The 71,020-nt window shown below is 49.8% G+C and overlaps 1 protein-coding gene and 2 long non-coding RNA genes across 3 annotated transcripts in view; 2 read left to right on the forward strand and 1 right to left on the reverse strand.

Moving 5' to 3' along the window:
• Positions 1 to 1,369, forward strand: part of LOC123652322 — a 13,137-nt gene extending 11,768 nt beyond the window's left edge. Inside the window, exon 3 of the long non-coding RNA XR_006741600.1 lies at positions 1,239 to 1,369. This is a non-coding gene — a long non-coding RNA (uncharacterized LOC123652322). The remainder of the gene's footprint in view (positions 1 to 1,238) is intronic.
• Positions 1,370 to 15,928: 14,559 nt separating this feature from the next.
• On the reverse strand, positions 15,929 to 49,075 carry RIPK2 (receptor interacting serine/threonine kinase 2). The gene is made up of 11 exons (XM_036437337.2): positions 48,748 to 49,075; positions 43,945 to 44,098; positions 40,637 to 40,792; positions 31,564 to 31,721; positions 30,565 to 30,614; positions 28,048 to 28,209; positions 22,515 to 22,600; positions 20,769 to 20,855; positions 19,807 to 19,894; positions 17,166 to 17,315; positions 15,929 to 16,315 (listed from the first exon to the last, which is right to left on the reverse strand). Exons 1-11 carry the CDS (start codon positions 48,918 to 48,920, stop codon positions 15,978 to 15,980), a joined length of 1,602 nt encoding a protein of 533 aa, XP_036293230.1. The 5' UTR covers positions 48,921 to 49,075; the 3' UTR covers positions 15,929 to 15,977.
• Positions 36,993 to 38,030, forward strand: LOC123652324. Its single transcript, XR_006741602.1, has 2 exons — positions 36,993 to 37,100; positions 37,942 to 38,030. It is a non-coding gene; the product is annotated as an uncharacterized LOC123652324 (long non-coding RNA).
• Positions 49,076 to 71,020: the final 21,945 nt, after the last annotated feature.

Consider the following 71,020-nt stretch of genomic DNA (forward strand, 5'->3'; position numbering starts at 1 on the left):
CTCTTCTTCATAGGTGTCTTATTTCTGAGGGCCCATAGTATATATAAAAAGTTTTACTACTTTCCTTAGTGGGAGACACTAACTATTGTGAAAATAGCCAGGAGGGGACAGACAGTTGAGGTGAAGGGAAATCTCCTACAGCTGGCCATTGGCCCGTGCTCCTGCCTCTACTTCCAGCCTGTGTTGTTTTAAGGCACTAAGACTGTGGTCATCTGTGATGTTCATGTTCAGATTCAATGACTTTCCTGAGAACAAGCAAAAATACTTTTACCTTCAGCCGAAGGGCAGAAGCATACAACAGTACGACGTTCTCAGCAGCAAGCGGACGGGAGAAGTCGGGAGGGTTTCTCTAGCGGAATCAGAGCCATCTGAGAGCTGAGCTCGCCTTCACAGAGCCGTGTCCTGCGTGACTCCGGTGGCACTGCCAGCTCTTGCCTGGAGACACAGAAAGGAAGGCTTGGGCCTCTATGCTTCATTACTCCACTAGAAATCAAGCTTGTGAAAAGAAGTGTGATGTTAATCTTTGTTTCACTCTTATTTGCAAGGCTCATTCAATCCAGTCCCTATGAGGTCTAGAATTGTTTTATTTTTGTTCAGAATCATTTAGCTGCAAGACTTGGTAAACGTTTACTGTCTTCTAATGGTCTCATTTAATCTTTTTTTAGAATAGTTTGAGTCTTGCCAGAACCGGTTTGGCTCAGTGGATAGAGGACTGAAAGGTTCGATTCCGGTCAAGGGCATGTACCTTGGTTGTGGGCACATCCCCAGTAGGAGGTGTGCAGAAGGCAGCTGATCAATGTTTCTACTTTCTATCCCTCTTCCTTCCTCTCTGTAAAAAATCAATAAAATATATTTAAAAAAAAGAAAAGAAAAGAAAAGAATAGCTTGAGTCCAAGTTCAGTGGCTTTTGGCCATAAATGGTGGTGACAAAGTAGAAGTCTCCCTTGTCTTAACAAACGCATCATCCATCCCAGGAGGGGCGCTCAGGAGCAGTTCCCACAATAACCCCCAGACTTGAAGGGAGCTTGTCGCTGTGGCCCGAACTGGCACAGTGCACGCCTGCTGCCCTCCCCCATCCGTTTTACTTTGGACCTTTGCAAAGAGCGGACCAACTCAGGGACATTCAAGGTGCATGTCTGTCCCTTTGACAGCGGTGCACCAGACACAGGGCGTTTATTTTGCCCCAGTACTGTGAAAAGCATGAGAGCTAGGGCTTCCACCCACTTTCCTTTTCTTAGGAAAATACCGGTGTTGGCTTGTTGGGACGCCCACACACACTGCACTGCGGGTGCCAGCTGGTGATGCGGTGACCTGCTGGAGGCCAGCTGGACTCAGAAGACAACACGTGGCAGCAGTGGAGGCCCTGTACACACTTGGCAATTCGATTCAGTGGATTTAATTTCATTAAACTCCATTATTTTCCATCCCACTTAATTTCATACAGCAGCATTTCTTGAGTCGGAACTTTTGTTAAAGAAGCATTCAGTAAAACTGATTTGAGTTGAGTGTGGGAGGCAGATGGGGAGGAGCGCGTGGGTGGACAGGGGGTGTAGCTACAGCCTGTGCCCAACTCTTGGTCAGTTATTTTAAAAAGTTTTCTTCTCATTAGGAAGGGTGAACTAGAAAAAATAAGGTAGGAAGCCCCACACCAATACTTTAAACACAATTAGAACACATCCTTCTCATGACAATGGAGTGTTTTCATCACTAACATCTACATGTCCTCATGCTGACCCAGGGCAGCCTCCTCTGGGTCAGACACTGCAGACAAGGAGACGGAAGCTAGTGCCGCACCGGCGGAAAGCAGCTGTGCCCACGCACGCCACCCCACGGCATCGCGCTGCGTGCTGACAGCGTGCTCCTTCCACAGCCGCGGCGCTCACAGCCTGCGGGCGCAGTGCTCGCCCACCACGCAGAGCGGCGTCCTCACGGGAGCGAGGGGCGCTCGGCCTGGCGGCCCTCGCACGCTCGGGATAAGCGGCCATGTGTTCGCATAGCATCTGTTTCTGTAAACGCTGCAGAAATGAGCTCCTGTAAGTTTGTTTTTATTAAAGAAGCCCTCCCAGAGTTAAGGAGCTTTAGGTCTCACACATCCCACGGGGCCTGATGGCGTGTCCTTTCCTTCCCATCCCGTCATCACACAAACACCGCGGAGGTTGTTACGGGCGCACGTGGGCACAGGGCCAGGGAGGCGGGCAGAGGAGGCAGGACGGGCCTCTGTGAGCCGCGCTGGGTGTGGGGGGGGGGGGCGGGAGGCGTGGGGGGCAGGACACGGAGCGGGAGGACTCGAAAGGGGAAGTCAGGGAGAATCAGAAAGGAGGGCCGTTAGTGTGTGTGGAGAAGAGGGCATTTGTGCTAAGACAGCCTGTTTTTTCCAAGATCATTTATCCATTCTTTTCATTAGACATAACTTTAAAAATATGTTTTTATTGACTTCAGAGAGGAACCAAGAGGGAGAGAGAAACATCAAAGATGAGAGAGAGTCATGAATGGGCTGCCTCCTGCAAGCCCCCACCGGGATGGAGCCCACAGCCTGGGCACGTGCCCTGACTGGGATTGAAGGTGACCTCCTGAGCCACGGGGGCCAGACATAGCTGTTTAACCGGGCCCGCCCCAAGCACAGCGTGCGTGAATAAAGGCATGCTTTCATGTGTCCGAGCTCCCGCGGTTCACCGCTCCTCCAGGTCTGTGTCCTGGCTCCCCCTCCTCCCGCCCCTCTGGGTGCCGCCTGCCCTCCTGCCGGCCGGAGCGGCGGTGGTGGTGGTGGTGGTGGTGGTGGTGGCGGTGGTGGTGGTGGTGGTGGTAGTTCGCTGACAGACGCTGGTTAAATGCCGGCTCCTGCTCTGTAATGGCAGGGATGGCAGGCCAAGCCCGAGAAGGTGTGTGAGTGTGTGTGTGAATGTGTGTGTGCGCGCGCAGGTATGTCCCTGTGTATGTGTGTGTGTATGTGTGTGTGTGTGTGTCCCTGTGGTGCGTGTGAGTGTGTGTGGGGGGGGTGAGTCCCCCTGCCTGTGTGTGCGCGTGTGCAGGTGTGTGTGTGTGTGTGTATGTGTGTTTGTCCTGTGGGGTGTGTGTGTGTGTGTGTGTGTGTGTATGTGTGTGTGTCCTGTGGTGTGTGTGAGTGGGGGGTGAGTCCCCATCTGTGTGTGTGTGTGTGTGTGTCCCTGTGGTGTCTGTGTGGGGGGGTGAGTCCCCGTGTGTGTGTGTGTGTGTGTATGTGTGAGTGGGGGGGTGAGTCCCTGTCTGTGTTTGTGTGTGTGTGTGTGTGTGTGTGTGAGAGTGGGGGTGTGAGTCCCCGACTGTGTGTGTGTGTATGTGTGTGTGGGGGGGTGAGTCCCCGACTGTGTGTGTGTGTGTGTGTGTGTGTGTATGTGTGAGTGGGGGGGTGAGTCCCTGTCTGTGTGTGTGTGTGTGTGTGTATGTGTGAGTGGGGGGGTGAGTCCCTGTCTGTGTTTGTGTGTGTGTGTGTCCTGTGGTGTGTGTGAGTGGGGGGTGAGTCCCCATCTGTGTGTGTGTGTGTGTGTGTGTGTGTGAGAGAGAGTGGGGGTGTGAGTCCCCGACTGTGTGTGTGTGTGTGTGTGTGTGTGTATGTGTGAGTGGGGGGGTGAGTCCCTGTGTGTGTGTGTGTGTGTGTGTGTGTATGTGTGAGTGGGGGGGTGAGTCCCTGTGTGTGTGTGTGTGTGTGTGTGTGTGTGTGAGTGGGGGGGTGAGTCCCTGTCTGTGTGTGTGTGTGTGTGTGTGTGTGTGTGTGAGAGAGAGTGGGGGTGTGAGTCCCCGACTGTGTGTGTGTGTGTGTGTGTGTGTGTATGTGTGAGTGGGGGGGTGAGTCCCTGTGTGTGTGTGTGTGTGTGTGTGTGTGTGTATGTGTGAGTGGGGGGGTGAGTCCCTGTCTGTGTGTGTGTGTGTGTGTGTGTGTGTGTGTGAGTGGGGGGGTGAGTCCCTGTCTGTGTGTGTGTGTGTGTGTGTGTGTGCGCCCTGGAAGGAGCCGCTGGTGGGTGGGGGAAGCAGCACTGGCACCCGCTCCTTCTGAGGTGGCTGAGCGGCAGGTGACGGGCCGGCTGGCCACACCAGGTCGCTGTTTCTCCGAGGAAATGGGGGGAGACGGGCACTTTCCCCAAAGCCCTGCTTGTTCCCCTTTCACTTCCTGCCACGGCACACGCAGCCCGCCCTCCTGTCTGCGCAGAGCAGCTCCATGCCCGCGGGAGGCGGCCGCTGGCACAGCCACGCGTAGCCCAGGGAGGGAACAGGACAACGTCATAGCCTCAGGGCTGAAACGTCCGCAGAGAAACTGGCGCTGGTCCTGGGAGCCCTGTGAGCCCTGGGAGCCCCCTGGAAGCCCCCCCCCCGGGAGTCTCCCCTGAGAACCTCCGGGAGCCCCCGGGAGCCCCGCCATGGAGGTGGCCTTCCCTCACGCTTGCCTTCCCGCTGGCCACACTCCCACTGACTCCGGAACGAGCCGTCGGAGCACAGTGCGCGTCTCCCCTAATTCACCCAAAGCAAGAAAGGCAGACACAGACCCAAACCTTCGCCCTCACTGAGGGCACAGCTAGAGTCAGTGACCCACTCTCGCAGAGAAAGGCTCCTCACAACAGAAAAAGAGAAACGGCAAGCAATCCAGGCCACAGCCGAGTTCCGGCCAGTTTAGAAAATGGCTAAATATCCACTGAGGTCTGCTTAGATTTTTCTTCTTCTTTTACTTGTTCATCAGTCAGATCCTTTAGGCAACAGCAGCCCAGCAACTGAATGTATTTTGTTGTAAAGTTGCAACATGATGCACAGAAAATCTAGCACAGAAACCACATTACTGAAACACGATCGTGACCTGTGACCTGTGACCTGTGACCTGTGTGGCCAGCGGCTTCGGGGCTGCTCCCTTCACACTTCAGGGTGTGGGAGGTCTTTTATTAAAAACTAGAGGCCTAGTGCATGAATTCCTGCTCTAGCGGGGTCCCTCAGCCTGGCCTGTGGGATCCGGCCAAAACTGGCTCTTCCACATCCCCTGAGGGGTCCCAGATTGCAAGAGAGTGCAGACCAGACCAAGGGGCCCACTGGTGGACGATTGGGGCCAGGCAGGGTTGCGGGAGGTGGCCAGCTGGGGAGGGACCATGGGAGGGGAAGCTAACCTACTGGTCAGAACATCTGCCCCCTAGTGGTCAGTGCACATCATAGCAAGCCGTTGAGCAGCCTTAGCATATCATTAGCATATTACACTTTGATTGGTTGAATGGACGACTGGACAACTGGACACTTAGCATGTTAGGCTTTTATTATACAGGATCCCTTCTTTCCCTTTGGGAAAAATTCATTGTTAACTTAATTGTATAAAGGTTCTTTCACCCCCATCTTACCTGGTGAAATGCCCTCCTTTCTCGTCCGAAGTAGAGCCTGGTCATTGCCTTCTGTAAGTATTTAAGACTAGAGGCCCAGTGCATGAAATTCGTGCACTCCATGGGAATAGGAGGTCCCTTAGCCTGGACTGCGCCCTCTCACTGTCCGGGACCCCTTGGGGGATGTGTGACCAACGGCTTAGGCCCATTCCCTGTGGGACGGCCAAGCCCTCAGTTGGACATCTTTAGCACTGCCGCGGAGGTGGCAGCGGCTCCTGCCACAGCCTCTGCACTCGCCAGCCGTGAGCCTGGCTTCTGGCTGAGCAGCGCTCCGCCTGGGGGAGTGCACTGACCACCAGGGGGCAGCTCCTGCGTTGAGCATCTGCCCCCTGGTGGTCAGTGCACATCAGGTCACTCAGTTGTTTGGTCAATTTGCATAGTAGCCTTTTTATTATGCAGGATTATCTTCAGGGAAAGGGAGAACAGTGACCAGCACCCCATTCCCGAGCCACGGTTTGAGACAAACCACTTTCTGGTTTAGGAAGAGCCTCTGATTTATCACTTGTGATGCCAAGGAGTACGCTGTCACGTGTCACGTGGAACACCCCAACGCTGACGCACTGAGCTCACAGGGACGTTCCTGAGCAAGACCAACAGGAGACATCAGACAACACGCAGTGAGTCCTGAGAGTGGCGTGGAGACATGGTTTATTGTTTTTCCTTGGTATGGCCATAGCTAGAGCTTGCTTATCTGTAAAAATCACAATGCATGCTGTGTTTCATGGGATCAAAGAATGTTCCAGCCCTTCCCCCAGCTGCCAGTGGGCGCTCGTTCTTGGGGAAGCTGAGGGCGGTGGGGTGAGGCCCTCACTTCACCAGGCGACTAGCACGACTTAACCTTTCATTTCCAAGAAGCACACCAATGAAGTGTGTCCTTAGCCACGTGGAAGTGTGCAGCAGTACTCCCCGGATGACCTCACGCCCTTCCCATGGCCCTGACCCCCTCCCGCCCCAGCCCTGTGGCCACCGCCACCTCTCAGGCATCTGCCCCCGGGAGCACAGTCCTCGCCCCTGGGAGCACAGTCCTCGCCTCCCCGTGGGAGCACAGTCCTCGCCCCCAGGGAGCACAGTCCTCGCCCCCAGGGAGCACAGTCCTCGCTCCTTTTGCGACCGGCCTGCGCACTCGGCATCACGTACTCAGCCACCTGTGCTGCAGCCGGGATGCCGTCCCTCCACTCGGGGCGCGTCGAGGCCCATTGCTGGCATCGGCCACACTCCTTACGTGTGTGTTCATGTGCCAGAGGCAGGCTGCCGCCTGCGTGGCTGCTTCAGTGAAGCTGAGGAGCATGGCCGCATTCTTTGAGATCCTGCTGGAAGTGTGGGTACAGATTTCTCAGATCAACGTGCCCTCGGTGGGAAGGCAGACCTTTCCGGCGCAGGCAGAGAACTGCCACCCGGTTTGTGGGAAAGGTGACAGGGGCTGTCCTGCTTCTCTGTTCCTCAAAGGCCTTCAGGTGAGATGCTCAGCGGCCCATTCAGTAGTGTTTTGGGTCCTGGACCTGTTGGCCTCTACTGCAGGTTCTGAGCACACAGCCAGCTTTGCTCCTAGTGCAGCTCCATGAGGAGGTGCCCTGGGGGAGCTGTGATTGGAGGGAGGTGCCCTGGGGGAGGTGACATGGAGGGAGGTGCCCTGGGGGAGCTGTGATTGGAGGGAGGTGCCCTGGGGGAGCTGTGATTGGAGGGAGGTGCCCTGGGGGAGCTGTGATTGGAGGGAGGTGCCCTGGGGGAGTTGTGACTGGAGGGAGGTGCTCTGGGGGAGCTGTGACTGGAGGGAGGTGCCCTGGGGGAGCTGACATGGAGGGAGGTGCCCTGGGGGAGCTGTGATTGGAGGGAGGTGCTCTGGGGGAGCTGTGACTGGAGGGAGGTGCCCTGGGGGAGCTGTGACTGGAGGGAGGTGCCCTGGGGGAGCTGACATGGAGGGAGGTGCCCTGGGGGAGCTGTGATTGGAGGGAGGTGCCCTGGGGGAGCTGACATGGAGGGAGGTGCCCTGGGGGAGCTGTGATTGGAGGGAGGTGCCCTGGGGGAGCTGACATGGAGGGAGGTGCCCTGGGGGAGCTGTGATTGGAGGGAGGTGCTCTGGGGGAGGTGGCATAGAGGGAGGTGCTCTGGGGGAGCTGTGATTGGAGGGAGGTGCCCTGGGGGAGCTGTGATTGGAGGGAGGTGCCCTGGGGGAGCTGACATGGAGGGAGGTGCCCTGGGGGAGCTGTGACTGGAGGGAGGTGCTCTGGGGGAGCTGACATGGAGGGAGGTGCTCTGGGGGAGCTGTGATTGGAAGGAGGTGCCCTGGGGGAGCTGTGATTGGAGGGAGGTGCCCTGGGGGAGCTGTGATTGGAGGGAGGTGCCCTGGGGGAGCTGTGATTGGAGGGAGGTGCCCTGGGGGAGCTGTGATTGGAGGGAGGTGCCCTGGGGGAGCTGTGATTGGAGGGAGGTGCCCTGGGGGAGCTGTGATTGGAGGGAGGTGCCCTGGGGGAGCTGTGATTGGAGGGAGGTGCTCTGGGGGAGCTGTGATTGGAGGGAGGTGCCCTGGGGGAGCTGTGATTGGAGGGAGGTGCCCTGGGGGAGCTGTGATTGGAGGGAGGTGCCCTGGGGGAGCTGTGATTGGAGGGAGGTGCTCTGTGGGAGCTGTGATTGGAGGGAAGTGCTCTGGGGCTGGCTGTCACCAAGGCCTTCAGCAGAGCTTGTGACCCCCGGTACTCTGCATCCTAGAACCCTCTGGTCCTGAGGACAGGAGTGTTGCTATGGCACCAGGGAGGAGACACAGCTCGGTACTCCAAGTTACATCCATTAGGTGGGAAGTCTGAACCAGTTTTCTCTGAGTCCTGAGGGCTGTGCCAGCTGGCAGGTGAGCGGGGAGAGCTCTCATCTGCCCCTTAGCCTGCCCCCAGCATTCCCCCTAGCCTGCCCCTTAGCCTGGCCCCTAGCCTGCCCCCCAGCCTGCCCCTTAGCCTGCCCCCCCTCCACCCAGCCTGCCCCTTAGCCTGCCCCCCAGCCTGCCCCTTAGCCTGCCCCCCCTCCACCCTGCCTGCCCCTTTGCCTGCCCCCCTCCCCCCCCAGCCTGCGGTCTGACTGGCTGCTGGCTGCCTCAGCTGTGCCGTGGGCTCTGTCCTTCCTGAAGGCATCCACACCTGCCCGCCCACAGGCACGTGGGAGGCGGCACCTGCAGGCTCAGCCCCAGGACCAGGAGAGCTGGTGAGCCTGGACTTGTAGGCTCCTGCCCACCAAACCAAACAGAAAACAGGGTGTTCTAGACTCCATTCCTAGAAAGCTTTCCGTACTAGCTGCATCGTTACAGCCACGTTTTCCTTCTGATTGAGGAAGAAATCAGCATCACATCTCCCCAGCCCGGCCCTGTCCCGGGAGCCTGGACAAGTGGGCCAGCCCTCCACCCCCACGGTTCCCCTCCCTCCCAGGGCTGGTCAGCTTCTTGCCCACAGGAACCCCAAATTCTGACTCTCTCAGCACTGCCGGGAGGGACAGAAACGAACTCTGAGCTCCCAGGAGTGACTGACAGAAACGGAGAGCCTTCTCGGGGGCCGAGGGAGCCCCTCTCTTGTGCTTGCACAGTTCTGTCCCCCAAACCAGACAGTTCCTTTTCCAACTTTGTGTTCTGTCCCTTTAACCTGTGCACCATCTACTGAGGGCAGAGGGGGAGAGGGCGTGGCATCTGCACCCAGCCTTTCTTAGTGAGCTCAGCCCTCAGCCAGGCCCAGCCTCAGGGCGCTGGGGGGCACTGCCATAGGGCCTCAGACTGAGAGGACAGGCCTGTGTGTGTGTGTGTGTGTGTGAGGGGGCTGTGGGGAGGCAGGAGGCTGAGGGGACGGGGGGGGGGGGGGGGCTGTGGGGAGGCAGGAGGCTGAGGGGACGGGGGGCGGGGCTGTGGGGAGGCAGGAGGCTGAGGGGACGGGGGGGGGGGGGGGGGGGGGGGGAGGCTGTGGGCCAAGGGGAAGGGGGGCTGTGGGGAGGCGGAAGGCTGAGGGGACTGGGGGTGGGGGTGGGCTGTGGGCTGAGGGGAGGCGGGGGGGGGGTGGCTGTGGGCTGTGGGGAGGCGGGGGGGCTGTGGGCCGAGGGGAGGGGGGGCGGTCGGGAGGCGGGGGGCTGAGAGGAGGCGGGGGGGGGGCTGTGGGCTGTGGGGAGGCGGGGGGGGGGGGGGGCTGTGGGCTATGGGCTGGTGGGGGGCTGAGGGGACGGGGGGGAGGGCTGTGGGCTGTGGGGAGGCGGGGGGGGGGGGGCTGTGGCTGCCACCTGTGGCAGATGCCAGGTCACTGGCCGGGCACCAAGGGGAGGAGGGACAGCTGTCAAAAAGGAAGTTTTGGGGTTACCCTGAGGGTGATAGTTCAGAACTTTTGCAGACTCACAGGTGTGCCTCATGCATAGTAACTTCTGCTTTTAAAGATACACACACTCAAATCTCTAAAACATTCCTTAAGGTTTTAGGGTTGTTTTCTGTTTACTCTTTAATTTTCTAAGATTTGTTTGTTTTCAGATGTTGAGTTTGGGGGGTCTTTCTACAAGGGTGTCACAGGACAGGTGGAGCAGTGCTTCTGTTTCTATGTAAGGAGAGAAGGTCCCTTTAATATTTAATACCCTCACTGCCAGAAATAATGTGCTTATATCAAAACACACATTTTTAATAAAAACAAAACCAAACTACATACACACTCTCACACACAAGGACACACACACACAAGGACACACACAAGGACACACACATACACAGTCACACACACAGACACACTCAGACACACACATACGGACACACACTCTCACACACACCCCCACACACAAGGACACACACACAAGGACACACACACACAAGGACACACACATACACAGTCACACACACAAGGACACACACACAGTCACACACACTCAGACACACACACACACACATAAGGACACACTCACACTCACATACACACACACACATACACACACACACGCCAATGCTTTAAGAACTGACCGGGAGGAGAGACTATTTCGGTCCCTCACAGCTCCCGCCTGGAATGCTGAGGTGTGCGCACTCAGGCAGCGGGCTGCTGTGCGGGCTGAGGCGGCAGCCGGTGGCTCCTGCAGGCGCTGTCCTGGCCCATCCAACATCCTCATTTTAAAAGGCCCCTCGTCACCCTGTGTGACCAGGGAGACCCCATTCTAGGAATCAAACCATACAGGTGACTGGTCTGGGGACCAAAGGTAGAAAAGTCAGTGCAGGGGGCTGGAGGCGAAGTGTTCTCTGTGGACCCAAGAGCCCACTCCGTCGCTACCCTCCAGGCCCGCGGCCGCGATCCAGTGTCAGGAACAGCCCCCGGGCCGCGGGAGGCGCCCGGAGGGCCGCGGCGCTGCAGCAGGGGTGTGTGTGTGTGTGTGTGTGTGTGTGTGTGTGTGTGTGTCGGCGGAGCATACGAGGGGTCGCAGGCAGCGGTCACAGCCCTGGGGACCCTATACGTGCAGATCTGACTGTGCGCTGGGCCTCTAGTTCTGAGTTTAAAAAAGAAGAAAGGCAAAAACATCATGATAAGAGGTGTTTGGCTGACAGCCGTGTCATTCAACAGTGACATGTGACTGCTGGCACGTGGCTCTCGGTTTGTTAGTGATATGGACGGACCCTGTGCTGGCGAGAGCTCCAGGGAGGGGCCCAGTCTTCAGAGGGACACAGCCCTCGGAGGGTTCGGGGAGGGGGACACAGCCATGGGAGGAGGAGGCAGAGCTGTATGGGAGGGGACACAGCCCTGGGGGGAGAGGGTACAGCCATCGGGGGAGGGGGCAGAGCTTTAGGGGAAGGGGGACACAGCCCTGGGGGGAGGGGGCACAGCCATCGGGGGAGGGGGCAGAGCTTTAGGGGAAGGGGGACACAGCCCTGGGGGGAGGGGGCACAGCCATCGGGGGAGGGGGCAGAGCTTTAGGGGAAGGGGGACACAGTCCTAGGGGGAAGGGACACAGTCCTAGGGGGAGGGGGCACACTATTGGGGGAGAGGCCACAGTCCTGGGGGGAGGGGCCACAGTCCTGGGGGTAGGGGGCACAGCCATCGGGGGAGGGGCCACAGTCCTGGGGGGATGGCTGTGAGTCAGTTCCCACCATCGGGGGTTTCCAGAGGAATGTCCGGTGCTCAGCCTCCGGGGGGGACTGCGGCACATCCAGGCGCGCTGGTCCGTCCACCAGCCGTCACTCGGTACTGCTGAGTGACGATGTGAGTGACAAGGAGGGAAATGAGTAAGGAGGACGAGGCCGTAGAACCGTTTTCCAGGAAGAGGACTAGAAGGGAGGGGCGGCAAAGGGAGGGTTTGGTTTCGGGAACCGAGAGTTCTGAGGGGAAACCCTCAGGGAAACAGGGGCTGGGGAACCAGGCTCCGGGCTTCAGAGGAGAAACCTCTGCTGGGACCAAGTTCTGGTGGGACGGCCAAATGCCAACCTAAACCAAACCAGGGCTGACTGCCAGCGGTGGCAGGGTCAGGATGGGGAAGGGTGGAGGGTCAGGACGGGGAGGGGCGGGGGGTCAGGACGGGAGGGGTGGGGGGTCAGGATGGGGAGGGGTGGGGGTCAGGACGGGGAGGGGCGGGGTCAGGGGAGGGTTGGGGGGTCAGGACGGGGGAGGGGTGGGGGGTCAGGACGGGAGGGGGTGGCAGGGGAGGGGTGGGGGGTCGGGGAGGGTGGGGGGTCAGGGGGGGAGGGGTGGGGTCAGGATGGGGAGGGGTGGGGGGTCAGGACGGGATGGGGGGGGTGGGGGTCAATGGGGAGGGGTGGGGGGTCATGGGTGGGAGGGGTGGGGGGTCAGGACGGGGAGGGGTGGGGGGGTCAGGACGGGGAGGGGGGGGGGTCAGGACGGGGAGAGGGGGGGTGTCAGGACGGGGGAGGGGTGAGGGGTCATGGGGGGAGGGGTGGGGGGTCAGGGCATGGAGGGTGGGGGGTCATGGGGGGGGGGGGGGGGGGGGTCCAGGATGGGGAGGGGTGGTGGGGGGTCAGGGCGCGGAGGGGTGGCGGGGTCAGGACGGGGAGGGGTGGGGGGTCAGGACGGGGAGGGGTGAGGGGTCAGGGGGGGGGGGGGGGGGGGTCAGGGCGGGGGGGGGGGGGTCAGGGGGAGGGGTGGGGGGTCAGGATGGGGAGGGGTGGGTGGGGTCAGGGCGTGGGGGGTGGGGGGTCAGGAGGGGAGGGGTGGGGGGTCAGGACGGGGAGGGGTGGGGGTCAGGACGGGGAGGGGTGGGGGGGTCAGGACGGGGAGGGGTGGGGGGGTCAGGAGGGGGGGGGGGGGGGTCAGGGCGGGGAGGGGGAGGGGTGGCGGGGGTCAGGACGGGGAGGGGTGGGGGGTCAGGACGGGGAGGGGTGGGGGTCAGGACGGGGAGGGTGGGGGGTCAGGACGGGGAGGGGTGGGGGGTCAGGACGGGGAGGGGTGGGGGTTCAGGGCGCAGAGGGGTGGCGGGGTCAGGACGGGGAGGGGTGGGGGGTCAGGACGGGGAGGGGTGGGGGGGTCAGGACGGGGAGAAGTGGGGGTCAGGACGGGGAGGGGTGGGGGGGTCAGGACGGGGAGGGGTGGGGGTCAGGGACGGGGAGGGGTGGGGGGTCATGGGGGAGGGGTGGGGGGTCAGGACGGGGAGGGGTGGGGGGTCAGGGCGCAGAGGGGTAGCGGGGTCAGGACGGGGAGGGGTGGGGGGTCACGGGGGGAGGGGTGGGGGGTCAGGGCATGGAGGGTGGGGGGTCACGGGGGGAGGGGTGGTGAGCGCTGGCTCAGCTCAGCCTGTCCCCGCCTCGCTCTGCCCCGCGCACGGCCGGCTCCCTGCCTTCCTCCATGGAAAGCCGGCTGTGGCTCCGGGTGACGGCTCTCCTGTCGGCGATCTTCCTAAAACACCAAGTGTGATGGTGCTGCCGGAGGTCAGCGCGGCTGCAAAACGTGAAATGTGCCCTCGGAGGTCCGTCCGAGACGAGGAGCCAGTGGCGCTGAGAGACGCCGGCTCCCGCACAAGCCCCACCTTTAATGTGAGGCCAGGCCGGCCGTGGGGTGCGTGTCCTCCCCGGGGCAGTGCCATGCAGCTCCTCCGCTCGGCACCAGGCCCGGACTGCGCGGTCCCCCCGGCACGCTGCACCCGCACCCGCGTCCTCCTGCGGGCCCAGGCCGGCGGGGCGCTCTGCACTCCGCTCCCTTCCCCTTCGGGAAAGCCCAGAGCCGCCATGTCCACACGGAAACCACCGCCAGCGGCACAGGCAGACGGTCCTTTTCAGACAAAGAGCAACTTGGAGAATGAGAAGAGGGTGTGTGCTGTGTTGGGGTGCAGGGCTGAGCCTGAGCCTCTTCTCTGTCCACAAGAGGTGAGTGACGGGGTGACATCTACTGAACCAGAAGGCGGAGGAGGAGCTCCGACCACAGGCCAGAGTCCCGGCCGCAGGGGCACCAGTTCTGGAGGCTGACTGCAGGTCCCCGGGACCGCTCCCTCTGCCTCACCGCGTGGCCATCAGTCCTGGCAGTGCTCCCTGATGGCCAGTCACGGGGGACCTGGCAGTGCTCCCTGATGGCCAGTCACGGGGGACCTGGCACGTGCTCCCTGATGGCCAGTCACTGGGACCTGGCACGTGCTCCCTGATGGCCAGTCATGGGGGACTTGGCACGTGCTCCCTGATGGCCAGTCACGGGGGACCTGGCACGTGCTCCCTGATGGCCAGTCACGGGGATGGCAGACCACACGCAGAGTGGCGGGAGGCCCAGTGTTCAGATCAGACGGAATGGAAGACCATGGCAGAGTTCACGTTGCCACCAGAGGAGCACATCGTCAAACCGATACGAAGGCCGACTGGAAACCAACAAGATTTAAAATAATTGAGACTTTAGGATATGTGTACAGAAAGGGGAAAACCTTCAAAAGAAAAGACACTTTTCCCTTGATTTATTGAACTTTATTGAACTGTAGCCTCGCACTTTAAAAAGGACAGGCGCAGTAACAGAAGCTCCCCCACGTGCTCCGTCTCTCACGGAAATTCCGTATTCCACAGGCACCACAGGCGAATGTGAGCTCCAACACGGAGAGGGAAATACATGCTGTAGTAGAGTCTTTAGGTGCCTCAACACCATCTGTCATCTCACTTTTCCTCATGTTCTCACTGAGGGTGCAGAGCCCGAGAGCTGTGCTTTCCCATCTGTCCTGTGTCAAGCTTTTTGCTGACATTGCAACAAACATTTTCAGAAAAGGGCATTCATTATTCCTTGTACATTTTCACTTAGTGACATAACCCAATTAACCAAAAAAGAACTCACTGTATCTTAAAAAAAAGAAAAGAAAAAGAAAAGGCCGTCCTGCCGGTGTGGCTCAGTGGTTGAACATCAACCCAGGAGCCAAGGAGCAGGGAGCATGCCAGGGTTTCAGGCTCGATCCCCAGCAGGAAATGCAGGAGGCAGCCTATTGATGGTTCTCTCTCATCAATGTTGCTATTTCTCTCTCCCCCTCCCTTCTGCTCTCTCTAAAAATCTGTAAAACATATTAGAAAAAAGGGAAAAGGAAAAAGTCGCCCTGAGGCATTACGCAGCTGCTAGACGATGGGCGAGGCTCTGCGAGACCGGCCCAGAGCAGCTGCTGCTGCAATGCTGCGAGGAGACGCCTCCCGGGGAGGACGGAGGAGCAAGGACCAGCACCTGTGCACACCCAGGCTGTCTGCCGAGGTCAGAAACGGAGGTAGAAACACATATTGAAAGATGAATATTTTTCTTTATATACTTGTATTGTCTTACTCATTAAACAAGTTTTAAAAGAAGAATTCAATAAATAACATTTAAAAATGCAATCTGGCCTGGCCAGCGTGGCTCAGTGTTTGAGTGTCGACCTCGGAACCAGGTCATGGTTTGATTCCTGGTCAGGGCACATGCCTGGTTTCGGGCTCGGTCCCCAGGAGGCAGCAGATCAGTGATTCTCTCTTATTATTGATGTCTCTCTCTCTCTCCCTCTCCCTTTCTCTGACACCAATAAAATATATTAAACACAAGAACATATTCTGGAGCGGTCTAATGCACACCGTGGGGGAGGCCGGAGCGGAGGGCCGGTCAGAGGGCGTAGCGCACACGCCAAGCCGCTCACACAGCCATGAGGACCCAGTGATGTGAGGCGCTTCCATGGGCGCGCCGATGCCGCAGTCACCGTGCCAGGAAGCGCAGGCACGTTGGAGATGGCTCCATGCCCAGCTGGTGGTGGCGCTGGTGGGCGCACTGCTCCAGGCACCACAAACAGGCTCAGGGGCGGCTCCCAGTCCCGCACACACCTAGCTGTCAGCTTCGCTCCCATCGCGGTGTGAATGGAGGCAACCAGTCGACGTTTCTTCCTCCCTCTCGCTCTCCTCTCCCCTCTCTCTAAAATCAGTAAAAATAAATAAGACAAAAAAAAAAATAGCTTCAATTAACTAGAGAGACAAAAATTGAGCTATGTAGCAAAATGCATACCTTCTACTATTTTAATTTTAAAGACTGTGATGTCGCGGAGGAGGCTACTGTTTTACCTGAAGGAGAAACTTCATTAAAGCTTCTAAGACTCACATGGACTTCATAAAAACAATCTGATCAGGGCAAGAGAAATATAAAATACCTTTTAATAAGCTGACTTTTCTTCTTGAAGACGAGTCCCCTATACGCTTTTATTCTGAACCAAGAGTAGGGATGGCGGCCGAGAAGCCGGCAGGATTTCCGGGTAGGGCTGGAGGCCCAGCTGCTTGTTGTCCTTGAGCTTCTGCACTATGACTCTGGCGAAGTCCTCTCCCTGGATGTCAGTGGTGTCCAGTAACTGCCTGACCTTGGCGGTCCTCGTAGGCTTGGTGCTGACGAGTTCGTAGTCTTCCTTCATGATCAGGTCCCGAGACAGCAGGGCGTCCAGCGCCTGGTTGAGGCAGGCCTCGGTCATCTGGCTCACGACCTCCTCCCTTTTGCTCTGGATCCACTGCTGGGCCACCCCGGGCTGCGGGCGCTCTGCACGGTGCCGGCGGGAAAGTGAGGAAAGACGTGTGAGGCAGAAAACAAGATGGAAATAAACACGGAGGCACACACTGTGTGTCACTGTGACTGTGCTAACGTGGAAAACCAGCATTTGGGGGATGCTGTTAATTTTCTCTTCTCATCCCTCCTGGAAAAGCACTCCCTTTTTATCTGCTATAAATGGTGGGGCAAAACCATTTTCCAGGTTTTAAAAAAATGTGTAAAAGATACCTGCATATTTGTTAGATTAGGGGTGTTGAACTCAATCAGAGAAGGGGCCAAAATCTAAAATCCAGCCTAAATCGCGGGCCGAATGGTTTACTGAACAGTCATAAACTGTCATTGTGATGGAAACGCAGCGGAGTGCAGTGATGACAGCGTGGTGCGGGCCACATTGCAAGGCCTGGTGGGACGGATTTGGCCCGCGGGCCTTGTGTTTGACACATGTGTGTTAGATAAACAAAAGCAACTTTGCCTTTAGTAACGCTCCCGGTCACCCCAGGGCCCAGCCACCTTCCCTCCCCAGACCTTGAGGAATCGCCACTGAGCTGTGACATATGGCCCCTGAGCTGTGACCGCGCGGCCCCTGAGCTGTGACCGCGCGGCACCTGAGCTGTGACATATGGCCCCTGAGCTGTGACCGCGCGGCACCTGAGCTGTGACATATGGCCCCTGAGCCGTGACTGCGCGGCCCCTGGTGCTGGGGCTGGAAGTGCTTCCCGACTGCAGAATGCACATGTTTGCCATCTTGGGGAGTGAAGACAGAACCACTGACCTGGCAGACCTACTGAGCAGAGTGTAGAGCTGAGCGGCACCACTGATGCGTGTCGCAGCCGAAATTTACCTGAATTTCCCTCGGCTGAGAGAGGGTGTATTGCCAGGGAGCACGGGGCGGTCTCCTGGTCACAGAACAGGGCCGTGGGAGCCGCGGACACGTCATCACTGTTGTGGTTGGCCGGGTGGGGAAGCAGGGCCGGGCCGTCCGGGGTTTTTCCTGAAAGACAGCATTGCCGCTGGGGGAGGGCGTCCCAGCTCTCCTGCAGCTCTGGGCAGCATGGTCACACGGGGAGGACAGCCCTGTCACACGGGAAGGACAGCAGTATCACACGGGGAGGACAGCCCTGTCACACGGGGAGGACAGTGGTGTCACACGGGGAGGACAGCAGTGTCACACGGGGAGGACAGCATGTCACACGGGGAGGACGGCCGTGTCACACGGGAAGGACAGCAGTGTCACACGGGGAGGAGAGCGGTGTCACACGGGGAGGACAGCGTGTCACACGGGGAGGAGAGCGGTGTCACACGGGGAGGACAGCACTGTCACATGGGGAGGAGAGCGGTGTCACACGGGGAGGACAGCAGTGTCACACAGGGAGGAGAGCGGTGTCACACGGGGAAGACAGCAGTGTCACACGGGGAGGACAGCGTGTCACACGGGGAGGACGGCTGTGTCACACGGGGAGGACGGCCGTGTCACACGGGGAGGCGGCAGTGTCACACGGGGAGGACAGCAGTGTCACACGGGGAGGAGAGCGGTGTCACACGGGGAGGACAGCACTGTCACACGGGGAGGAGAGCGGTGTCACACGGGGAGGCGGCAGTGTCACACGGGGAGGACAGCAGTGTCACACGGGGAGGACAGCCGTGTCACACGGGGAGGACAGCGGTGTCACACGGGGAGGACAGCCGTGTCACACGGGGAGGAGAGCCGTGTCACACGGGGAGGACGGCCGTGTCACACGGGGAGGACGGCCGTGTCACACGGGGAGGAGGGCCGTGTCACACGGGGAGGAGGGCCGTGTCACACGGGGAGGAGGGCCGTGTCACACGGGGAGGAGGGCCGTGTCACACGGGGAGGACGGCCGTGTCACACGGGGAGGACGGCCGTGTCACACGGGGAGGAGGGCCGTGTCACACGGGGAGGACGGCCGTGTCACACGGGGAGGAGGGCCGTGTCACACGGGGAGGAGGGCCGTGTCACACGGGGAGGACGGCCGTGTCACACGGGGAGGACGGCCGTGTCACACGGGGAGGACAGCAGTGTCACACTGGGAGAACAGCAGTGTCACACGGGGAGGACAGCAGTGTCACACGGGGAGGAGGGCCGTGTCACACGGGGAGTACGGCCGTGTCACACGGGGAGGAGAGCGGTGTCACACGGGGAGGACAGCAGTGTCACACGGGGAGGACGGCCGTGCCACACGGGGAGGACGGCTGTGTCACACAGGGAGGACGGCAGTGTCACACGGGGAGGACAGCAGTGTCACACGGGGAGGACAGCAGTGTCCACCCTCTGCTGCTCGAGTTGCGTGCACCCCTGGGCTGGGAGTGAACGCTCCTGAGAGCAGGAGGGCTTACCCGAACGCTTTCCCGGACCCTCCCTGCTGTGCCCATGTGAATGACACATCATGGATCTTGCTTCTCTCGTCGCCCCTCCCTCCTCTGTGTCTCCGCATTTGGAACTGTCCTCTACTCGGTGTGTGACGTGTTTCCCACGTTCTCCTTGTTACCCTGTCACTGCAGGCCTCAGCAGCCACCTCTTCCCAAGTCTGAGTAATTACCTCCTCTGACTTTACAGAACCTCCATCTCCCATTTTGAGCAGCCAATTGGGCATGGCCCTCATGCATGCTGCTGAACACCTCACTGAAAACATTACAACTTAACACCTCAACTTTAAACAGTCTCATCACTAGCACCAACGCCCTCCCAGTCCTGGCTTCTGTGTCCCTCCTGCCAGAGGGGGCCTCCCCCATCGGGGACCCCCGCCCCTCCTGTGCTCTGATCAGGCCTTGTCTCCCAGCGGCCCCCCCTCGTCTCCTTGCTCTCCCCAATGGAATGGAGTCCAGCTAGGTCCTGACTTAACTGCAGCAAGGACTTCGCCGTCACTCCCTTGCTCAGAAGCGTGCAGAGGTGGCTCCCATCCAGGGGAAAGCCAGACAGCGCAGCCAGGTCGGCCTCACCACACCTGGCCTCCCCATCTGTGCGCCCCTCGAACCCGAGCCCCGAGGCTGTCGCTCTGCCTGGAATGCCCACCCTGAGTAACGACAGGTCCAGTCTCCGCCAGCAAGTTCTTGGTGATGGCAGAGCCGAGCAGAGCGACATGAAAGAACGGACCAGAACGCCTGCTCTCAGCACGAAGTGCAGCTCCTGGCCATGGGGCCCAGGGTCCCTGAGGCTGCTGGGAAGACACCCCCCTCTTCCCCCGCCCCAGCTCCATCACCTCCCCTGCACCGCCTGCGGCCACATTGTGCACACGCAGACACTGCTCCTCTCTCAGAGACTGTTCCGTGTCTCCCTGTACTGCCCAGCAGCCTGCCCTCCACTCAGGAGGGGTCTCATGGACAGCCCAGGCCTGTACTGTGTCCCTCGTGAACATGTGCCATGGTGCCAATGGGAGACACGAGCCATAAAAACCGTTTGCCAAGAACACCAGCTTGAAAGAAAGTGGGAAACTGTGAGCCGTGCTGACTACGAACATACATACCAGCTGCACAGTCACCGAGCGGAGGCGCGGACAGGAGCCTGGCGAAGGAGCTGCTGCATGCGTGATGCCGAAGAGCCCCGCACGATTCCTGTGGCAAACAGGGCCCAGGGTCAGGTTAAAGAAAAACCATTTAAACGGTATGTAGCTTTGCTTCCTAAACAGTTCCTGCTTGTGGCTTATCATAATCAAAACGACAGTTATAGCTTACAGAAAAAAAAAACCACATAGTATATCAAATAAACAAAAACCTGATTTTAAAAATCCACTTAAATTGGGGGTGTACAATAATTAAATACAGTAGAAATCATAGCTTTCCCAGGATTTGCTATATGATTTTAGAGGCTCTGCACAGCTTATGAGACATTTGAAATCTGCAAGTCTGGTTACCTAGGCAGGTGCCTCCTCCGCCCACATCCACCCCCGGGGCCTGCAGAAGTGCGGGGTCTCGGACATGCCTTGGGTGCCGGGCTCCCCGGTGACGTCTGTGTCTCTACCTAAGGGCAGCGCGCTCTGAGAGCCGGAGGCGGATGGAAAGCAGATCTAAAGACCATGTGCCGAGTGGCAGCACTCATTTGAAGGTCTTTTCTGAATCCGTAAAGTGAACATTCTCTTAAGAGAAGGGACCGATGCAGCAAGCCCGGGTGAGCGCCTCTCAGACCTTCCTGGTGACAGCATCACCGTGGCGCCCTCCTCCCGGGAGGGGAGGACAGGCAGACGGACAGTGAGAGCTAGGTCAGGACGGCCCAGCACCGGAGCAACGTCCTCCCGCCTGCCCGCGGGGACACAGAGAGCCACAGGCCGCGGGCCGGCTGGGCGAGGCACAGGGGCCGGAGGAGGGATTGCCAGCCGGCACGGCCCTGGGCACGGCCTTGGGCACCGCAGATCCCAGGACCTCCCAGGATAAGACGGGATGACCGTCCCTGTTCTCCTCACACTCTGAGTTTATCGGCCGAAGTGTTTACCTCCTGTGGACTGTGGCTCAGAGAGAGGTTCAGAGACGCCTCCGATTTCCTGTCACCTGCGCGGACGGCACTCAGAGCGCTCTGCACCTGGAGCGGACACATACATGTGCTTTAACACGAGCAACAAATCACATGAGTAAAATTCTCAAACAAATCAGCTTATCCCAAATGGTGATCTTTGTTTTAACAATTTCTTTATGAAAAACCTTAAATTTATATTCTATTCCAGGCCCCGTGTGGGTGTGTCACTGACATCCACGCACTGGGGATCTTACCAGTGCGATGGCAACGAGATTCCTGTCCTACGAGTTTCACAGTACTGATATAAGGATTTAAAACATATATCTTTTTTATAGGTTTCAGAGAGGAAGGGAGAGGGAGAGAGAAACATCAATGATGGAAGAGAATCACTGATTGGATGCTTCCTACCTACTACTGAAGATTGAACCTGAACCAGGGCATGTGCCATGACTAGGAAATGAACCATGACCTCCTGGTTTACAGGTTGACGCTCAACCACTGAGACACGCCAACCGCACAATATAAACTTTTCTTTAAAAAATTAAAGAAGAACTATAACAACTCTAAGTGAAAACAACACAGTAAGTTAAAAACCGATGAAAGTGATGCTATTATTAAATGACTAGAGGCCTCGTACACAAAATTCGTGCATGGGGCGAGGGGTTCCCCTCAGCCCACCCTGTGCCCTCTCACAGTCTGGGAGCCCTCGGAGGATGTTGACTGACGGCGTAGGCCTGCTCAGTCAGACATCCTTAGTGTTTCTGCCACCACTGCTGTGCTTGCCAGCCGTGAGCCTGGCTTCTGGCCTGGCTTCTGCTACCCACTCACCCACCCCACCTTCCCTCTGAAATCCGTCAGCCTGTTCCATGCTTCCATGTCTCTGGATCCATTTTGTTCGTCAGTTTATTTTGTTCATAAGATTTCACATCTGAGTGAGATCGTGTGATACTTGTTTTTCTCTGACTGGCTCATTTCACTTAGCATAATGCTCTCCAGGCCCATCCCTAAAAGATAAGAGTTCTTTCTTTGTTACTAGCTGCATAACGTTCCCTGGTGTATATTACTACAGCTCTTTCATCCACTCATCTGCTGATGGGCACTTGGGCTGTTTCCAGATCTTAGCTATTGTAAATTGTGCTGCTACAAACATAGGGGTGCATATATCTTTCTGATTTGTGTTTCCAGCTTCTTGGAATATATTCCTAGAAATGAGACTACTGGGTCAAATGGGAGTTCCATTTTTAGTTTTTTGAGGAAACTCCATACTGTTCTCCACAGTGGCTGCACCAGTCTGCATTCCCACCAGCAGTGCACGAGGGCTCCCTTTTCTCCACATCCTTGCCAGCACTTGTCATTTGCTGATATTAGCCAATCTGACAGGTGTGAGGTGGTACCTCATTGTCATTTCTCTGATAATTAGTGACTCTGAGCATTTTTTCAGTAGGACTCTTGGCCATCTGTATGACCACTTTGGAGAAGTGTCATGACACATTTCATATTACAATGTAATAGACAAGAGTTCTGGAAATGCCCGGAATCTGGTGCCATCAGAATGGCATGGAAAAGCCCTCAGTGACAGAGGACAGCATTTATAATCTCTGACAAACTCCTCCCCAATACTTAGCCCATCCTTGTGAAAAGTACACAGGTAAGAATTAAGAACTAAACTGAAAGTCATGGTTGTTTAAAGTCTGATTTCTAGCATTTCATTTAGCAATTATTTACCTTGGTTTTCTTTAGTTGCAAAACAGCTTCAAGAAAAGTTATCTCTTCATATGTTCTCAGGACTGGCTCAAGCTCTATTAAACATTCTAAATAAGAAAAAAATTGCATCTAGTCATTAAATTGAATAATATAGATGCTAATATTTAGCTGATAAGGCCATAAATCAGGCGTCTTCAAACTACGGCCCACGGGCCACATGCGGCCCGCAGAGGAGTCTGATCCGGCCCGCCAGGTTTTTTGGGCAGTGAGCGCAGCCGAGGTGTTACAGTAGGAATTAGTAGTTCATATAGTCCGGCCCTCCAGCTCTCTGAGGGACCGTGATCTGGCTCCCACTTTAAAAAGTTTGAGGACTCCTGCGGGCCTAAATCAATTTTTCCCACTAATGACAATTAATTGTCTTAACAGCCTTTATTACAGGCGTAAAGACATCATATATACACCATAAACTAAAGTAAACGTAAAATGGATTAGACTTAAATATGAGACCTAGAACAATAAAACTCCTGGAAAAAACAGGCAATAAACTCTCTGACATCAGTCTTAGCAACATCTTTTTAATATTCAGATTTTCCTAAAGAAGCAGCATCCAGCCTCAGCATGTCCCATACCTCTCTCTAAAAGGCCCCAGGCCCAGCATGTCTCCTCAGACAAGGACAACAAAAACAAAAACAAGTGGGACTACATAAACAAAAGTTTTTGCACAGCAAAGGAAGCCGTCAACAGAATGAAAAGACGACATGCTCAATGGGAGAAGACATCCAAATAACCTATCCTACAAGGGGTTACTATCCAAAATATACAGTATAAGGAGCACATACAACTTACGCGACACAACTGAAAAGTGGGCAGAGACCCTGAACAGACATTTCTCCAAGGAGCAAACACAGATGAATAATGGATACATGGAAGTCCTTGGCATCACTAATCACCATGGAAATGCAAATTAAAACCACAATGAGGCATCACCTCACACCTGTCAATGTTGATCATCAATAATCAACAAGTAGCAAAAAAGAAAAAGAAAAAATCAACATATAGGAAGTGCTGGTGAGGATGTGGTGGGACTATAAACTGGTGCAGCCCTGTGGAAAGCAATATGGAGTTCCTCAAGAAATTAAAAATAGAACTTCCATATCACTCAGCAATCCACTTCTAATATATTTTTTTATTTTATTAATTTTTTACAGAGATGAAGAGAGAGGGATAGAGAGTTAGAAACATCGATGAGAGAGAATCATCGAATCAGCTGCCTCTTGCACACTCCACACTGGGGATGTGCCCGCAACCAAGGTACATGCTCTTGACCGGAATCGAACCCGGGACCTTTCAGTCTGCAGGCTGACGCTCTATCCACTGAGCCAAACCGGTTTCGGCCCCACTTCTAATATTTATCCAAAGCAAACAAGAACCCTCATCTGAAAAGATACGCACACTCCTGTGTTCACTGCTTGTTTACAACAGCCCGAGGGGAGCAGCCTGGTGTCCGCTGACAGGGAGGGGTCAGGCTGCGGTGCACTCCCCAGTGGAACGCAGACCAGCCACGCAGAACAAGGAATTGTGCCATCTGAGACAATAGGGTGGACCTCGGGGTGTTATGCTAAGTGAAATAGGTAAGACAGAGAAAGACAAATGCCATATGATTTCATATATATGCGGACTCTAGAAACAATAGATACAGAGAACAAACGGAAGGTTGTGAAAGGGGAGGGGAGTAGGGAGACGGAAGAAATAAGATAGACATCTAGATCAAAGGAACAGAAACAGAACTGAGAGTCTAAAGTTAAATCCTTCCAATTTTGACAAAAATTGAAAAGGACATTTAATGGGGACAGGATAGTCATTCCTGCCAATGGTGCTGGGACAGATGGAGAGCCACCTGGACTTACTCTTCCCCTCATAAACTTACTCTTCTCCTCACACCAAATGTGGACTTAACCGGAAACAGAACAAGCACAAGTGGAAATAGAGGAGAGAGTCTTCATGCCCTGGGTTAGGCAAAGAATTCTTAGACATGACATTAAAAACAGGGTCCATGCAAAATTGATAACTGAACTTTAAAATATTGAAAACTTTTATACTTCAAGAGACACTATTAAGAAAAATGAAATACTGGCCACAGACTGACAGACCACTTCTGCATGTCCCGTGTCTGCTGAAGGACTTGTGTCTAGAATATACAAAGAACGCTGGGCGACTTAAACAGACAAATGACCCAATTTAAAATGGACAAAAAATTCAGTTTCACCAAAGGGGAGAAACAAATGAGTAAAAGCGCATGAAAAAATAAGTTTCACATCATCAGTCACTAGGAAATGCAAATTAAAACGACATGAGATAGCACTCCACACCCATGGAAAGAACTGCAATTAAAGCTCAGACAACAGTACACAGCCATGCACACGCAACCTCACATCTGCTGATGAAAACGCAAATGATGCTGCCACCACGGAAATCAGTTTGACAGTTTTTTAAAAATGGCAGATAAATTTATCAAAACTGAGCACTTTCACTCACAGGTAGTGACTTGAGAGCCATGGAAACACGTTCACACAGATCGCAGGTGAGCAGCCACAGCGGCAATGTTTCCAGCGGCCCACTCGTGGGGACACTCAGAACTACCAACATCACTCGGAGGACAGGAACCTGCTGCTCCAGGGAGAGGCCAGCGCTCCCGATAGAAAACTGAGTGCCACATGGAGGTGGTGGACAGGGCCACACAGGAAGTGTCACTCACCCAGAGGTGGACAGGGCCACACAGGAAGTGTCACTCACCCAGAGGTGGTGGACAGGGCCACACAGGAAGTGTCACTCACACGGAGGACGTGGACAGGGCCACGGCGGGCGGGCCTGCAGCACCAGGCAGAGTATGGAGCAAGAAGTCGAGGACCTGGAAGAGGGCTGAGGCTCTCTGACAGTTGCAAGTTGTGAGGAGGAAGATAAATGGAGGAGGAGATGTATTCTCTTGTGTCTGGAAACCACCAGAGGAGAAGACACCAGGATGATCATCTAAGATAGCAGCCCCCAAGCCTTTAGGGCTCGGACTCTTCAATTACCCAGCACCCCAAGAGCTTCTGCACACGTGGCCATGTCCCCTGATATTTAGTGTATGAGAAATTAAAACAGAAAAGCTTAAAGCAAGCGTATATGAGAACACATTGCGTTATCTGTTAGAGCACATGTGTCAAACACAAGGCCCGCAGGCCAAATCCGTCCCGCCAGGCCTTGCAATGTGGCCCGCACCGCGCTGTCATCACTGCACTCCGCTGCGTTTCCATCACAATGACAGTTTATGACAGTTCAGTAAACCATTCGGCCCGCGATTTAGGCTGGATTTTAGATTTTGGCCCCTTCTCTGATTGAGTTCGACACCCCTATGTTAGAGCAATGATATCATCACTCCTTGTTGAGCTTCTACAAAATCCACTCTTGAAGGGTGATGAAAAGGGAAGTATGTCCTGTATTCATTATTTTGAAAACAGTGTTGGTTCTGAGAAGCCCTGAGTCTCCAGGAGCAGCCCCTGGAGCCCTGCCCCTCAAGGCAGTGGGTGTCTCAGAGGGAAAGTTCCGATCTTTCAGAAGCAGTTTTAGCGCAGTTTGGGCCATTGATTGGAAGAGAAACCAGGGCCCTGGCTGATTTGGCTCAGTGCATAGGCATCAGCCTGTACAATGAAAGGTCCCGGGTTCGATCCAGGTTAAAGGCACGATCTCGGTTGCAAGCTCCCCCCTGGTCTGGGCCCTGGTTGGGTGTGTGAAGGAGGCAATCAATTGATGTGCTTCTCTCACATTGTTATTTCTGTCTGTCTCTCTTTCACTCTCTCTAAAAATCAATGAAAAAATATCCTTGGTAAGGATTAAAAACAACAAAATAAAGAGAAACTAGGGACTTCCACTTGGCCTGAAAAAGCCAAAAAGACCAGAGAAAATATCTTACAGTGTGGATTTTTAAAAAATATATTTTTATTGATTTCAGAGAGGAAGGGAGAGAAAGATAGAAACAACCACGATGAGAGAGAATCACTGATCGGCTGCCTCCTGCACGCTCCCTACCAGGGATCGAGCCTACAACCTGGACATGTGCCCTGACTGGGAACCGGTTGATGCTCAACCACTGAGCCTCACCGGCCGTGCGAAAGAGTGGTTTTTAAGACAGCAGCTATCGGGCAACAAGGACAATGATGGGAGAAAGGGAGCCTCAGGACTGCAGGCTTACTGCCTTGGGGAGGGACCTGTGTGAGGTGGAGCCTGGGGACAGGCAGGCAGGACAGGCTGAGAAGAGCACACAGAGGCCAGAGAAGCTCTCGGGCTCCTCCGGGCCAGAGGCCTGATCCATGGGTGCGGGAGTCAGTTGGCCGTCGCCCAGGCAGGGGCAATGGGAAACCCAGGAGGTGCTGCTGGCACGTGATCAGCAGGAGAGCCAGGCTTTCAGGAAACGGAAGTAACTGCTTCGAAGGGCACTGGGGACAAGGAGGTGCGTGCCCTCCGACAGCTGTGGGAGGCAGAGACACTGTGAGCCCGTTATTTTGCAGCTTCTGGCTTTTACTATAATGCTGATGAGCACTGGACAGAGTTTGAATGGAAAATAAATTTCATTGCTTATTTGGAATGAATATGCCAAGTGTGTGGCTGTCCTTTTATTTTTTATAAATCTTTGAAATGTAAAAATTTTCAATATCTGGGAAGGCCAAGTCTCAGTTCTTCCATAGATCTTGCCTGAGTCTCACCCTAGAGCTCTGCCTCGAGGTCATGCAGGGGTCAGACAGGCCTTCTGTGCCTGCACTGCCCATGGTCCCTCTGCCTCCCAGGCAGAGCTCACTGGGCCTCACGTCTTGTCTGCAGGACCGGCTCTGGCTGGGACCACCTCAGGCCACACAGCAGCAGAAGTGACTTATAAACTCCAGTGGATCAGCTCTGTCCATGAGACACCCCTCCAGGGCTCCCCACTTCCTGGGAACAGCCAACCCTTCATGACAGCCCAGCCTCTCCTCCCTTCTCGTCACATCCCATGTGACGCCCTTCCTTCCCTTTCCTCCGGAATGCCGACTTCCCCTCCAGCTCGGCCTGGCTGTGTCTCTGCGATAAGATGCTGCCTGGCTGCCTCCTCTTCAAGCTTCGAATTCCACTTCTAAGTAAGAGGCTCTCGTCCCCCTCCCTCACCTCTTGCCACCTGCTCCTGGCCTTGCAGGGCTTGAACAATGCCTGGCGTGGTTATTTGTTTAGTTGTTTCTCTCTGCTTTCAGCAGGTGGGCTCCAGGGACAGAGCGACTTAGTCACAGTCACTGCCCTGTTCCCCGCGCCAGCTCAGCGCTCAGAACGCCCTGAGGCTGAGGAATGGTGACGGTCCCTCTCGGGCTCTTTCTGTTAGAGTCTCAGTGCCGCACTAGCAGCAGTGACCCTTGTACAAACGTCGTGACTAACCAGAGGGGAGAAAATAAAAAGTGACCGAGCTGGCCATCTAACTTGTGAAACTTTGCAAGGCACATTTACTCAGTCTCCGAACTGCTTGTGACTCAGGGTCCAAGCCAGGGTGACTCACTGAGGAAGGACGGCCGTTCGTCTGGGTTCTGTGCCCATCCGCCTTCAATGAGGGAGACCATCCGCGCGCGATGGGGGGTTCCGGGGGGCAGGCTCTCTTCGCTGGTGTCGGGCCGGTGTCCTTGCGACACACTGTACATAATCTGCAAAGGGTTGGTGACGTCTGTCAAGACAAATACACATCATTCATGGGAGAGTTTTATGATCCAATATGCTAGATGCATTCTAAAGCCTACCAAGAGAACAGTCTTAGGACTAATCACTGCCCTTTCTGCTAAGGGAACAGTGTGTCCCAGCATCGAGGCTGGCCTGGCTCCTTAGAGGAGCGTGGAGCTGGCTGCCCTCGGCTGGGCGTGGGATGATCTGGGCAATAGGCTGTGAGCAGTGCTGAGCTGAGCCGAACTTATTAGCCCAGGAAGGGCTATGGCGAGCGTGTCAAATTCACGGCCCATGCGCCACGTGCGGCCCAGCCAATAGAATGGTATGCAAGAAACGTTTTATAACTTAATTTTACAATACCCTGTTATACATAATCTATAATAATACAAGTATGATATGCAAATTGACCGAACGATTAAACAGCAGAATGACCATCTGGACTACCTTCCGGATGACCACGCTGACACACACTGGCGCCAGGCAAGGTGAGTGCGATGTGATTGGTTGGGGCCCCCACCATCGCCCTGCAGAGAAAGGCCCAGGCCACTGGGCAGTGGGGCGATCGATCGGGGGTGAGGGGGGGGGGAGGGCTCCGCCATCACCCCGCAGAGGGAGGCCCAGGCCAGCCAAGCGATCATATTCCACGCCTGTTGCTCGCAGAGGCCGGCCACTGGTGGTGGTGGTGGGGGGGCAGCACTGCACAGATGGCAAGCAGTGGCAGCGGCAGAGGCGGGCCAGCTGCCAGCAGCAAGGGAAGGAAAGCCCCAATAGCCCTGATTGCCTGCGAGGCCTAGGGAGCCTACCTGAGGAGTCCCGGATTGCGAGAGGGTGTAGGCCAGGCCGAGGGGACCCCCTGCCCCCTACCGTGCACTAACTTCATGCGCTGGGCCTCTAGTTATTAATAATGAACTAAATCGTTTGCTAATGATTGATTACTATAATGGTGTTGCATTCATTTCCCTTACACACCATTTCTCTCCACTAACACCAGCAGCGAGTATTTTAGCAGCCGATGGCCACATCTTTATTCTTGTACTGAGTTGTTTGGTGTGAGCAACAGAAATATTTTGCTTTTAGAGAACAAGAAAAATAGGTTTATTTGGGTTACGCTTATTAATTTGGGCAGTTATTCAGTGTCTGATAAGTGAATGTTCAAGACAAAATATTAATTTTTATTAAAATGTTCTATTATTTTATGTTAATGATGACTCATTTATTTTAGCCCTTTGTATTCAGCATGTCTCCATTGAAATAAACCTACATTTTCATGAAAATGGAAGCTTCTGTTATTTTGTGGCCCACACACAAGTAAACCTTGTTCATGTGGCTCATGTTAGTATTTGAGTTTGATGTGCTTGGGTTACACAACTAGCATCCAATGTAACTGAGAATACTGTTTTGTTTGTAAGCTGCTGAGACCCTGAGGTTGTCTGCTGCACAGCAAGTGACTTATATAAACTTCAAAGTAAGAAATGGCCCCAGCCGGCAGCTCAGTGGTTAGTTAGAGCATCAGCTATTTCACCATGGGGTCGCGGGTTTTAAAAAATATATATTTTTTCATTTATTTCAGAGAGGAAAGGAGAGTGAGAGAGAGATGGAAACTTTGATGATGAGAGAAAACCACTGATTAGCTGCCTCCTGGGCACTCCATACTGAGCATCAAGCCCACAACCCCAGGATGTACTCTGACGAGGAACTGAACCATGACCTCCTGGGTCATAGCTCAACCACTGAACCACGCCAGCTAGACAGGGTCACAGGTTTGATTCCAGGTCAAGGACACGTGTGTGGGTAGTGGGTTTGCTTCCTGTCGCCAATCAGGGCTCATGTGGGAGGCAACCATTCAATGTGTCTCTCTCACATCGATGTTTCTGTTTCTCTACCTCCCTCCCCTCTCCTTCCTTTCCTCTCTCTGAAAAAGCAATGAAAAGGATATCCTCCCATAAAGGTTAACAAAAAAATATTAAGAAATAATCTCAGAAAATTTAAGAATTATTCTTTAGTGTTTTCTGGTCTTTATATGGGAGCACTAATTAATTTTCATATGAACAGTTTTATAGCTGGATAAATCTTAGAAATAGGAATTACAAATTCTCATTTTACAGAGGACAAACTGAAGGTTCAAGAAATGTAATAGCTTGATGATAGAACTAATTACTGTCAGAGCAAGAACGAGCATCTGATTTTCCTGACCCTGAATCTAGTCTGCTGCTCAGTGTACACTGGGTTCATGGGAGTTATGTCTTTTTTAGTGTGTTTTCCACAAAACTGCCGGGGGCAGACTTACTGCCGATGAGCCACAGAGATTCTGCATGTGGCCCACAGCAGGACATCACTGAGGAGGTCAGCGCACACTCACCCTCAAAAGGCTGTTTTCTGGATAAGACTTCCCACATGATGACTGCATAGCTGTTGAATATAAAATGTACACAGCAGATTACAAACCAGCCCTGCGTGGTAAACTGCACACCAAATCTAAAGGCTGACTGTGAGATACTGCTTTGAAAGTGACAAGGTAGTGAGCTGCTGTATTCAGAATCAGCATATACAGCCAAGATGATGAATATTCAGTTTGTTTTGAAAGGGAATTAATCTTGCACCGGCCAGTTTGGCTCAGTGGATAGAGCATCTTCCTGCAGACCAAAGGGTCCTGGGTTAGATTCTGGTCAAGGGCACATACTTCGGTTGCAGGCTCCTTTGGACTGGGCCCTGGTTGGCGCATGTGCAGGAGGCAACCAATTGATGTGTTTCTCTCACAACGATATTTCTCCCTGTCTCTTCCACTCTCCCTAAATATCAATGGAAAAATATCCTCGGGTACAGATTTTAAAAAAAGAAAAAAAGAAAGGGAATTAGGCTTAATTTGAAAAATTAGGAAGTTACTGTCATAAAAACTTGAAGTGATATGCATAAATAGCTTATGAATCATTTAATAATCATTCTTAAACACGTGGATAAGCTATATCCTCTAATTACAGAGTTTTATTATTCACACAAAATAGAGAGCAATAAACAAAGGCTGTCCTTTCCGTATGTCCCCTCCCCCACCTACATCAAAGTCACATTTTAGTGATAGATCCCTGGAGCATTACATCGTAAATGGATAGGAGAATAGATGCGCTTCAAAATGTTTTCAAGGATCTCAATGTGGCTTAAAGCAAGGCGTCCTTAAATTCAGAAACACTTGTCACCGTGGCTCTCTTTATTTCCCCACGTGGCCTTGCCTCCGTTTCCCCCACACGTGGGCTCCCGTCCCCCACACGTGGGCTCCCCTGTTCCCCCCACCCTCCCACTGCAGCTTCCCAGTGCTGACTGCTCCCTCCACGCTCAGCGGTGAGCTGAGCAAGCGGCGCCGCACCTGTATATGTCGTGCTTGACGCTGGCCCTCGCTTTCTGCCCCGGCTCGTAGTTCTCGGGCGGCATGTAAATGATGGTCCCGCCTTCGGGGGCAGCCTTACTGTTCCGTGACTGTGACAGGGACATCAGGCGCCACTTCGATAAGCCAAAATCTGCGATCTGTGAGGGAAGAGCCAGGGATCGAATTTAGAGATGTTCTCTTTAAACCATGTTATATACAATATGTTAACATTTCATTTTTACACACGCCACTAGGCTCTTTGATTCTGTAGTGCCGAGCCCAGTAGTGGATGGAAGTTTAGCACCACAGGGTTCAGAGGCAGCTTCTGCAGAGGACAGGGGGCGTTTTCCCGTGTTCTGAGTGATGCACACGCTGTTTCTGACAAGCAGCTTCACAGCATGTGCTTCTCAAACCACCTGCCGCTCCGAGCTGACCTCCTCATCGCGTGGGAGCCTCACTCCAGTTATCATGGCTCAGGCTTACGTGTTCTTGTTCATAGCGCTCTAGAATAGCAGCCTTGCATTCTGAGAGAAGCAAATACCTACAGTGTGCAGTTTGTAAGCCTATGGTTCATGCTCCTCCCGGGTGAACCAGGTCTGTGGGCAGCAGTGCCATCAGGATAAAGCACTACGCCCACGCCAACGACACCTACAGCATTGGCACGGACCGGCCTGTGCTTCTGCCCGTCCTTCAGTTTTATCTGTAAGCCCCTGCACATGTGACACTCTGCCTGCCAGCTCAGTATTTAAAAGGTGCCTTATTTTTTAAAAACGGAAGACAAACGGTAAGGAGACACACGTCCAGCGGGCGGAGGCTCTTCCTCGCAGATGGCTGTGGGTCTGCAGGCCGCCACTGTGGAGCTCCCAGGAGCAGGGCAGCTGAGCCAGGACACTGTGCTTGTTGTTTAACACCCATATTTTCACTAGTTTCAACAAGAAATCTTCTGTTCAGTGTGTAGATGAATTTGAGATACAATATGGTCCCACTCCAAAGGGGAGGGGTGGAACAAGAGCAGTGTTAACATTTCTCTGTGCCTCGATGACCCATCTGTGGCCTGCGAGTGATAATTCTGGGGACCATGGGTTGTGCTGAAGGATCCAAACGGGCTGAGCGGGCATTGCTGAGGTGCTCCTCACAGGACTCCTTCCTGAAGGCTGCTCTGTCCACACAATGCACCCATCCCAGAGCCAGGCTCAGGCCAAGGCTCCGGGTGTGCGGGCTCCAGGGAGCTCCGGACCCGGCACTGAAACTGCTCCTCCCTCCACCTCGGAAGGCAACACTGCTCCTGACGCCATCTGCAGGGTAAGAAGCATTCTAGGACAGCCCAGTTTATCCCTGTCAGAGAGAAAGGTGCTAAAAAAGTAGGGTGTAGCCTCATGTATACCGGAGCCCTCATTTGCAAACAACTGTTCTCTGTGTTGGCCTGGATGGAGTGAGAGCAAGCACAGCCTGAGCGTGCTTCCCATTGCTCCCCTACGCACACACGGTCTCCTCTCTGTCTTCTCCCTGGCCTGGAGACTGCCAGGGTCCTCGCTCCTGCTGAGTCTGGCTTTCACACGGCCCAGGCGTCTCCCTCCTGTCACACAGCGTCCCCACGAAAGGCAGGGCTCTTAGGCTGCGTCTCTTGCAAAAGGAGAAGGGGGAGCGCAGCTCGAGGCCAGATGACCCCTCAGCAATGCAGGCAGACCCTGTCCCCACACAGGCTCTCCGCATGCATTTCCAGGCTAAAGGTTTTCTTCTCAAACTCAACATGAAAACACACGCCTCATGCCAATCAGCCACAATCCCGCCAGCCCCCTGGATCAGCTCCCTCTGTTCACACACACTATCCCTGTGCAAGGCAAACAAGCTGCGAGGAAGCCCCTGAGCGCTCTGGCTCCGGGGAGGACAGACAGAACACACACTTCATCTTCAAAGATGCCTGTCACTGCTTCATTTGTATCTAAGACCCCCTAATGGACACCTGACCAACAGATAACCAAATGGAATGTATACTTTTTAAAGTGGAAAAGTCTAAATTGAGCTTAATTAGTATAAACAATTTCGTTTTCTTTTAAAAAATATTTATTATTGAGAGTATTACAGATGTCGTCTCCCCTACCCCCCCCCCTTCCATTCCCCCCCCCCCCCCCCACAGTTCCCACCTTGCCCCTTCACCACCTTATAGTCTGTGTTAATAGGTAAGATCTTTGGTAATCTCCCCCCACATCCTTCTGAGATCCGTCAGTCTGTTCCATGCTTCTGCTTCTATTTTATTCACCAGTTTATTTTGTGCATTAGATTTCTTATTCGTTTATTTTGATTTTTAGGTTTAATTGTTGATAGGTATCTGTTGCCATTTTATTGTTCATAGTTTTTGTCTCTTCTTTTTCTTAAAGAGTGTCCTTCAGCATTTCATATAATACTGGTTTGGTGGTGATGAACTCCTTTAGCTTTTTCTTATCTGTGAAGCTCTTTATCTGACCTTCAATTCTACATGATAGCTTTGCTAGGTAGCGTAATCTTGGTTGTAGGTTCTTGCTGTTCATCACTTTGTATATTTCTTGCCACTCCCGTCTGGACTGCATAGCTTCTGTTGAAAAATCAGCTGACAGTTATATGGGTGCTCCCTTGTAGGTTACTGTTTTTCTCTTGCTGCTTTTAAGATTTCCTCTTTATCTTTTGCTCTTGGCATTTTAATTATGGCGTGTCTTGGTGTGGTCGTCTTTGGGTTTCTCTTGGTTTAGGTTCTCTGTGCTTCCTGGACTTGTAAGTCTATTTCTTTCACCAGGTGGAGGAAGTTTTCAGTCATTATTTCTTCAAATAGGTTTTCAATATCTTGCTTTCTCTCTTCTTCTTCTGGCACTGCCATTATGCAAATGTTGGTAGGCCTGAAGTTGTCCCAGAGGCTACTTACACTATCTTCATATTTTTGGAAACTTTTTTTATTTTATTTTTATTTTTTTGCTCTTCTGATTGGGTGTTTCATGCTTCCTCATATTCCACAAATTTGACTCTCAGCATCCTCTACTCTACTGTTGGATCCCTTAAATTATTCTTTATTTTGGTTAATGTATGCTTAATTTCTGACTTCTCTTTTTCAGGTCTTTGGTATTTTAAGGTCCTTGAAAAGTCTCATGAAGATTCTTGGATAATCTTGTAACTATGATTTTGAACTCTGTATCCAGTAATTTTCTTTCTTCCATTTCTCTAATTTGTGACATGATTTTTTGTCTCCACATTTTGGCTGCTTCCCTGTGTTTGTTTCTATGTATTAGGTAGAGAGAGCTGCTATGTCTCCTGGGGTTGGTAGAGTGGCTTTATGTAATAGATATCCAGTAGGGCCCAGCAGCTCAGCCTCCCCAGTCATCTGACCTGGGCACTCTAGGTGCTATCCTGTGTGGGCTGTGTGCACAGTCTTGTTGTAGTTGAGCCTTGATTGCTGTTGGCATCACTGGAGGGGATTGACCTCCAGGCCAATTGGCTGTGAGGACCAGCTGTAGCTAAAATGGGAGAGCTGCTGTGCAGGAAACACCTCTATAGAGCAGGACTTGCTTCAGTGGGGCTTTGGTGCTCACTGAGTCTGCCTCTTGAGTGTCTCACTTGTGGCTGTGTAGAGTTGTAATTTGCTATGGTCTGAAGCAATCTATGGGTGCATTGGCTCTAGGGCCTCCAGGGAGGTGCAAAGTCAGCCATTGCCTGGGGCCAACTGGCAGGAGATACAGAGGGATCTGCAGATGGCTGCTATTTGCAGTTTGTATTGGGTTTGTAGGTGCCCAGGTAAGGCCCATGTGTATGGGCAGGCTGCTGTGAGTGGCAGGACTTGGGCCTTTTATTGGTTTTGGGGGTACACTGTCACTAGCAGCAGCTTAAGAAATTTTAGCAAAGTCTGAAGCCTGAGCCAGGACAGGCCATTCATATAGAAAAGCTGATCCAAACAGCTAGGGTGGGCCTGTGAATTGGATAGGACAGGGTCTCAGGGACTCCCAAGGACAGAGCAAACAGTGTGCTCTAGGCTAATGGAGACTCCCATATGGTTGCTAGGCAGCCCTGTGATAGGGGAGATCCCAGCACAAGAACAATGACCCCTGCAAGAATACGTGTCTGGGAGGAGGCCTCCGTGTCCCTCAGCCACAACCCCTGCTGATTTTATAGCCTGAAGTTACAGGGACCTCTCTTTCCAGCTCTGGAGCCCTGGCCTGGGCTGGTGTGGGGCTCAGACCCCTTGCTCCTCAAGGGAGGACTCCATTGAGATGATCTCCCTCCCGATTAAAGAAATAGCACACACATAGGTGTCAGACCAGCCCATTCCACGCCTCTGCCTCCTACCAGTCTCAGTGTGCTTTCTTTACTTCTCTAGTTGTAGGACTTCTATTCAGCCAGATTTCAGGTGGTTCTGAATGATGGTTAGTTCTGTATTTCAGTTGTAATTTTGATGGGTTGTGAGAGTCAGCAAGTACAGGCATTTATCTATGCCGCCATCTTGGTTCTTCTCATATTTGAACATTTTTCTTTTAGATACTATGTTTCTGATTAGCATTCCAGTAAGAAATTGTACTTTAAAAATCTGTAAAAAGGTGTAAATTTACATTTAATTTTATTAAGTACTTTTACAGATGTTTTGCACTTCATTTAAAGGTTCTTCCAAGAAGATAAGTAGATAGATAATTCTTACATTTGTTGAGTCATGATGAATTTTTACTTTTATTTTATTGTGTGTGTGTATATATATATATATATATATATATATATATATATATATATTTTATTATTTTTTTTAATCCTTATCTGAGGATATTTTTTCCACTGATTTTTCAAGAGTGGAAGGGAGGGAGGGAAAGACAGAGAGAAATGTTGACAGAGAGGGACCCATTGATTGGTTGCTTTCTGCAGGTGCTCCGACCCAAGCTGAGGATCAAATCTGCCACCAGGTATGTGTCCTTGACTGGGAATCAAACCTGGTCCTTGGGTTGATTCTCTAACCACTGAGCATGGACAGGGCAGGAATTTTTGCTTTTTTTTTAAAATATGGTTTTGTTGATTTCAGAGAGGAAGGGAGAAGGAGAGGGAGATAGAAACAGCGATGATGAGAATCATTACTGGCTGCCTCTTGCACACCCTATACTGGGGAGTGAGCCTGCATGTAGGCAAGTGCTCTGACTAGGAATGGAACTATGACTTCGTGGTTCATGGGTTGACACTCAGCCACAGAGCCACGCTGGTCAGGCTGACTCTTTACTTTTAAGGAACATGTATGAAATAAACAGTGAAGACACAGTAAATACAAGAGAATGTTGCTAATTTATAAGAATAGTATTAGAAAAGTCACAGTTCTATCTGTATGTGCTACAGTTAATTAAAATTTACAAAAATACATCAAGCCAAACTATTTAAACATTCTATTCACATCAAAGACCAAGGTGCTCTCTGATCAAAGAAGAGAATGATTGCCTGTTACTTTGCTTCTGTATTCTCTGAACTGAGTCGCAGAAAGCCAACTCCAAGGAAGTTGAAAGGGTTATAAAATGCAAGTCTTAGGTATTTTATATACACTTCAGGTTCTTTTATTTAAATAAATTTTTATTGTTCATATTATTACAAATGTTCCTTTATTCCCCCCCCCGCCTCCATTGCTCTCCTCCACCAGGTTCCCACCCCACCCTCTGCCCTTTCCCCACTCCCCATTGTCCTCATCCATAGGTGCACAGTTTATGTTCAGTCTCTTCCCACATCCCCCTCTCCCCCTTTCCCCAAGAATCGTCAGTTCACTACCCTTCCATACCTCTGATTCTATTATATTCACCAGTTAATATTGTTCATCAGATTTAAAAAAAAAAATTTCCTTGGTTTTTAGATTCACTTGTTGATAGTTACGTATTCGTTGTTCATAATTTTTATCTTTATTTACTTTCTCTTCCGAAAGAACCCCCTTCAGCAATTCATATAATTCTGGTTTGGTGGTGATGAACTCATTTAGCTTTTTTTTTATTAGTGAAGGTCTTTATCTGACCTTCGATTCTGAGTGATAGCTTTGCTGGATAGATTATCTTTGGCTGTAGGTTCTTACTATTCATCACCTTGAATATTTCTTGCCATTCCCGTCTGGCCTGCATGGTTTCTGTTGAGAAATCAGCTGATAATTGTATAGGTGCTCCTTTATAGGTACCCGCTTTTCTCTTGCTGCTTTTAATATTCTCTCTTTGTCTTTTGCTCTTGGAATTTTAATTATGATTTGTCTTGGTGTGGTCCTCTTTGGATTCCTTTTGTTTGGAGTTCTGTGCGCTTCCTGGACTTGTAAGACTAATTCTTTCACCAGGTGGGGGAAGTTTTCTGTCACTATTTCTTTCAGCATGTTTTCAATATCTTGCTCTCTCTCATCTTCTGAGACCCCCACTTCAGTTTCTTGAGAATTTGCAAATACTTCCCAGTACTATCAGTGTTCTTTGTGGGATAGCATATGAGAAAAGTGAAAGTCATTCTGATTTTTACAAAGGAAAAATATTATTGATTTCACAAGTTTCCATACTGGCGGGAGACTATCCTTACCCCCGGTTTTAAAATTTTAGAAAATTTATAAAACTCAATGAGCAATTAATGAAAGAGCCAGCAAGAATTCATGAAAAACAAAAGTTAAGCGGAAACCAGTGTCAATTTCAGACCGCAGGCTGCTGCTGTGCGCGTGGACAGTCCCGGAAGTTCCGTGCTCACGGGACTGCTCGCGGAAGGAGCGGCACTACCGGCAGCGTCAATGTGAGAGCAAGCTGTGTATCACAAAACATGTCAATGTGCTGCTAACTGCATCCCTGGCCGCAGAGATCTGGAAGTCACTCAGCAGATAGACCAAGCTCTGCTGCCGGGATGCACTCTGTAGAGCACATGAAGAGGCGGCGTGGCTCGAGTGGTGATGCATGAAAAGAACGGACCTCAGGGCTTGCTGTTGACCCAACCTGCCTGTGGGGATATGGCTGCTCCCCCAGAGCTAATAAATTATAAGGAACTGTTAAGTAACGTCTTTAGGACTAGGGTAAAGGACCCTCCCTTCAATTCTACAGTGGAGAGTGTTTTGTTCAGTTCTGAGGACCAACATTTGAGTGACTGAAACACAGATTCATCTAAATAGTGCTAGGGGTGGTAGCAGGCAGTCTGAGGCAGAGCGATAGCTTCCAAATAGGGGCAGGGCTGTCCTGCAGAGGCAGAACTGGAGCCCGTGGGCAGGAGCGGCAGGAGCGGCAGGGGAGGAGTGTTGGCTGATCACATAAGAAATGGCAGTCATTCCAGGATGGATGTTGAAACACCCGTCACGGGATAACTGCCTGGGGGCTAGGGATGGCTGCAGTGAGGCCGCAAGAGCTGAAGCAGGGTCCCTAACTGATGTCATCGGCTAGTCTCTCTTGCTAGCAAGGCTGAGGAAGTGCTATCAGCAAAGGTTTATTTTTCACTTAAATTTTCTTACATTTTTTTTGCACTAATTTTTCTATTGTTCCAATTTCCCCATTAGTTATTTGAACATTTTTAATATTTAAAATAATCTTCAATCATATATATTATTGATTGAAATGTAGCAAAATATTATGTAAAAAAGAGCTACTTTAGTATTAAGAAGGGTAATTGAAATCCCTATATCTGCTGCCGTTAGATGCCTACATCTTTTCCTTTATACAACATTAATTCAAAGTGAAAAAATTAACTCGAAAGCATAAAATGATACAACTTTTAGAAGATAAGCTAGAAGAAAATCTTCAATACCTATGCTTACTGAAGAGTGCTTAGTCATGACAGTGAAAGCATGACCCTAAAAGAAAAACATGGTTAGCTGAACTTCATAAAATGAAAGATTTTGTGAAATAAATCTTTGTGAAAGAACTTGCTTAAAGAATGAAAAGAATGAGCTATGCACCAGGAGAACGAGCTATGCACCAGCAAACTACATATCTGATGAAGGACTCATATCAAGAAAACACATACAACTCTCAAAACCGACAGTAAAGAAAACCTCAAAAATCCCATCAGAAAATGGCTTCAGACATAGCATTTCACTGAAAAGGTATACAGATGACACATGGCACATGAGAGGGTGCTCATCATTAGCCATTAAGAAGGTACAAATTAAGACCACAACGAGCTATTATAACAAATTTGTCAGAACAGACAAAATAAAAACTGGTGGTAACTCCAAATGCTGGCGAGGATGTGGAAAAGCTGGGTCTTAGAATGCATGGCTGGTGGAATATAAAATGGTGCAGCCACTCGGGTGGAAAGTAGTTGGATAAAATAGATCTTAAAAAGCTAAATGTACTCTTACCATGTGACCAAGTAGTTGGGCATCTATCCTAGAGGAATGAAAATTAATGTTCATTCAAAAGTTGTACAGGAGTTTTTGTGGGAACTTTCTAATAATTGCCAAAGACTGGAATGACCAATGTCTCTCAACAGGCGAATAAACAAGGGGTATTCCCATATGTGGGATCTCTTCAGCAATAAACAAAGAACAATTACTAATGCAAGTAACAACTTGGTTGGATCTCAAAGGCATTATGCTAAGTAAACAAAGCCAATCTCAACGTCTCCCACACTATGATTCTGTTTAGGAAGCTCCCCGAATTGACGAGATGCAAGAGGAGGAAAGCAGGTGGGTGGTTTCCTGGGCCAGGGATGGCGCAGGGCAGGAGGGTGTGGCTGGAAGGAGCACATGAGTGCTCTGTGGTGTGGGCGCTGAGCTCAGTGATCAAGTGACACAGAACTACATGTGTCCATCGCACCAAAGCCAAATTCTTGATCTTGAAATTGTACTGTCATTATGTGTGATGCAACCACTGGCAGAAAATGAGTAAAGGGCACATGGGACCTCTCTGTATTACTTTGGAAACTTGGTATGAATCTATAACAAATTCAAAAATGAAAGTTAAAAAAGGTGTGCTCCACAATTTCAATCCAGAATGTAATCATTTTGTATTTTGTGCTGTAATGGGTCTATCTCTGTAGTGTAACAGGGACATGGAAAAGGGAGAGATTCATTTGACCAGGTGAAAAAATTACTAATGATTTTTCAAAGGATGTACATAACTTAAAAAAAAAAAAAAAAAAAAGTAATGACCTTAACATGAAATTCATTATCCAATAAGATATTCTGAGTCTTCAGGTCATGATGCAGAAGAGGAGGGTTCATATTGTGCAGGTAGTTCACGCCCAGGGCGATTTCATGCAGGATGCGGAATCTCAGTGGCCAGGCCACTTCCGGATATTCCGTTTTCTTCATATATGCAAGAAGACACAAAGCCAAAGTCAGTGGCCAAATTTCCATACATTCATACTTAGGAAGTTAAATGTTCAATGAGAAATACAGCATAAATTAAGGTCAAAATATAAGCTCATTTATTTTACATAGTAACAAATTTGACATCAACATCACTGTATCCTATTTCCCTAACCCTTAAGAGAAAATAACTTTATAGTACTGATACTTATTCCCTTTTAGTCTATATTGGTAATGTAACTACATGATATTGGTTATCTTTTTTCAGTTGGCACAGTTTCAATTACTTTTTAATCTATGTAACACTCATGCACATACACACATACCCACCTCCCCATTTTATGGCTTATATCAAGTGGCCTGTGCACACATGAGAGCACACAGACACATAATTTGTTTCTAGTATGTACCAAACCATTTATTCAAATTAATGTTTTAACTTTCTGATTAATATAAAATTAATCATTGTATCTATTAAAAAGTATGACCATATTATATTTATTGACTAAGCATTAATATTTCACACTTTTACTAATGTAATTAATTTATTTACATTTCAACTTGAAAAATTAACCTTGAATTTTATTTTTATGAAGAAGGCAAAGTTCATATTTACTTATAAAGCATTTATATTGCAGACATTTAAAGCAATGTTTTATATTTCTTGGTACTTACAAGTGATATCCATTTGAACTTTCATTAAATAAATTCTGAACATAAAATTTTAATATATTTTTTATTGATTTTTCACAGAGAGGAAGAGAGAGGGATAGAGAGTTAGAAACATCGATGAGAGAGAATCATCGATCAGCTGCCTCTTGCACACCCCCTACTGGGGATGTGCCCGCAACCACAGTACATGCCCTTGACCGGAATCGAACCCGGGACCTTCCAGTCGGCAGGTAGACGCTCTATCCACTGAGCCAAACCGGTCCCAGCTGAACATAAAATTTTAATCAGAACCTTAGGAAAATGAGTATACTCAGAAAAATCAGGTATCTAGGGAAGGTTCTCAGTGAATCATCAGGCACCAGGCCCTGAGCATATTTTCTATCTGGGCATATTTTCTTTTCTTTTTTTCTTTTTTTTTAAATACATTTTATTGATTTTACACAGAGAGGAATTGAGAGGAACAGAGAGTTAGAAACGTCAATGAGAGAGAAACATCGACCAGCTGCCTCTTGCACACCCCCTACTGGGGATGTGCCCGCAACCAAGGTACATGCCCTTGACCGGAATCAAACCCGGGACCTTTCAGTCCCCAGGCCGACGCTCTATCCACTGAGCCAAACCGGTCCCGGCTATCTGGGCATATTTTCTATGCTTCTACTGAAAGCTCCAAACTGTGCTTAAGAGGTTTTTTTTTTTTTTTTTCCCTGCTGAAACCGGTTTGGCTCAATGGATAGAGCGTCGGCTTGGGGACTGAAGGGACCCGGGTTCGATTCCGGTCAAGGGCATGTACCTTGGTTGCGGGCATATCCCCAGTGGGGGATGTGCAAGAGGCAGCTGATCGATGACTCTCCCTCATCGATGTTTCTAGCTCTCTATCTCTCTCCCTTCCTCTCTGTACAAAATCAATAAAATATATCTTTTTTTAAAAAGAGTTTTTTTCTGCAAATGGATCAGCTTATAGTTCAGTGATCACCTGGCATGAAAGTGGGTTGGAATACTTTGTGCTGATACTGGATTTTGACTTATTTCAGCAATCTTTCATGAGGGCAGGAGGGGTGCTTCAAGGCAAACCCCCTAATAATACAATACAGGAAACCAAAGAAACACAAATTCTCATGCTGAACATTAGTTCCTCTGATATATACAGAGCCCCGTCCACTCAGTGACTGAATCTTTTACTCCATCAAAAGGTAACTTTCTGACAATTATGTCGGTGACAGAGGGAGAAGTCCTCTCTGCACATGTGTGACATGGGAACTTCTGGCCAGGGCTCCTTCCAGGAGTTGGCAGTCCCTGTGGAGGCTCTAGAATTCTGGAGGCTCAGACCTGGCTGCCCGAACATCTGCGCACTGGGTGTGGGAAGCACACATTAGAATTCCTACTTCTTTCTCAAAAAGAAGTTGTGCTGGATTAATACGTGCATCTGGGCTGCGGTGGTGGTTACACACACCTCACACATTGACCCCATCCTGCTTTACCCAGAACGTGATGTGTCCCAGGCAAAGAGGAAGTCCCTCCCCCAGAGGCTGTGCTGCCAGCAGCCCCTTCCTCCCATCAGAACACAGATGGACAGGGATTTAGGATTTTACACTTTATATTACCTAGTTTAAACTAAACCAACCTCGCTAAGTAGACTGAGTATTGTTGTTTGTAACATGTTTTATTGATTTCAGAGCCGAAGGAAGAGGGAAGAGATAGAAGCATCAATGATGAGAGAATCATTGATCAGCTGCCTCCTGCTCACCCCGCACTGGGGACCAAGCACACACCTCGGGCATGTGCCCTGACTGGAACTGAACCCGAACCCTGCAGTCCGCGGGCTGACGCTCTATCCACTGAGCCAACCAGCTAGGGCTAGATTGAGCGTTTTAAAAAGATTGATTAAGAGAAACTGCAGGCTGGAGATCATATCCACTCCAGCAAACAGATGCACACACACAGTCTGAGAATGAGGTCCCCAAATCTGTTTCCTGATGGGATGCCAATCAAAGCCAGAGTTCCTGGTTCCTGGAGAAAAAAGTAAGCGGCGCACACCATTCTCAGTCATAAAAAGCCAATGCATTTGGTCCTCAGCGACAGACATATCTGGCCCAGTAATTAAGAATTTTATGAACTGGTACTATTGACATCAGTTTGAATCCTAAGTTGTCCTTAACATAAAATAAAATCCGGCCTGACAGTGGACCATGCAGTGTGCCCTTTACCTTTCCTCTCTCTCATGCAGACCTGATTACACACATGGACTGGAATTCAGTGTGGAACTCAGTAACCTAAGCAAAAGAACCTCGACCACTTAGCATAGAAGGCCTGGCTTCACATTATTTTTAACACAAAAGAAGCCATAGAGGGTGAAACTTTAGCACTGCGTTGTTTTTCATTATTCTTTTTTTGATTCATCTATATTGATCCCCAAATAACCGAAGCACTTTATAGCTTCATTAACGGAATTACAGCCACTGAAAATGTATAATACTTACCCTATGCAGGAGTTCATTTAATGATCCATTTGGCATGTATTCAGTAACTATTCCCAAAAATTCAGGCTCATTGCAAATTCCCAAAATTGGAAGAATGTAACTAAATCTAGCTTTGTGTAAAATTTCAGCTTCTCTTAAGACATCATTTCTTTCACTAAAGAAAAAGAAAGCAAAATTATCTTTAAAGTAATGGAAAATACACAGTTATCATGCCCATGATAAGTTAGCCTGGACTTTTTCAGTAATTAGCTTTTGACTTCTTGTAAATTGTGCAACTCTCTGTCCTTTAGTTTCATCATATTTAAAGTAGGGAAAACACCTACCCCGATAGTCTACAAGTTTGTTTACAGACCAAAATAACTTCTATAAGCCACTGACAGGAAAAAGTGCTATGCCTAGGCTATCATTATGATATTTCACTAGGAAAGGAAAGAACACTCTGGGTAAGTTTACAAAGTCTATAGTATTAGAACGATTGGTGTGTGAACTGATTAAACTATTAAGTTTATGTTATATTAAGATTATCAGATTGATTCGATTATATTAAATTTATAGTTGCATACCATGTAAAAATTCCCCAAATATCCTGACTATTAAGACATCTCAAGTTGTAGATTTAAATAACTAGGTTCTTAAATAACTAAGTTGCATGAGGATCAATGCTACTCAGGAATTATCCTCTGGGGCCCAGGAAGCGAGCACTGAGAACAGGCGAGTGCTTCTAACAGGTGCCTGGGGGGACTCAGGGTCCTGGTCCATTTGCTTATTCCTACATAAAACAAATAAATATGGAACCTTAATTAAGAATAAAAAGTGCCAGCATTATGGAGAACATAAAGATGAACGTAGTCTGTGCGCTCAAGCTGCCCAGAAATCTTTTTAAAGAAAAATAAAAACTCACTGTGATTTTGATTTGCATTTTCCTGGTGGTAAGTGATGCTGAACACCTTTTCAAACACCTGTTGGCTAACTGTATGCCTTTGGATGTGTTAGTTACCGTGACTTGGTAACCTTTCCACAATATATGCGTGTCAAATCATCATGTAGTATACTTAAATACAGTCATACACGCAGTCCGTGGCCACACAGGATGGTGGTCCTGCAGATCACAATGGAGCTGAAGCAGCCCTGTGGCTCCGGGGCGCTGCAGCCCTCCTGAGGTCTAACCTGTGCTGTTTCACACAGGGACACGCTGCACGGCTTACGGCCGGGGGAGCAGCGGGCTCTGCACCGGCCCAAGGCTGTGTCAGTGTCCTTACGATGTGCGTGAGCACGACAACAGAATCGTCTAAGGACGCACCTCTTATACTGGTCCCTGTCATTAAGTGGCACATGATTGTATATAATTATATCAATTATATTTGCCAATTATTCATTAGTAAAGTTAAAAATAAGGAAAGATTTAAAAAGAAAAATAAACATAAAATATAAGGCAATTATTCATTAATAAAATTAAAAATTTAAAAAAACTTAAGATATAAGGCAGAATGTGATTAGTGCCACAAACACACACGTGACTAACTGAATAAATGGAGGACTGTGGGAACCCAGAGGAAGGCGGGAACACTGGGCTCGGGAGTCTGTCGTCAGGGAGGTGGGCAGAATCTACCTTTGGAGAAAGGGCATCTAAGGCCCACGTGGGCTCCAAAATGAGAGGGGCTGCCCCCAGGGCGGGGCCGTGCCTGGCACTCAGCAGCGGTTTAATGGACAAGCACCAAATGTGTTCAAGGAAGTGAGAGTGAGGGCCCAGCTTCCTGTGAATCAGGCCGCACAGCAGCCCGAAGGGGCGGAGGTGACCAGGGCGGCAGGGCCATGTCTGAGTCCTGAAGCCGGGGGAGGGCGTTGACACTGTTTGCTGGCCCGAGTTGGGACTGCAGGTTTTTAAGCAGAGAAATGACATAAGCAGGACAAACTTTTAGGATTCACTTGGCAGCAGGATGTAGGAGCAGCAGAAAGAGGTAGAGCTTGAGTCGGGCGTTAGCTACGATACTAGTTAAGATGTGAAGCAATGCAAGTCTGAAACTAAAGGCCACAGTGGGAATGGAAAGAAAAACACCAGCTCACTAGGATGTCCAGGCTGTTGTGGTGAACGGGGAGGTGAGGGGGTGGGGGAGAAAGAGAGGGGAGGGAAGGGGGAGAGGGTGGGGGAGGGGAAGGGAGGGGAGGGGGAGGGGGAGGGGGAGGGGAGGGAGGGGGGGAAGGGGAGGGAGGGGGAGGGGAAGGGAAGGGGAGGGAGGGGGAGGGGAAGGGAAGGAAGAAGGGGACCCATCAGTTTTCACGGGGATGAATGGGTTGGTCGCAGCACTGACAGAAGAGAACCATCGCAAGAAGAAGCCTGCTGGGTAAGTGATGGTGATGAGTCGCACCAAGCTCTGCAAGAATGGCTGTTGCAATAAGAAAAGCAGCAGACATTTCAGACCAGATAATGAGGCCTGCTTTAAAAATAAACAGAGACCAATAAGCCGAAAAATCCTAGTCATGTATGTTTTGAATACACACACACACACACACACACACACACACGTTTAAAATCCAAGACTTGGAAAATGGCACACCCCTTTTCTTCAGCCACTTTATATCCCAACCATGAAGCAACCAATTAAATCAGTTTGTGAGACCAGTTTTAATTAAAGCTACATTCCCTAAGTTAAAACAGTTCTATATTCCCAACAAAACAGTTACTAGGCAGCACGCAGGCAGGGAGACAAGACCACCCGAGCCTCCAGGACACTCAGAAAGAACCTCAGACAGACGATACCCGCGGAAGTCTCGCTGGTACTGCCCTCCTCCCAGGATGGGTATGAGGTCTTCTACCTTCTACTCTGAGCTATTGAGTGTCAGCCACTTCCTAGGCACTGTCACAGGGGCTCATTATCCCGCTGTACTCAGGGCTCTGGGGCGTCAGTCATTCGTCATTCGTACTTCTCTAGAGGCTACACCAAGAGCAAGGGGCAGGTGGAGTCAGGTTTGAAGTGCCCTCGGGGGACTCAAAAGCCTGTGTTCTTTCCATTCCAGTGTGATCAGAGAAGAAGGGGGTTCTTAAAATCAGGTTTTGGGAACTTTGAGTGAGTGGGAAAACAAAAAAAGCCAAAACAATTTAAAATAGGGTTTTATTATTTAAAAATGTAAAACTGTGAAATACAGCTTCTATGGATGTATCACCAAGATGACCAGCCAAAAATCAATTATGGCATCTACAGTAAGGTGACCAGATGTCCCGCGTCCCTCAGCGTTTTAAAAAAGTCCTGATTTTTGGAAAGAATGCACGACAAGCTAGGGAACGGCAGGAGAACGGGAAGGGAATATACTGTTTTTGGCAGCCATGTGGCTATTTAGCCAGGATATGAGTTTTATATTATTTTTGTTAATTTTATAATGTTAAGTTTTAATAATAACAAAAAATTGTTGAGTACTGATTATCGAGAACTGCTTATCAAAGTTCGCATTGTTGATCAGTTGTTAGAATTCGACCACTATTGTTTGGACTTAATGAACAATGGCATTTTTTGGGATGGGCAACGACGAAAACGTTTTGTAACTGTCTCTCAGATGACACACATTGTACTGCGTGCTAGTAAGCTAGTTAAACAAGTGATGTTATTACAAATCAGCTATTCAGATAATTTATGTATTTATTTCATAAATACATAAAATTTCTTGAATTTGGCAGACAGTAGTCATATAATTTATATTTTATAGTGGTGGCAAAAAGTCTAGCGCCAGCCTTGAAAGTGACACTTAGACTATACATAATTTTTATTTGTTTATTGTATTTGTAAATTGCACTTATGTTGAAATTTTAAAAAATATATCACAATACTATTTTTGCGTTCTATGAAAACTTTTGTTGCTCCATATAGACCAAATTTTTAATCAAGAAACATCCCCCCACCCCCACCCCCGGTCAATGATGTTAAAATCTGGTCACCTTAGTCTACCGGGTGTTTGACCACCACACCAGTCCCATCTGCACATAAGGAGCTGGGAGAGCCGGGAAGGCCCTCTCGGGGGCAGAAATCAGGTGTGGAGGGCTGACCAATCCCTAAACATCAACTAGTTTTCTTTCAAGTGGCCCCTAGACACACGCACACCTCATCCAGGCCGGATGCCATTGCACGTCTAGCCTCTCCCGCTGGATCCGAGCGGAGCGGCTCAGACGGCGCCTGCGCTGCGGCTGCTCCCGTGGGCGCGCGGGAGAGGGCCGTGATGGCTGGTCCACCGCCTCACGGCTGCTTGTCGACAGTTAGTTTCCTAGCGTACGGAGAATTCTAGATTATGAGAAGTGTCCATGAGTAAGGAAAGGGAACTTCCACTTCGTCCCTTGGCCCACGCGGCACAAACTTGAATGAAGGTCCCGGCGGAGGCGCCGCCTGCTCTGGGAGGACCAGGGCCTCGGCGCGAACCCGCCTGCGCAGAGCCCACTCCGCACGGCCCCCGCCCGCGCGGCCGCCGCCCTCCGCTCTCACACTCCCGGCGGCGGCGGCGGCGGCCGGGCCCGCGAGCCGGCGGGGAGCCCTCGGGCCTCCGGTGAGATGGGCGCAGGGAGTGGGCGCGGCCGCGAGCGGGGCAGGCAGGGGCTGCCCCGAGCGAGGCGGGTCCGGCGCTCTGGAAACGAAACCGCCCGCTCCTCCGAGAGCCGGCGGCCCGCGCTTCCGGCCGCGCAGACAGTCCTTCCCGGGCGGCCCTCCCGCGCGAGCAGCCGCGGCCGCCACCCGGCACCGCGCCGCTCGCCGCCACAGCGCGCCCGGCCCAGCCCGGGCGGCGCGGCCGGAGCGCGAGGGGCGGGGCGGGGCGGGCGCCTACCTGTCGAGCAGCGGCGTGTGGATGTGCAGGTGCTTCACCGCCACCTGCACGCGCCAGTCGGCGTGGCGCGCGGACGACACGGTGCCGGACGCGCCGCGGCTGAGGAAGCGCAGGTCGGCGAGCTTGTGGGAGGGCACGGCGGGCAGCGCGCTGCAGATGGGCTCGGCGCTCATGGCTCCGGCCGCGCGGCCGCTCCCGCGGCCCACGCTCGGCTCCGGCCCCGCCCTGCGGGCGGCCAGACCTGCTGCTGCCGGTGGGCACTAGGTCGCCAGGTCGCCCATGCCCACGCGGCTGCCCGCCGCCGCTTCCCCGGAGCCGTGCCGACTGCAGTCCGTCTGAGACTGGCGGCCCAGCGGCCTGGGCGGTGAGGCGCCTCCCCCCGCCCCGCGCCGTCTTGCCCCTCCGCCCGCGGCACCGCGCGGGCCCCGCCCCTCCACTGGCTCCTCCTTAGCCCCGCCCTCCGCCCCGTGCAGGCCCCGCCCTTCACACTGGCTTCTCCCCAGTCCCGCCCCCCGCCCCGCGCAGGCCCCGCCCCTCAACTGGCTCCTCCTTAGCCCCGCCCTCCGCCCCGTGCAGGCCCCGCCCTTCACACTGGCTTCTCCCCCGCCCCGCCCCCCGCCCCGCGCAGGCCCCGCCCCTCAACTGGCTCCTCCTTAGCCCCGCCCTCCGCCCCGTGCAGGCCCCGCCCTTCACACTGGCTTCTCCCCCGCCCCGCCCCCCGCCCCGCGCAGGCCCCGCCCCTCAACTGGCTCCTCCTTAGCCCCGCCCTCTTCCCAAGCGCAGGCCCCGCCCTTCATACTGGCTCCTTCCCCGCCCCTCACACTGGCTCCTCAGCCCCGCCCCCACGCGCCTCTCCTGGGCGCCTCCCGCGCTTCTCACCCGCTGGCTGGCGGGGAGGAGCCGGGCTCCATTCCTCCCCTGCCCTGTGGGGCCGCGCTGCCCGGGTCTGTGGTGGTGGGGGGTGGGGGGTGGGGGGTGGGGGGGGGGGGTGGGGGGGGTGGGGGGGTGCGGGGGCGGGGGAAACACTGAGGGCGGCGGCCTCACGCGCTCCTGAGCCCGTGGCCGCGGACCTGTCGCCCCGGGCGGCCGCCTCAGCTACTACTGCGGCACAACCGGGCGGCTTCCAGCCCGTTTCAGGGGCGCCCCTGCCCATTCCGGGTGCCTGGCGGGGTGCCTCAGTCAGCCGGCTGCACGCCTTCATTCACTCCTTCATCCATTCCTTCATTCCTTCATCCACTCCTTCACTCCTTCATCCACTCCTTCATTCCTTCATTCACTCCTTCATTCCTTCATCCACTCCTTCATTCCTTCATCCACTCCTTCATTCCTTCATCTACTTCTTCATCCAGTCCTTCATTCCTTCATCCACTCCTTCATCCACTCCTTCACTCCTTCATCCACTCCTCACTCCTCATTAACTTCATTCCTCATCACTCCCTTCCTTCCTTCATCCACTCCTTCATCCACTCCTTCATTCCTTCATCTACTTCTTCATCCCTCCTTCACTCCTTCATCCACTCCTTCACTCCTTCATCCACTCCTTCACTTCTTCATCCACTCCTTCATTCCTTCATCTACTTCTTCATCCACTCCTTCATTCCTTCATCCACTCCTTCATCCACTCCTTCATTCCTTCATCCACTCCTTCATCCACTCCTTCACTCCTTCATCCACTCCTTCATTCCTTCATCCACTCCTTCATCCACTCCTTCATTCCTTCATCTACTTCTTCATCCACTCCTTCACTCCTTCATCCACTCCTTCATCCACTCCTTCATCCACTCCTTCACTCCTTCATCCACTCCTTCACTTTTCATCCACTCCTTCACTCCTTCATCCACTTTTCATCCATGACTCCTTTGCTCCTTCATTCACTCATTCACTCCTTCACTCCTCCATTTACTCTTCATTTGCTCCTTCATGCACTCATTTGTTCACTTATGCACTTATTTCATTCCTTTTCTCACACACTCTTCTGCAGTCAGCCAGCCACACCCATTCATTCATTCCCTGCTCCCTCCCTCACTTGTGCACTCATTCATTCTTCATTACTTTACTCGTTCTCTCACTTCCCTCAGCCAGTCACTCTCACATCCTCTCCTCACTTACGCACTCTCTCATTCACTCATTCAGGTAACAAAGACTTCCAGGAAAGAAGACCAGAAAACCAGTGGGAAAGAAATGACCCCAAAATAGTTGAGAAGCTTTGCCGGCCCAGAAGCACTGGGGCCTGTGAGGACTCTGCGAAACCTTCATTAGGCAGCTCAGGACCACGACCAGGAGGACTCCAAGCGGTCCAGACGGACAAAGCGGCCAGATCTCGGATCTCTTATGCGATGTGAGTGAAGTCCCCAAGGGCAGTACCTGGAACCTCGATTCTGTAGTCCGTCAAACTGCCCATCAAGTACAAGGGCAGAATGAAAACACACATACAAGAAAGCAAGTACTTTCCATCCACCTTAAAACAACAACAAAAACTATGAGACAAACATGGGAGAAAGTCAACAAAGAGAAAGACAAAGGATTAGGCAGTGGTTGGCAAACTCAGTCAACAGAGCCAAATATCAACAGCACAATGATTGAAATTTCTTTTGAGAGCCACGTTTTTCAAACTTAAACTTCTTCTAATGCCACTCCTTTAAAATAGACTCGCCCAGGTCGTGGTATTTTGTGGAAGAGCCACATTCAAGAGGCCAAAGAGCCGCACATGGCTCGAGAGCCACAGTTTGCCGACCACGGGACAAGGACAATGTGGGTGGAGAAACCCCAGGATAGTCAGTTTATCTACCAAAACCTCAAACCTATTCCTTTCATGATGGTTTTCACCATTATACAGTTTTAAAAATATGCATTATTATTTATATAGTTTAATTCCCATAATCTATTGGTGGAAGATAAAAAGCTTAAAAAATACTGAACTACATTAATTGACTGAGAAAAAAAATAATGAAAGTAATTATGCAAATTAGGATAACATGAATTCATCTGTTGAAAATCCTATAAAATCATTGATTTGCTTTTCCATTGTCATTTTAGGAAATAGTAGCTTGAAATCTCTTATCTTTTCAATTTAGAAACAAGACTGAAAAATTGAAAAAGAAACCGCCTAAAAAGTCCCAAGAATTTAAAACATCTCATATTCTAATTTTTGTATTTTTAGTCTAAAAGCATCTAGTAAGTTTTAAAAGCAAAGCCTCTATCCTATATAATAAAAGCCTAACATGCTAAGTGTTCAGTCATCCAGTTGTCCATTCAACTAATCAAAGTGTAATATGCTAATGATATGCTAAGGCTGCTCAACTGCTTGCTATGACATGCACTGACCACCAGGGGGCAGACGCTCCTACTGGTAGGTTAGCTTGTTTCTGGGGTCCAGCTGATCAGGACTGAGTGAGATGGCCTGGACAGGCCTTGGAGTCCTCCCCTCACTGGTTGGCCAATCTCCTGTGTCCCTCCCCAGCCCCAGTCATGCACTCCTGGGGTTTCTTGGCCTGGCCTGCACCCTTTTGCAATGCGGGTCCCCTCAGGGAATGTTAGAGAGCAAGTTTCAGCTTGATCCTGCAGGCCAGGGGACCCCACTGGTGCACGAATTTATGCACTGGGCCTCTAGTAATTACATATTAATGAATGTTCTGCATGGGAAAACATTTAGGGCACATTTGGTATCTTTTGCCCAGAAACCAATCTAAAAAATATTTGATATATTTGATGACGTGGAGTCTATTGTTAGGAAGAACCAGAGAAGTACACATTTTTACAGTTAATGAGCACAATAATGTTTCTCACTTAATCATTCTAATTATGTTCGGACCTGAGATTAAACATGATTCATTTAAAAATTGATTGATAGCATGATGCTTTTTCTGATAATTAATAAACAAATTCTTCAGATGTCAGTTGGAAAAAGTAAATATTTCTCTCACTTTAATTACTCGTTAAGGTAATATTAAAATCAAGATGCAGAACACTTCTTAAACATTTTTTTTGTTTTGTTTTGTTTTGTTAATCCTCACCAGAGGATACTTTTTCCATTGATTTTAGAAGAGTGGAAAGGAGGGAGTGGAAAGGAGAGAAGAAAAAAGAGAGAGAGAGAAACAGCAAAACCATTGATGTGAGAAAGACACATTGATTGATTGCCTTCACATAAATTAGTGATGTCCCACATGTGTCCCACCGGGGGTGGGGATTAAACTCTCAACACAGGTTTGTGCCCTTGACCTGGAATGGAACCCTCAACCCTTTGATGGGAAGGGCCCATGCTCTAACTGCTTAGAAACACTGGCCAGGGCTAAATATATTTCAATTTAAAGTTGCATCTTTATCCTTTAGTATTTAAAAAACAGTGAAATTATTTTTTTAAATTCCCAAACCCTGGCCCATGTGGCTCAGTTGATTGGAACATTGTCCCGTGTAATAGAAGATTTGGGTTTGATTCCTGGTCAAGGCACATACCTAACTTTTGGGCTTGATTGGGGCATGTACAGAAGGCAACCAATTGATGTTCTTTCTCACATAGATGTTTCTCTCTCTCATTTTCCCCCTCAACAGCCCTTTGCCCCTCTCTCTAAAATCAGTAAGCATATTCTTGGGTGAGGATTAAAAAAAATTCCCAAGGAGGTTAGACTAACATCTTTCTGTGAAAAGTACTAAAAAGGAAAAACAAAAGGTGAAGACACTCGGCACACTCTCCAACCTAATGCTATAATAGAGCACCAGAAAGGTCAGGCACCCACCTCATTGAGCATGTCCTGGCAACAGGGGATTCACTGCACTTTGAGCTGGGCATTTAAAAAAATTTTTTTTTTTTTAATTTTTATTGATTTCAGAGAGGAAGGAAGAGGGAGAGATTAATGCATTGGCTGCCTCCTGGAGATCAAGCCCACAGCTCGGGCTTGTGCCCTTCACTGGAATCAAACCTGGGGCCTTTCAGTTAGAAGGCCGACGTTCTATCCACTGAGCCAAACTGGCTAGGGCTTGAGCTGGACATTTTCATTGGTTAGAGATTTCTATTGTTGAACTTCTCTAAGTGTTAGGAAGTCCTTTTATTCTTAGTATTACCTGCTTGTGTTATATTGAATAAATCTAATTCTATCTAGACAATTTAAGCTTTGTTGTTCTTTCAACAAACAAAACACTTTAAGATGGTATTAGGGATTTGAAAGATGAGTACTTGGAAGACAGATTGTCATTTTCAGTCTTCAGTATTTTCAGTTGTGTCCATTTGGTTTTCAGACTCCGCAGTCCTCATGTAAACCCACTTTTACTTTCTCATTATTCCCCTACGTCCACACAGATTAGGAAATTTGATGTGAGATCGGATAGGTGCCTGCCTCTGACCTGAATCTATTAGTGCCCTGGAAGACAGCATTCGTTTTTTAAAGCAGTCTTGTTAAACTCTTAATTTAGGTTGAGCCTGTGGTCAACTAAAAGTAAGTATTTTTGTTTGTTAACTGTTTCTTTTCTTTAAAAAAAAATATAAACTGCCTTTATTTATCTTTTTAAAAATATGTTTTATTGATTTTTTTTACAGAGAGGAAGGGAGAGGGATAGAGAGTTAAAAACATCAATAAGCTGTCTCCTGCACACCCCCTACAGGGGATGTGCCCGCAACTGAGGTACATGCTCTTGACCAAAATCGAACTTGGGGCCCTTCAGTCTGAGGGCCAATGCTCTATCCACTGAGCCAAATCAGTTAGGGCTATAAACTGCCTTTAAATGAGATGTTCTCTCCTGTACTTGTGCAGTTGACTGTTTTAGACTGAGTACTATGCGTTGAATTGTGTACTCCCAATTGAAGTTCCTAATCTCCAGTATGTGGGAATGTGACTGGATTTGGAAACAGGGTTTTGCTCCTGATTAAGTTGAGATGAGATCATTAGGAGGGGCCCAATCCCATATGCCTGGTTTCCTTATGAGAAGGGGAAACTTGGACAGACACATGTGGGTAAAGGGGAGATATTGTAAAGACACAGGGAGAAAGCCATCTACAAGCCAAGAAATGCGTAAGGCTACCAGGAACTTAGGGAGAAGAATGGAACAGGTTCTTTCTCACCACCCTCCGAAAGAACCAACACTTTTAGCATCTTGATTTTGAACTCTGAGCCTCCTGAAATGGGAGCTAATACACACCTGTGGTTTGAGCTATCAAGCTTGTGGTTCTTTTCTATGGCAGGCCAGGAAACTAAAACACCCAAGGTACATTTTTTTTTTTTCCATTTGGAGAATATAGATAACAGGAATTTGAAAAGCTATTATCAAAATCAGCAATTTTGCATTCATAAAGCATGCACATTGCGCCATGCATTTTGTCATGATCATAGATTCTTGAACCTCAGTTAAGATGCAGAGCTAGTTTCTCACCACAAATATCTCCCTCATGCCACCCCTTAACAGTCATACCCCCATCCCTTACCCCTGATCTGTTTTCCATCTCTATAATTTTGTCATTTCAAGAAAGTTACCTTAGTGAAAGTGTGTGATGTTTGGAGGTTGGCTTTGATCACTCAGCATAATGTCCTTGTGGTTCACCAAAGTTGTATCTTCTATCAGTAATTGATTCTTTTTTTATTAATATTGCAGCATAGTATTCAGGGTAGGGCACAGCTAGGTTGTTGAACCATCACGTGTTGAGGACATTTTAGTTGTTTGCAGGTTCGTGTGCAGGTTTTCGTGCAGACATCCGTTTTCATTTATCAGACAGATGCCAGGAGCGTAATTGCTGGGTGCACAGTAAGGGCATGCTTAGCTTTTTGAAGAGACTGCCACACCATTTCCAGGGTGACTGTGATTTTACATCCCAGCCAGCAGTATATGAGAGGCTCCATCTCCCTGCATCCTGTCAGCATTAGTATTGCTGTGTGTAGCTGTCTAGTAAATGTGGAGTAATAGCTCACCTGTAGACCTAGTTCAATTTTGAACTTAATCATGTTAACTTTTTTCATATCGATGTAGCTTCATTATTCTAGTCTTTCACGAATCTCTGAAGTCTGCATTTTGCTATATTGGCTGTCTTTTCCAGGAATTGTGATGTTTGGAAGAACATCAACCTAACTTCAATTTTCTGCTTCATGACGTATGAACTGTGTATCATGGGCAGTTGCTTCCCATCTTTGAGCCTTATTTTCTCCTTCTGTGAAAGAGTTGCTCTAACTAACATTGTAGCTATGAAATAAGGTAATGTATGTGTGGTGTTTAGTAGATGGCACACCCTCAGTAGATGTTGCTTGCTTTCCCTTCTGTGTTTTCAAGTAATTTAAAGGTAACTACTAGAGACCTCTCTTCATTAATTAACCAGATAAATTAGGATCTAGCAATTATTTTTCACTTAGATTATAAAATCTCAGGAAATTTTCCCTTCACCTGTTAGATTATAGCCTAGTCAAATTCTCACTTTAGTTTCCCATTGAAACCGATCATATTGATAAGCCTTTAAAATGGGAAATATAGAGCATAAACCATAGAAAATATTCAATTGATTCATAGATTCTAACCCAAATCTTCTCACATCAGCGTGATCTGCATTACATGGCTCAGAAACCGAAGTCCTTTGGAAAAGCTGATGCGTTTATTGTGGTCATGCAGAGTATGATGATCAGCAGCCAACGCCTTTGGAAGTATTCGATGAAGGAAGACTTGCTTGCTGAGAGTTCAGAGTGGAGTGAATGGGGTGAGGGTTTTGGTGGTATCGGATGGCATTAGCCAAGGGACTCGAGGTTAATTATATCATGCCACAACCCACAGGCCTACTGTTCCATGAAGCAGGTGCCCAGATAGAGCTATACACAGAGAGAAGGAGATAACGGGTAGTTCATTTTCAAAGCTCTGATGAGCTGATAGAGCAAAAACAAAAGGCCCAAGGAATCTCCCTGCTTTGCTGCCTTCCTCCACCTAACCTCACACTGGGATGTTCTGAATCTAAGACACACCTGCCTGACTATCCCTTTTTCATAAGAAAAGAAAAATTACATTTAAATGAAGTTATACATTAGTCCTCAAATTATATTATACATATGGCTTATTATAGAAGAAGATGGAGAAAACAATTTGCCTTAAAATCAACTATTTTGATCCCATGCTTAAAAAAAAAAAAAAAAGAAAAGGAATCTGGATAGAGAGGAGCTTACTATTTCACTACTAAATATTTATTAGCTTATTAATACATAAGAAACATTTTCTTCCTTTTGTATGAATATGATTTTTAAAAAATAAATCTTTATTTTTCAGATTATTACAATTGTTCCTCTCCCCTCCCATAGCTCCCCTCCACTTGGTTCCCACCCCACCCTCTGCCCTTACCACCTCCCCATTGTCCTCATCCATAGGTGTATGATTTTTGTCCAATCTCTTCCAGCATACCTTACACCCCTTTCCCCCTGAGAATTGTCAGTCCATTCCCTTTCTATGCCCCGATTCTATTATATTCACCAGTTTATTCTGTTCATCAGATTTTTTTATTCACTTGATTTTTAGATTCACTTGTTGATAGATATGTATTTGTTGTTCATAATTTTTATCTTTACCTTTTTTTTTCTTCTTCTTCTTTCTCTTCTAAAAGAATACCTTTCAGCATTTCATATAATACTGGTTTGGTGGTGGTGAACTCCTTTAGCTTTTTCTTATCTGTGATGTTCTTTATCTGACCTTTAATTCTGAATAATAGCTTTGTTGAGTAGAGTAAGATTCTACTACAACTTTGGTTGTAGATTCTCGCTGTTCATCACTTTGAATATTTTTGCCACTCTTGTCTGGCCTGCATAGTTTCTGTTAAGAAATCAGCTGACAGTCGTATGGGTGCTCCCTTGTAGGTAACTGTTTTTCTATTGCTGCTTTTAATATTCTCTTTTTGTCTTTTGTTCTTGGCATTTTAATTATGATGTGTCTTGGTGTGGCCCTCTTTGGATTCCTTTTGTTTGAGGTTCTCTGCACTTTCTGGATTTGTAAGTCTATTTCTTTCACCAGGTAGGGAAAGTTTTCTGTCATTATTTCTTCAAATAGGTTTTCAGTATCTTGTTCTCTCTCTTCTTCTGGCACCCCTATAATTCAGATGTTGGTATGTTTGAAGTTGTCCCAGAGGCTCCTTACACTATCTTCATATTTTTGGACTCTTTTTTCTTTTTGCTTTTCTGGTTGGGTGTTTTTTGCTTCTTTGTATTTTAATCTTTGACTTGATTCTTATGATCCTTTAGTCTGCTATTGGATCTCCATATATTATTTTTTATTTTAGTAAGTGTATATTTAATTTCTAACTGGTCCTTTTTAATATCCTCGAGGGTCTTGCTAAATTTATCAGCCTTTTCTAGAATATTCTTGAAAAACCTTATAATTTTTGAATTCTATATCCAGTTGTTTGCTTTCCTTCATTTCTTTTGTTTGTGACCTGTTTCTTTGTCTCCGCATTTTGGCTGCTTCCCTGAGTTGATAGAGTGGCTTTGTGTGCTAGGTGTCCTATAGGGCACAGTGGCTCAGCATCTCCAGTTACCTGAGGTAGACACTATTGGTGCACCCCTTTGTGGCCTGTGTGCACAGTCTTGTTGTAGTTAAGTCTTGATTGTTGTTGGTATCACTGGGAGGAATTGACCTCCAGGCCAATTGGCTGTGAGGATCAGCTGTTTCTATGCTGGGAGAACTTCTGTGCTGGAGACACCCTTATGAGATAAGACTTACAAAACCTATGTGCTCAGCTTAGATGGGGCGGAGTCTCAGGGAGGAGTAGACAGCAATGGCTTCCCGTCAGCACTGCCCTAAGAGGCCCCGGGGTCTCAGTGTCCTGTGGTAATCACTGCAAGCTCCTTTGAGAGAAAGCTGCCCTCGAGTTTTGTCTGCTGCCAGACAGTCCAGTTTCTCCCCAAATGAGTCTGGGTCCCCAGAGTCTCGCCTGGAACTGGAGTTCAGAGCAATCAGGAGCTTTTGTCTCCCTCCTGATTGAGAAAGCCAGCAACGTACTCAGTTGCCAGCTCTCTACGCATGCATGCCTCCATACCTCTGCCTCCTACAGCTCCTCTGAGTCTCAGTGTGCTTTTCTCTTTCCTTCTAGTTGTAGAATTTCCGCTCAGCCAACCTTCCTGTGGTTCTTGATGATGTCCATTTTGTCTTTTAGTTTTGAAATTGTTGTGTAAGGCAGCAGTTTAGGTGTTTACCTATGCCACCATCTTGATTTCTCCTTATATGAATATTATTTTTATTTTATTTTAAAAAATACATTTTATTGATTTTTTACAGAGAGGAAGGGAGAAGGATAGAGAGAAACATTGACGAGAGAGAAACATTAACTAGCTGCCTCCTGCACATCCCCTGCTGGAGATGTGCCCATGCAACCAAGGTAAGTGACCAGAATTGAACCCAGGACTCCTCAATCCACAGGCTGATACTTTATCCACTGAACCAGGCCAGTCAGGCTGAATATGATTTTTAATTAAAAAGAAGCACATGTACCAAATCAGCATGGTAAAGCATTCAAGAATTATAAAAACATGAAAATGAAAAGTAAGCCTTCCAGATTCTCCAGAACTCCAGCCACCTCCCTGGAGGCAACACATAAAGAATATTTTATGTGCCATAACACTAGGTGCCAGAAATACAATGCTAACAAATTACACATAGTCCCTGCTGTTAGTGTTCTAAGGGAGGGAGACCTGAAGCAATTACAGCTGTGTGTGCTCTGGCAGGAGAGTCAGGTGCTCAGATGCTAGAAGAGAGAAGCATGCATGGTGAAGTAATGAAAGAGAGGCAGAGTAAATGGCCCAGCCACAGTTTGTAAATTTCAGAGACAGGATTCCTGAACCAATCTTTTTGAATCAAAGCCCATGTTCTTTCTGGGAACTGCCTGCAATTATCAGTGGGGTATTCCACTTTCAGTTTCACTTTATATAATGTCCCTAGAGAGAAATTTACTAGCCAAAGGGAATTCCCAAGTTATAAAAAGATGGTGCTGGGCAAAAATTTATTATTAATAAGTATTTAATGGGAAATTCCACTGTCCTTTGACATTTTACTTGTCAGGTTTTCAAGAGTGTGGAAAGCTAGTCACTCAGTCTGCATTTAAAACTTTCAGCTCCTGAATTTAGCAGAATATTTTGAGCAAAATATGCTAAGGTATATTAACCTTTTAAAGCAAAACACACACACTTTTTTTTTGCTTTAGGAAGTGACTGTGTGAAACAGGTTGTAAGTTCAGCACACTTTGTACTGTTCTGTTTTGGGCAAATACAAAGCTGTGGAAGAGGCAGAGCCACCCAGGCTGAAAGGTCAGAAGAGGGCAAGTGGTGTGGAAACAATGACTGAGTCAAGGCTCCCACGTCAGCAGCTGAAATGGGCTAGAGAGCACGTGGAGGTGTATTGGAAAGGAACTCTCAGGAAGTGAATGGCAATGTCTTCCCTGTGCCACAGCTGTGTTGAACAACTCCAGGGGTCACTGTCACACTAGGAGTGACTTTCCCATGGAGTACATTATGAATAGGCCTGGACCTGTGCATTGTGGGGCCCACGGCCTGCTTACCTCCTGGGATCCCAGTGGCTCAAGATATACAAAGGCATTTACAGGCAATCCTTGGGTTACATCAGACTCAAGGTATGTCGTTTGATGGTTACATTGCCATCTCCATTTTGATGTATGTATTATACATATGTGCTTTATGTTTTTCATTATTTATTTACCACAAGTAAAGGTCAGGAATTGTTATCTTTCATTTATTTATTTATTTACTTACTTACTTACTTACTTACTGTTTCACTTCACTACTGGTGTGAGTGATGTAGGTGCTTATGTCTGCTTACATATAAGTGTCTGCTTCATGTCTGTGACGGAGGTGCTTATATAGGTGGGTTCCGACTTACGACAAAAATTCTACATCCCAAGTAACCCGAGGACCTACTGTATAAGTAAACTACTGGCCCAGCGCATGAATTTGTGGATCTTGAAAGGAACTGTGGGCAGCAAGGCTGCTGTGAGCACAGGGGCAGGTCTCCGCCCATCCTCCACACCATCTGGCCCCTCCTGCCTTGGCCCCCAGCCCCCTGTCTGCTGGCAGCCCCATTCCTGCCACCACTGCTCCCACACACTGACAGTGCTGGCCCCACTTTCATCCCCTGACAGTGTGGAGTGATCTGGACTGGCTGTGGGTGCGAGCAGGGCCGGCGCCAGCAGTGGGTGCAAGTGGGGCTATCGCCAAAGTGGGTGCAAGAGACGGCTGCCAGCCCCAATTGCCCCTCAGGAGCAGGGGGGGTGGAAAAGCCCTGAGGGACAATCAGGCTGGCAGCCACTGCTCGCATGCACTGTCAGTGCCAAGCAATCTGGACTGGTGCTGGGTGCCAGCAGCAAGTGCAAGCAGTGGCTCTGGCACTGGCAGTGGATACAAGTGTTGGGCAGAACTGCAGCATGCAGGAGCAAAGAATTTTCAGTAACCACCAGAGGCTCGCCCTAATGACAGCAACTGGCGCCCTGCCTTGGTTTGGCACCCTGCTCACCTGCTTCACCATCCCGCTGCAGCCCACGCCTGCCATGTTCTGTGCATGCCCCCTGGTGGTCAGTGCATGTCATAGCCACTGGTTGTCCGGTTGTTCCGCCATTCAGTCTATTTGCCTACTAGGGTTTTATATAGAGAGATAATAACAATTCTTATCTTCTTTAAGAAGGAAGAACACAGCCTGGGAGCATGCCTGTCACTCACTGTGAATCTATGAAGTCTTGTTGAATATAAATGCAGTCAGAGAACACCAGCCTCAGACAAGACCACTTTGTGATGCCAGTGGAGCAAGAAAAAATAAGGCCACTTCATGATCAGATCTGAAAAGACAAATAAGAATAGCCCAAACCCCAAATGAGCACACATCACCCTTTCCTGGCTAACAATGAGAACTTACTGCTTCTTTATCAATTGCAGCATTAGCTTGATTTCACTCTTCTCATGGCTCAGATAAGAAGATACCTAATCAGAGAATTTCTCCTGCTCCTAGACAGCATCCAAAGCATGGAAGAGCCCCAATTTCCTTGAATGCTCCCAAATTACCTAAGACAAGCTCCCAAATTACCCGTAGTAAGTTCTTCCTCATAGCCTCTTGCTGAGACACCCATGCTTCCCCACGGCGTACCTTTCTCTGTGCAGTCAGGCAGGGAAGCACCTTTCTAGAACAGCAGATGTGCCCCTGGTGGTCTTTGGCTAGAGGACACTGACAAGTTCATGGAACAGTTATGGCCCATCCAAGAGCCCTCAGATCTGCATCTCAGTCATTTAATACCAAAACACGAGGCACTAGACGCTCCTCTCTTGTTTGCAGATGCAGGAGCAGGCACGGTGACATTAATTACTTGTGTGAGGTCCCACAGCTGTTACGTGGGGGAGCCAGGGTTTGAACCAAGGGAATTCCATTGCTGCATCTTGAATCTGTTCAAGGCAGTGAGACTAATGAGACATGGAGTGTGAATTATGTTTCAGGTCAGCACTGTTAAATGAGGAGGTATTATTGTACATGTGAGCAAGGCTATGTTTTAAAGAAGTTCAGTCTAGCAACCAAACTATTGATGTGTCTCTAGTAACAGTTTACTAAAGTTATGTACATCATTTTTATTTTTTAAAAGTCTTTCTCATAATAACAATTTTGACTTGGGATATATATTGATATGAACTGAACCATTCTAGCATATGGGGCTTTGGAATCAGATCACATGAGTTAAAAGTCTCCTCTTTTAGTAACCAAAGTGCATGACTTCCTTGGTATTTTGTAATTTTGACAAGACTTACTCACTTCCTTCATCTACTAAGTAGTGAAAAAATACCTTTCTTAAGGCTATTATGGGAATTAAACAGGATTATGTGTATAAGGCTATACACAATAAATATTAATTTCCTTTCTCAAGTATTTGGGGCCTTGCCAATTTTAGTTTAGTGAGAATTGTCAAGGCTGGCTTATGAAATATTGAAAAGTGATTTGCAAATCAAAACGATGTGGCCATACTTTAGTGTCCAATGCGCTCTCCAAGAAAACAAGGGCCGTCTCTGTTTTGTTTGCCAGTGCCTGGACATGGTGAGAATGTGGTGGCAGTGCCCCTGGGTGCTGTATGGCCGGCTGAAGACGGCCATTCTTAGGTTAGAAGCATGCAGAATTGTTAGGCGTGTTCATTTTAAGTTTCAGTTTTTTCAGTTACAAGTTCATATTTAAAAGTCATTGCAATTTATAGAGGTAAATTTATGAAAAAGTACCAGATTTAAAAAAAAACTTTGCAGCCAACATTCTGACAATTTTCTAAACTCTAGACTGTATCCAGTGCAATAATACTTCCTGTCACCTTTTAGAAAATTAAAATTGTCTTAAATATTTAAAACAAACCAAGTACAACTAACAACACTGGATGGAATATGTTTTATTTCAAGCATAATTATACATTAACTTAAGTTTATCCCTCTTTGTAGAATTAGTCAAAACTGTCACCTGATTGAATGACTAAAGCATTAAAAACTGGCAGTGAGAGTGATATACTAGCTCCCATAGATACAAATGTCTTACATTCTACCAAATATTATATTACTGAGACAACCTATTGAGATATGATGGCGCTAAAAAGTGATATTTTTTATCTGAAGTTCAGAACCAACTGAGAAGTAAGCAAAAGAGCCGTGGAGGTGGGGACCACCATGTGAACTTGCCCCAGAAACGTGAAGAACGTGTCTTAGAGCCCTTGGCAATGGGCTTCCTAGTCCTGTCCTACCCGACAGGCAGAACAGACCCGCCTGCTGGCGGAGGTGCCACCACGCGTCTGCAACATCTTTGTATCGATAACTTGTGGGTCGCTGGGCAGAGGCTCTGGGAGTCTCCGCAGTGCTTGGCCTCAGTCACTCACATAAAACATGTCCGCAGGGGCGTGTGTGGTCGCAGTCTCGATTTCAGTGCCCACGGTTCCTATCCACTTTCCTCGTTCGTGAGGGTCACAGTGGGAACGAACGAGATGGCACGCCTGGATGTGCCTCGTCAGTGTGAGTCCTGGCTCTGCCCCACGGTGTTCTCGATCCTGGTGTCTTGTCATTGGAGAGTGAACGCTGTGGGCACAGACAGGAAGAGGCAACGTGTTTTCTGCCTCCCAGGTGTTCCGAGAGGGCTGGACAGGTTCTAGCTCAGCGTTTGCTCCATCTTGGGTGTTTTCTGTTGACACAGTTTCTAAGATTACTCTCTGTGAGAAGCACAGGAATATTTCTGCACTGACTCACTAGGTAAGACAGGCAGACCAGGTAATTGGCTGTAACACTTTCATTCACACAATGCAGTGTGTGATCTTACACGTGAACATTGGCAAAATGCACGAAGAGCAACCAAACTGTCTTTTTGGATCTGGTTGCCCAGAGTTTTGATCTACTATCCCTCCTGTGCCTGCTGTGACTTGTTCTTGTTTAAATCACCTCATGTATAACAGCTAAACTAAACAAGTGCGTAGCACTACGACTTTGAATGCAGTTTAGCCACAGCTGATCCAGGAGTCTTTGAGAACGCAGCTTTCCCTACACGTTGCAGCAGGGAAGAAATCCCAGGGCCTCCTTGGCCTGAGCTTCCCTTCATGGCACTAATGCCCCAGGCTAGCTGCCCGGGACTACGGGGTGCTTGCTTTGACTGTCAAGCTTCCCGTACCCCAGAGAGAGCATGCATTAGTGCTCAGGAAGTGCAGAGACCCAACAGCCGCCCACAGAAGCGCTGGCGGAGCTGTCTCATCAGCCAGCTCTTAAAAACAAGCCAGTTGGACAGCAATCAGGTACCTGTTGATCTCTGAGATAAGAATCCCTCTGGAGTTGCATGCTGATTGAAAAGGCAAACAATGCTGCCATCTCTGTGGTGGGTGGAGCCTGGGGTGAGAATGAGGATGTCTGGCCTGGGCTGGGCTGGGCTGCATGTGACTCTGCAGCTGATCATGGGTCCGGGGTGTGACAGTGTCCTGTGAGCCTTCTGAGTCGGTTCTATCGTAAGTTCTCAGACACGCTGGGCAGACGTGTAAAAGGAAAGTGAACTGCTTGGTGCCAGGCTCTTGGTGCTTAGCATGAAGAAGGGTGAGCAAAGGAGGGATTTTTGAAGACAGTGAGAAAGTTGCTGAACTGGCTGTTCTTGGGGGTGAGCAGAAGGGTTTACCCAAGCTCCCATGTGTGCCTAGTTTATTTAAGTAAGGTACTTGTGGTCAGTAAAGATAGTCTTATGTACATGTATGTATTATGTATATGTATCTATGCATTACATAATATATTTTGTGTGTATGTATCTATGCTACATGCATGTATCTATATATTATAGGCACATAAACACATCACAGGCATACATCTATATGTTTCATGTAATATATATAACAGGTATATTATATGTATGTGTTACATTTGCATGCATATATGATACTGTACATACACTGAGTGGCCAGATTATTATGATCTCTGAACACATAATAATCTGGCCAATCAGTGTATATCCTATATAATAGAAGGCTAATATGCAAATTGTCCCCTCCCCCAGGCCAGGATGGCTGGACCCACCCAAGCATGAATTCATGCACTGGGACTCCAATATATATGTATACACACACAGTGGTCAGGTTATTATGCATTCAGAGATCATAATAATCTGGCCAGTCAGTGTATATGTATCTATATTTTATAACACTTATATATTGTAGATATTTAATATGTTATATACCTGTATTTTACTTGTATGGATAACATATTATATGTGTATCTACCTATTTATCTATCTAAATCTACCTATACATCATAGGCATATATTATGGTACTAGAGGCCCAGTGCATGAAATTCATGCATGAGGGCTGGTGGGGTGTCCCTCAGCCCAGCCTACACCCTCTCCAATCTGGGACCCCTCGAGGGATGTCCAACTCACAATCCAGGACTGCTGGCTCCCAACTGCTTACCTGCCTGCCTTCCTGATTGCCCCTAACCACTTCTGCCTGCCAGCCTGATCACCCCCTAACCACTCCCATGCCAGCATGATTGATGTCTAACTGTTCCCCTGCTAGCCTGTTGCTCCCAATGTCCCTCCTCTGCCGATCTGGTCACCCCTAACTGCCCTCCCCTGCAAGCTTGATTGCCCCCAACTGCCCTCCCTTGCAGACCTGGTGCCTCCCAACTGCCCTCCCCTGCTGGTCATCTTGTGGTGGCCATCTTGTGTCCACATGGTGGCAGAATCTTTGACCACTTGGGGGCAGCCATCTTGTGTGTTTGAATGATGGTCAATCTGCATATTACTCTTTTATTAGATAGGGCAGAGGCCTGGTGCATGGGTGGGGGCCAGCTGGTTTGCACCGAAGGTTCCCTTGGGGCATGGGGTGGCCTGAGCGAGGGGCCTGTGGTGGTTTGCAGGCCAGCCACACCCCCTGGCAACCCAAACAGAGGCCCTGGTATCTGAAATTTATTTACCTTCTACAATTGAAACTTTGTAATCTGGAGCCAAGCCTCCTGCTTGCTCCATGACAGCTGCCATTTTGTTGAAATTTGTTTACTTTCTATAATTGAAACTTTGTAGCCTTGAGTGGAAGCTTAGGCCAGCGAGGGCAGGCAGAAATCTTGGCTTCCTCTGTTGTCAAGGAAACACCTCCCTCCTGCTCTCTGTGGCTGCAGCCATCTTGGTTTGGTTTATTTGCATACTCGCTCTGATTGGCTGGTGGGTGTGGCTGGTGGGCGTGGCTTGTAAATGTAGCAGAGTGATGGTTAATTTGCATATTGTTCTTTAATTAGGTAGGATAGATGTCCTGGTGCATGAAATTCTGCATGGGGGGGGCTGTTCCTCAGCCTGGCCTGCGCCTTCTCCAATCCAGGACCCCCTTAAGGGATGTCTTGACTGCCTCTCACAATTTGGGACCCCTGGCTCCTAACCATCTCTGTGTGCCTGCCTGATCGACCCTAATTGCTTCCCTACCAGCCTGATTGCCCCTAACTACTCCCCTGCTGGCCTGATCTTTCCTAACCACTTCTGCCTTGTCCTGCACCTGACACCAAGGAATACCTCTTTCGGCTGGCTGCAGGCACCTAGGACCCAGCTGGCTTTGCCTGGGCTGGCCACAGCCGAGAAGACCATGGGCAGGAGGCTTGTCCCTCTCCCAGGCCACAGGTGCAGACACAGCCACTTGCACCTGCAACCGTGGGGCAGGCAGCTTGTTCCTTTCCTGGGCCACAGCCCCAGCTGCTGGTGCCTGAGGCTGTGGGGCACGCGACTTGTTTCTCTCCTGGGCCACAGCCTGGCTGGTCCCCATTCCTCTCTCCCCAGTGTTGAGTGTCTGAGCTGTTATGGCATGATGGTGTGAGGGCATAATGACTATTTGCATATTAGCTCTTTATTATATAGGACTAGTGCCTGGTGCACAAAATTTGTGCACATTAAAGGGAATTAGAGGAAATATTTTAATATTGCTATTTTCTCTTTCTCTATAATAGAAGTGTCATAGATTAAAGAAAATTAGTAAAATGTCTATGAAAAGCTCCCTCCTGACAGAGTCTGGGCACGCTGTGGGACCCAGAGTCAAGTCCCCATCCATCCAAATGTTCTTCAAAATCACAGGAGACCCAGACCCAGCCAGCCCACCCACGCCAAGCCCCTCCTGGCACTGGGTGGGGAGCACAGCCTCAGATCCCCAGTCAAGTCCCGCTGGGAAGGGGGTGCGGCCTGAGGTCCCCTCTTAAGCCCTGCCAGGTGGGGGGCATAGGCCTGAGGTACCAGTCAAGCCCCATTGCACAGAGGGCATGGCCTGAGGTTCCCTGTCCAGGCCAGGTGCCATGCAGCCTCAGGTCCCTGCTGTTTGGTCATTTAATGATGATGTCCTGACTAATTTGCATATTATACTATTATTAGATAGACTAGAGGCCTGGTGCATGAAATTCATGTGCAGGAGGGGGTCCCCCTCAGCCCAACATGCACCCTCTCCAATAAGAAACTCCTCGGGGAATGTCTGACTATCAGGATTGGGCTTAAACTGGCAGTCAGATATCCCTCCCACAATCTGGGACTGCTGGCTCCTAACTGCTCACCTGCCTGCCTGCCTGATTGCCTCTAACTGTCCCCCCCTCCCCCGCTGCCAGCCTGATCATCCCTAACTGCCTCTGCCTATTGGCCTGATCACCCTTAATTGCCGCCGCCTCCCCCCCACCGGCCTGGTCATCCTTTACTATTCCCCTGCCAGCCTGGTTGCCCCCAACTGTCCCCCAACTGCCCTCCTGCCAGCCTGGTCACCCCAACTACCCCTCCCCCTGCTAGCCTGGTCGCCCCTCACTGTCCCCCCAGCTGGCCTGGTTGCCCCCCTGCCTGCTGTTTGGTTGTTACTGTGAGGGCATCCTGACCAATTTGCATATTACCCTTTTATTAGTATAGATTACATGCATACATTACATGGTTGTATCTATATGTTACACATATAATTTATTTATTTTTTTATTTAATTAATTAATTTATTTTAAAATATATTTTATTGAATTTTTACAGAGAGGAAGGGAGAGAGATAGCCAGAAACGTCAATGAGAGAGAAACATCGACCAATTGCCTCTTGCACACCCCCTACCGGGGATGTGCCCGCAACCAATGTACATGCCCTTGACCGAAATCGAACCTGGGACCTTTCAGTCCACAGACCGACACTCTACCACTGAGCCACATTGGTTTCGGCCACACATACAATTTATATATTATACATTACATGCATTATCTCTCTTACATTTCCTCGTACATGTGCATTGTATGAAATTTAGAAAAATCAAAAGGGGACATAGTACAGTTGGTCTCCAGGCAGGTTTCCCTCCCAGAGGTGAGTTAAGGCTCCTTCCTCACTCCTGTCCTTGTTCTAGCCGATGGCCCCCAAGCCTAGCAGCCCGCCGGAGCGGGTAATTTGGCCTGTGTGCCTGATTCCAAGCCTCTGAGCGTCATCTGTCCTCAGTCATCATCTCCCGTTCTCCTTCCAGGTTCCTGTGTCGCACCCTGTGTGGACCTGGTCCCACTCCCTAAGTGTCCTGCATGTTCTTCATTCTCTGGTCTGACCCAGATCTCTGTTTCTTTGAGACTGAGTCGGACCCATTTCTCCTGACTGCCTCATTCCTTGATTCCTTCTGCTCTGGACTCCTAGGCTCCTGTTTCCCTTATTCCAAAATGACGCCAAAATACATTAAATAAAATATTAACTCGCATCATTGTGGCTAAAGCTATATAAATCCCAAAAGAGGCAAAGAGTTTAGCTCAAACTTCTCAGATATGACAATTAGAAGTTTGCTTTCATTAATGAAAAAAACTTACAAACAAAATCTTTCAAAATAACATTCCTGGGAAAGAGAGTGAAGTGAGTCTGTGATGGGGAGAAGCTGCAGCCACTGAATTCACACACTCGTGCTTGAAGGCATGACCTTGAAGACAGGCAGCCCTGGTGTTGCCTGCCGATGTGGCCCAGGCAGTTAGGCGTTAGAGCCTCCGCTTCTCAGGGAGAAATGGTCCACAGCAGCAGAACACGGGGCAATGCCCGCCGCACACGTGCTGCTGCCGAGGCCTGTGGTGCTGCTTGCCTTCTGCGGTAGGCAGAGCAGTTGCCCCTTTCCTTCCATAGGTCCGAGTTCTAATCCCTTGGACCTCTGAGTGTGACCTTACAGGGAAAACGGGCCTTTGCAGGCGTGACTAAACCCCGGATCTGAAAACAGAGCCGGTCTGGGCTATGCAGGTGGACCCAGGTCAGCACAGGGTCCTGGGCAGGTGGAAGAGGAAGTGGGGCCAGAGGTGAGACTGAGCCAGGGTCCCAGTCAGAGGGGTTGGTGGGAGGAGGCTTCCACCAGCGCCTGAGGCTGGGAGGAGAGAGGGCCTGGAGAAAGGAGCTGGAAAGGGAGGAAATGGAACCTCCTCAGCCTCCAGAAAGGAATGCAGTCCTGCCAGCTCCTGGAGTTAGCCCAGCAGGGGAGTCCCAGCGCAGGCTTCTGGCCTCTAGAAGACAATGCATTTGCAAGGGAGTGAAGGTGTGTGTGGTCCCAAGCCTCTCAGCTATTAATTTATAAAGCATCAGCAGGAAACGTGCGCCTCTCCCTGTTGGGCTCTCTGGGAAGGCCTAACCGGCACAGTGGAGCGTCCTGAATTAGATGTAACCATAGACCAACTTAACCATAGCTGCTTCCCTAGCGTCTCAGCCGGAGGCAGGCACAGCCTGTAAACAGCCCTGCCAGTGCCCAAGGGGAAGCAGACGAGCGGCCAGCTCCTTCCTGAAGTGATCGCCCTGACAGCACAAGTTAAAAATCCGGGGAATTCCCAGTCTCGCAGCTCACTGGCAAGAAATTCAACTCCGGCCCAGTTAGGGTTTCCCCATCCCTGCCCCTGCCTCCCATAACTACAGCCTGTTTACAAGGTCAACACCAAACCCTGCTCTGCGTGGAGCACACAGTGTGCGCCAGGCATTCTAATAAGTGTTTGCACCTGTCACCCTGTTTTACCCTCACAAAGTTCCTCTGGCTGTAGGAGGAACCAAGGCCTGCTTTTCAAACGTCCGTCTGCTCACGAATCTCACTGGATCCTGAAGTCAGTTTGGTGGGGAGTGACCAGCAATTTCAAACAATAAAACACAATAGAAAATACTGGTGGTTTTAATTATATGTGTGGTGCTGGGCTGTGTTGTAGAACATACATGTTAATATGGGTCACGTGAAAGGCAGTTCTTACGGTGGCTTACACTTAAACATCAAAACTCACCAGCAAAGTGATGGAGAGCACAGGCTCCAGCTCCTGGCCCCGAGGCTGCCCTGGCCGCAGTGCAGCATGCTGCTTATTCCCTGTTCCTTGGTCCCATCTCACATGGTCCTTTGAGGATTAAGTGGTTAATCCAAGTGCAGCTCTGAGCGGCCTCAGGAAGGAGGCTCAGTAATGTTTCATGGCTAGTGAGCGGCAGAGCTGCAGGTTCCCGTCTCATCTGGAGTTTGAAATCTAAGGCAATTCCATGCTAATTTAGGTGTCCCCCAAAAAGAGGCACAAAAACAAGTGTCCCCGTTGAGGTAAGTCATCAGCAAGTTATAAATACGGAGCCTCATCTTTGAGGGTAGGTGGCCTGTCTTGGCAAAGTCCTGTCTGAGAGGATCCAGGCTCAGTGGCTTGTTCTGCTCTTGATGCCACTGCAGTTCAGCTGGTGATTGGTGATGGGAAAGGTGCAAAGGGAAGGCCAAAGGCCATGGGTAACGCCATCTGTGCAGCATTGCCCGGAAGCTGCAGTTTCACAGTCCCCACGGAACCGCTGGTCTACTACCCACACTCTGCTGGGGGCAGGGTCTGGCCGAGGGCCATGACACATGCTCA

Source organism: Pipistrellus kuhlii, unplaced genomic scaffold (genome assembly GCF_014108245.1).
Source record: "Pipistrellus kuhlii isolate mPipKuh1 unplaced genomic scaffold, mPipKuh1.p scaffold_m20_p_14, whole genome shotgun sequence".
Lineage (NCBI taxonomy): Eukaryota > Metazoa > Chordata > Mammalia > Chiroptera > Vespertilionidae > Pipistrellus > Pipistrellus kuhlii.

Bases quoted from the DNA above. Each gene is read 5' to 3' on its own strand.
- RIPK2 (XM_036437337.2), bottom strand. From the start codon at position 48,920: ATGAGCGCCGAGCCCATCTGCAGCGCGCTGCCCGCCGTGCCCTCCCAC. The intron at 28,210-30,564 runs GTGAGTGTGCGC...TTGTCTTGACAG, and splicing joins CAGAAAACAGCCTTTTGAGG to ACGTCACCAACCCTTTGCAG. The intron at 16,316-17,165 runs GTAAATTTCGGC...GGCACCGTGCAG, and splicing joins CTCAGCCGAGGGAAATTCAG to AGCGCCCGCAGCCCGGGGTG.